Source organism: Triticum aestivum, chromosome 6D (assembly GCF_018294505.1).
Source record: "Triticum aestivum cultivar Chinese Spring chromosome 6D, IWGSC CS RefSeq v2.1, whole genome shotgun sequence".
Classification (NCBI taxonomy): domain Eukaryota; kingdom Viridiplantae; phylum Streptophyta; class Magnoliopsida; order Poales; family Poaceae; genus Triticum; species Triticum aestivum.
The window spans coordinates 423,364,147-423,436,235 of record NC_057811.1 but is presented as its reverse complement, the minus strand read 5'-3'; positions in this window follow the sequence as shown (position 1 = coordinate 423,436,235).

Below are 72,089 nucleotides of genomic sequence, written 5' to 3'. Positions count from 1 at the left end.
TCATAGGCTAGACTTCTAGGGTTTAGCCATTACGATCTCGTGGTAGATCAACTCTTGTAACACTCATATTCATCAAGATCAATCAAGCAGGAAGTAGGGTATTACCTCCATAGAGAGGGCCCGAACCTGGGTAAACATTGTGTCCCCCGTCTCCTGTTACCATCGATCCTAGATGCACAGTTCGGGACCCCCTACCCGAGATCCGCCGGTTTTGACACCAACATTGGTGCTTTCATTGAGAGATCCTTTGTGCCGTCGCTAAGAGGGTTGATGGCTCACCTTGTTGTCAAGGATAATATCATCTACGGAGAAGCCCTGGCCCCAGGTCAGACCCTCCGTCTCGGCGGTTTCGTCATGACCGCCGGCTCGGCCCTTAAGCCGACGATGACCTCTCAGGTCATCAAAAATCACCTCCGCGTTGATCCCGAATACTCCGCCCGCATGGATCCAGTGGAGTTGTCGTCGTTGAACGAACTCCTGGATCGCATGGCCGCCTTGGGGGTCGCTACAGACTACGATCGGGTCGAGCTTAAACCCGACCAGAGAGAAATTAAAACTCCAACGATCACCCATCAGATAGCGGTAGTCGAGGAGCGGAGCAACTCTTCCACTATACTGAAGATGAACTATGTTCGGATCGCCGATCTTGAAGAGCCGGATATTTTCCGGCAGAAAGTCATGTCTCTTCCTCCGAACATAAAGTCGGATGACGAGCCTAAAAAATCGGTCGATATCCCAGAGCCCAAACTATCCGGCCTGGTAGACCTCCAAACTCCAGATGCAAAACAAGGTCAGGATTTGGATTCAATTCCACCCACCCACCCGGACATAGATGCTTTCAGAAGCATCAAACAACAGCCTCAGGAAACAGTCCACCACTTCTGGGGCAGATTCCTCCTTGTCAAAAACAAGGTAAAAGACTGCCGCGACGAAGACGCGATAGCAGCATTCTGCAACAACTGCGCGGATGAAGGTATCCTTAATGCCATCAATCACCGCCGCATACTAAAGTTCGCTGACCTAGCAACCATCGTACAAAAGTACAACGCGATGGAAAGCGCCTAGAAAACTCAGGCAACTGGCTGGGAACCATCCCGGCTCCCCTTACAGGCGAAAAGGACGCGCCCCCGTGGCGCGCCCAGCCAAACAGTCAAAAAACATAAGCCTATTATGCTGCACGGCACCGTTCTGGAGGGATGGCTCAATGGCCCATGCAAAATACACACGACGCCGGATACCGTGGCAACCCACAGCCTTAGAGCATGTTGGATACTTCGGCAGGTAGCCAAGAGCGGCGAAGACATCCTTATCAAGGACACCCCAGAACAACACCCTCCAGCAAACGACGATAATAGAGTATTGGCAGTCTTCAAGACATTCGCTTCAAACAACAAGCGTAAAAGGGCCCTGCGCGATCTCGCCGAAGTTTGCCAGGTCGCTGCAATTGACCCCTGGAACAACACGGCCATAACCTTTAATGCCAGTGACGAACCTAAATACAGAACAGCCCGAGCGCCAGCTGCCCTAGTCCTCAGTCCCATCGTGGATAGCTTTCGACTTACAAAAGTCCTCATGGACGGCGGCAACGGACTAAACCTCATTTACGAGGACACGCTCCACAAGATGAAAATAGACAGGAGCCGCATCGAGAAAAGCAACACAACCTTTCGAGGTATCATTCCCAGCCGGGAAGCTCGGTGTGCAGGAAAAATTATGCTTGATGTGGTGTTCGGCACGCCGGAGAATTATCGGTCCGAAGAAATAACTTTCCAGGTGGCCCCTTTCAGCAGTGGGTACCACGCCCTGTTAGGACGAGAGGCCTTCATGCGCTTTCAAGCCATACCTCATTATGGGTATATGAAGCTAAAAATGCCTGGGCCTAATGGAATAATCACCCTCGTCAGCGATCCGGACATAACCCTCCGCGCCGAGAATAAAACCATATCCTTGGCCCTCGAGGCATTGTCTGAGGCCCTTGCGGCCGAAGAACTAAGCGCACTACGCTCCACCGTGGATAAGGACAATGTGATCCTGGACAAACGACCCAAATCCACTTCCTTCAAGCCAGCAGAAGAAATAGTCAAATTTCAGGTCCATCCAACAGACCCGAAGAAGACAGCGTCTATCGGAGTACAACTCAGCCCTGCAGTCGACGCCGCACTACGAGACTTCCTGCGCGAAAACTGGGATATATTCGCCTAGAATCCTTCCGATATGCCAGGAATCCCGCGCGAGCTGGCCGAACATAGCCTCAACATATTAAAGGGATATAAGCCGGTCAAGCAAACTCTGTGGCGCTTTTCCGAACCCAAATGACAAGCTATGGGGGAGGAGCTAGCCAAACTCATCGAGGCCGGATTCATCAAAGACATTAAACATCCGGAATGGCTGGCAAACTTGGTAATGGTACCAAAGAAGGATAAATCCTGGCGCCCATGCGTCGATTTCAAAGACCTTAACAAGGCCTGCCCTAAGGATCCCTTCCCTCTCCCCCGGATTGATCAAATCATTGACGCCACCGCAGGTCATGACTCGTATGCCTCCTTGATGCATATTCCGGATATCATCAAATCAAAATGAAGGAGTCCGATCAAGCCGCAACATCATTCATTACACCATACGGGCTGTTTTGCTTCAACACCATGCCTTTCGGGCTCAAGAACGCCTGCGCCACCTACCAGCGCATGATCCAAACATGCCTCGAGAAACAGATCGGCAAAACAGTGGAGGCCTATGTGGACGACGTCGTCATCAAAACCAGACACGTCGAAACACTAATAAACGACTTGCGTCTCACATTCGACAACCTCCGCACATACGACATCAAACTTAACCCGGAAAAGTGCGTCTTCGGCGTCCCCGCCGGTAAACTATTGGGCTTCATCGTTTCCAATAGAGGAACTGAAGCAAATCCAGCCAAAATCCGAGCTCTGTCACAACTGGCCACGCCGACCGAATTCAAGCAGGTCCAGAAACTCGCTGGGTGCATGGCAGCTTTAAGCCGCTTCATCTCCAGGTTGGGAGAAAAGGCGCTGCCGCTCTATCGCCTTCTACGGCGCACCGACAACTTTGAGTGGACAGAAGCGGCGACGACCGGACTGGAAGAAATAAAAGCCCTTCTGGCGAGCAACCCAATCCTGGCCGCGCCAAACGCCGGCGAGCCAATGCTCTTATACATATCAGCAACACACCAGGTGGTGAGCGCCGTACTCGTCGTCGAACGAGAACAGGACGGACACAAATTTCCGCTCCAGAAGCCGGTATACTACGTATCCACCGTCCTCACACCATGCAAATCCCGGTACCCTCATTATCAAAAAATAGCATATGCAGTCTTCATGGCATCCCGAAAATTGCGACACTACTTTCAGGAGTGCTCTATCACGGTGGCCTCCGAAGTGCCCCTCAATGATATAATTAACAACCGGGATGCAACGGGCTGGATTGCCAAATGGGCCATTGAGCTCCTGCCATTCGACATCACGTACGAACCACGAAGAGCCATCAAATCCCAGGTACTGGCCGACTTCGTCGCCGAATGGACAGAAGCCGAACTCCCTAAAGAGTACGGCGTATATTCCAACTGGGTGATGCATTTTGACGGCTCCAAGATGTTGGCAGGGCTAGGGGCGGGCGTCGTATTAACGTCCCCCATAGGAGACATCGTCCAATACGTACTCCAAATATTATACACGGACTCCAACAACGCAGCCGAATACGAGGCCTTGCTACATGGCCTCCGGATGGCCGTATCAATGGGCATACAACGCCTGGAGGTGCGCGGGGACTCAAACCTCGCAATATCCCAAATCAATGGAGACTTTGATGCCAAAGATCCAAAGATGGCAGCTTATCGCAATGCCGTTTTAAAGATGTCGGCTCGGTTCGAGGGACTCGAATTTCATCACATCGCCCGCAAAAGTAACCAGGCAGCAGATGTACTTGCTCGCATCGGCGCTAAACGCGACCCCGTACCACCTAACATCTTCCTCGAAAGGCTCTTTAAGCCATCCGTGGTCTGGCAAGGGGAGATAGCAACGACAGTCCCGTTCCGAGCACAAACAAAGATAACGAACACACCGATATCATTGGAGGCTCAACCATCGAGTAACACCATCGGCCCACCTCATCATGGCAGTAATTGCCCCGTGGACCGAACCATTCTTGGCCTACTTTAATTGGAAGGAGCTCCCAGAAGACCAGAACGAGGCTCGCCACATAATCCGGCGTTCGAAGGCCTATAAAGTTCACGAAGGAGAGCTCTACAAGAAAAGCACTACCGGAGTCCTTCAAAGGTGTATCTCCGAGGAGGAGGGGCGGCAACTTTTGGCAGAAATTCACGCCGGTCTCGGCGGACACCACGCCGCAGCCGGGGCACTTGTCAGCAAGGCCTTTCATACAGGATTTTACTGGCCCACGGCCCAGGCAGACGCACAGGACCTCGTCCAACGTTGTGTCGGATGCCAACTCTTCGCCAACCAAAGCCATATGCCCCCAACCGCTCTACAAACAATCCCCATTACATGGCCCTTTGCGGTCTAGGGCTTGGACATGGTCGGACCCCTTAAAGGGGGAAGCCATAAGAAAAAAATATCTGTTGGTCATGGTGGACAAATTCACCAAGTGGATAGAGGCTAGACCGGTTAAAACGGCCAAGTCCGGACCGGTGATTGCATTTATATCCGATGTGGTACACCGTTACGGTGTATCGCACAACATCATCACCGATAACGGTTTGAGTTTCACAGCCGATGAGGTGAAAACCTGGTGTGCTACTCTGGGCATTAAGCTCGATTACGCCTCTGTCTACCACCCGCAAACAAACGGTCAAGTCGAGCGAGCTAATGGTCTTATTATGAGCGGCATCAAACCCAGACTAGTGTGTTCTTTAAAGAATCAGACAAACACTGGGTCGAGGAGCTCGACTCCGTACTCTGGGGGCTGCGGACCACGCCCAACCATACTACCGGATACACACCTTTTTTCATGGTGTACGGCGCAGACGCCGTGTTGCCCTGCGATATTATACACGACTCACCTCGAGTGCGTATGTACGAGGAGAAAGAGGCCGAGTTGGATCGGCAGGACAGCCTAGATGCCTTGGAGGAAGAGCGCGACGTCGCCAAAGCCCGTTCAGCATTTTATCAACAACAGGCTCGAAGATATAAAAGCAGAGAGGTACGGGCCAAGACTTACAATGTTGGCGAACTCGTTATACGCTTACCGGAGAAGAAAAAGGACAAACTCAAGCCCAAATGGGAGGGTCCCTTCATAATCGACGAAGTTCTCACCGGAGGAGTGTACCGTCTTCGTGACGCATCAGACAATCGCCTAGAGCCTAACCCCTGGAACGCGGCCAGACTCCGAAGGTTCTATGCCTAGCGCCGAACTCTTTGTTGGTCTCCTTCTCCCCTATAGTTTCCATTACTCTTTTTCCCATTTACACAATTTTTTTGGAATCATTCGGCTTGACCGAACACTGCTGACGTACACATCTTTACATATGTACGCCCATTATACCTGGGGGCTTCTCTAACAGAAGCTTGTTAATATTATTTTCCGAGCATCAAGCTCATCACACATGCGCGTTTTCCCGCATGTCTTTTCTTCACCATTATATGCATCGATATGACTTAAGTTTTGGACAAGCTGGGTTGCCTGGCTCCTCTGCTTACCCCTACGTTCGCGATTGTTCGGCTAGGTGGTAAAGGGAGCACCTCTGCGATTGTTACTGCCGGGTCATCCGGATGTGTACCTCAGACTGGGTGAAGCCGAAAGCTAGCGTTCTTAAGGGAATATTCGGTCGGTGCATGAAAAGTCTCTTTTTGCACTCACTCTATTGTGAATCCTCAGAAGCTATACATACTGTGATTTTCACATCACAATTCGGACATGTCTACTAATGCATGCACACCCAAGGAAAGGAACCCTTAACGAAACTATTCTCTCTGGAAGATGTTTCTTACGAATCAAACGTAATATAACATAACTAGCAGAATACAACTTGTCTGTTCAAGCAATTATGACCCCTACGCCTAGTTTTCCAGGCATGCCCAGGCCTGTTCGGCCGTGAGGGTATCCAGAAACACTCCGTACCCTTGAGTCCAGAGGTTGAAGCGAAAAGGTCTGCCATGACAAATGATATACAATTCAGCTAGAATTCCACACGGTGGGGTTGGACTCAAACACTTCCTCCTCTATACCGTCCAACAGACGATCTAACTTACAATCTTGTTGGGAATATTTGGCGGCCACCTCTACTTGGTCATACACTAAACTAATGGGAATTTCTTCCCCATTCGGCCCTACCGGTCTGACACGCGCCATGTGATTAGGATCAAGCTTGGTATACCGAGTCTTCACCATGGCCCAAGCCTCTCGCGCACCCTCTCGATAGGCCGATATCTTCCATAGACGGATACGCTGCCGCGCTCCTTTGAACTGCTCTACAAGCTCCTCCATACTTCCTAGAGGGGAGGCGGAGGGCCATAGAGCCTTGGCAACACTCCACATCGCCAGCCTCGCCTGTTGATGCACTTCCGACAGCTTACGCAGCAGATCACTCGATGATCCGGACACCTCCTCTTCAGGACGGCCCGTCAATATACCTGCAAGCATGGCTATATCAGTTTCATCTCTCTCCGAACTACTAAAAACAAACAAAGTTCGGAAACATACTGAACATGCCGCCCCGCAGTTTCTTGTTCTCCTTTACGGAGTCGGATAGTTGGGCCCGCACATCCTTCAGTTCTTCACCCAACTTAGTGTTGGAGTCCTGCATCTTGTTTTTCTCGTCCCTGACGCGGGTCAGCACACGTTCGCCTGCGGTGTGTTGCCTCTTTGCCTCTCTTTCTCCCTCTTGGGCGGTCTTCAACTCCTTCTCAAATTGATCAGGCGACCCTATTATGCGATCAGTGGCAGTATTAGCACAGTTGGTATACATTCACTATTCCTCACTAGAGGGGAACGTTACTAGTGGACAACTTCTTTAAATTTTCCAGTTCGGCGGTAGCAGCATTTAGATGCGTCCGACATTGTTCCATCTCTTGGGATAGCAGGTTGTTCTTCTCTATAAGAACCTGGCCATACAACGGTCCTTAAGTCAGTTGTACCAACTGCTTTCAGTCCCGGGGGCTACTGGCATATGGTTATCCTATTCGGACAAGGAAAACTTACCCGCACATCTGTTAAATACTGCTTCGTGGCTCTACTAAGCCCGTTTCGAGCAGTTCCGATATACGCATTGGCCGAGCTGAAGGCATTGAATGCCTCTTCCGAAAATTCAGGGTCTCGTAAAACAGCCCTGTAGCGCCGATGATCAATGGTGCACTCCATTTCCGAGTTGGTAACGGACATATTGTCCGAACCATCGGCCGAAGGACAGTCCGACACTGTTCCTATATTGGTTCCCGCCTTTCCAACGGGGTCTAAATCCCGGGTGCAGGGAGTACTGTTGAGGATATAGACCTTAGAGTCACCCGCCAGGAGGGGCCGGGTTACTCATAATGGTCATCGCCAGAAGCCCGACGCCAAGCAAGAAGACGGTGGGCCAAACATGGGCTTAAGACCCGGATATGGCTTAAGGCCCGTAGTTACAATCATCATTATGGTAGAACTTGTAGTGTAAGGAAAGAATAGTTGAGAGTCCGAGCCGGACACTCTTATGAGCCGGCCGGGACTCTGAGAGCTGCTGAGCATCCGCCTCCCTATATAAAGGGACGACCCGGCAGCGGTTTGGGGACAAGAAAAGATCTCGTTGAGAGCCAGGCATAGCAGTTAAGCTCCATGGTCATCGAAACCCTAATCAATACCATCTCAACTGGACGTAGGCTTTTACCTTCACCGTAAGGGGCCGAACCAGTATAAACCCTCGTGTTCCTTGTCCCGTTTAACCCCTTCAAGCTTCCTAGCAGCGATGGCTCCACGACTAAGTCCTAGCTTGAGGACATCTGCCGTGACAATTCCACGACAGTTGGCGCCCACCGTGGGGCCAGCGCACGGTGGATTTGAGTTCTTGAAGGGCAGCTTCGAAGGGCTCAAGGGATACGCTGTGGGCCGGATGACCAAGAGTCGTCGCGGCAAGCTCTACATCGACGATGCAAACTGGGGCCCCGACGCTGGCTCAATCGAGTACGGGTACCGGGTCCCCTTCGGCGGAATTCATGTTTTCATTGGCAAGATTGGTGACCCGGGCCCTGAGCCGGATCTCTGCGCCGATCCCATCGAGACGGCTCAGCGTGCACGACCCGCCCGGGCCCTGCCTGCCTTAAAACATGCTTTTGTGGGATGTATCCATGGAGGGCTCTCTGATAGATCTGGGTCTGGTGATGAGACGGCCGCCGGCTCTGACAGCGAGTCGTCCACCGATGAGTCGAACTCGTTGTATCAACTTCAAGATGGCAGGCTCATGGGTTGTTCCGATGGTGACAGTATCCGGACCCGTTTGAGCTGCCAAGCCGGGTTGGAATCTTCATGGCCGGCGCGCAGCCTGTTCAGAACCCTGCTGCTGGAGCGGGAAACCCGGTGCCCTCACCGGCTCAGGTGCTGATGGATCTCACAGACAAGATGACGGCCCTGTTGACCGCCGCGGTTGACCCGGCGGAGCAAGCTCAGCATGATGCGGAGGTGGCGCAGTTAAAATTGGATCTAGTGAAAGCTAAGGAGGATCTGGCAGCGGAAGGGATCAGGATGGCTGCAGAGAGGGCGGCTCTCGACGCCCAGACTTAGTTGATTCAGGCGCAGTCCTTCCGGCTCACAATGGATCAGAACGTGTCCAATGAGGTCATGAGAAGGAGGCATCAAAAGGCCCAATCTCGACTCCCTCCGGTTTATGATCCACGAAACCTCTTCAACACGCCAGGTGCAGGGTCTAGTAACCCGCCTGGGATCATAGTGCCCGGGTCTGGGCCCCCTGTTCAGCCACAGGTGATGGGGCCTCCCCGGGTGAACCCTGCCCCGCCTCAATACGTGCCAATACCACCGGGTCATTATGCTAACCCCCTGGAGAACATGGTAGCTGCAGCAGCGCGGCTGGCGGCCCTCCCAATGGATGGCGACTCTCCGACGGCTATTGAAACCCGCCGGGTCAGGGAACTCCTTCAGACAGCACTGGCGCAGCAAGAGGCGTACTCTTACAGCCGGGACAGGATCCACTCAACCCCTCGTCCAGGCCGGAGCCCGAGTTACAGCACACACATGGTCTCAACGACCGGCTCAAGTAATGTCCGACGCCATGACCCGCCCCCTGGCCATGGCCCGGCTCATAATGGAGCCTTTCACACAGCAGACCAAGACAGAGCACGACAAGAGGCGGAGCAGGTGCCTCAGTTGACGGCTTACCAGACTCCCCCGGCTTATCCGACGGCTTCCGTCGACGTGGGTATCCCTACCAGGACTGGGGGTGTCCCGTGCTTGGTGCCGGCTCTCCGCAATGAGCGTCTACCCAAGGACTTCAAAGGCCCTAGGAAGGTGCCTAATTACACAGCTGACTTACAACCCGCAGCCTGGATCGAGAGTTACGAGATGGCCATGTGTCGTGGAATTGTCACGGCAGATGTCCTCAAGCTAGGACTTAGTTGTGGAGCCATCGCCGCTAGGAAGCTTGAAGGGGTTAAACGGGACAAGGAACACGAGGGTTTATACTGGTTCGGCCCCTTACGGTGAAGGTAAAAGCCTACGTCCAGTTGAGATGGTATTGATTAGGGTTTCGATGACCAGGAAGCTTAATTGCTATGCCTGGCTCTCGATGAGATCTTTCTTTTCCCTAAACCGCTGCCGGGTCGTCCCTTTATATAGAGATGTCGACGCCCAGCGGCTCTCAGAGTCCCGGCCGGCTCATAAGAGTGTCCGGCTCGGACTCTCAACTATTCCTGCCTTATACTACAAGTTCTACCATAATGATGATTGTAACTACGGGCCTTAAGCCATATCCGGGTCTTTAAGCCCATCTTTAGCCCACCGTCTTCAAGCTTGTCGCTGGGCTTCTGACGATGACCATTATGAGTAACCTGGCCCCTTCTGGCGGGTGACTCTAAGGTCTATATCCTCAACATTAGGCCCCAGATTGATTTGAGCCGGCTCATGTCAATCTTCAATTCTTTCGACAGAAAACCTCCGGCTTACCATTGTGTGAAGGCCATAACCCGGCGTGACATCATCCTCTGGACTCCGGGTGATCTGCCGTGACATCATCTTCCATTAAGTCCATTTTTTACTCCGCCAGATCCGCAACGGATCTTATCTTTACTGCCATCCCGAAAATCGAGGCGCCTCTCGAGCGAGATAACCGCGCCGTGACCTCCTCGTTTCTCGCGCCCACTTATGAGACCGGCCTTATAAATAGCCCGACCCTCGGGTCTTTCTCATTCTCCCTCTTCTGTCATCTCCTTCCTCTCACTGCCCCCGTGCTGTTCGAGCTCCGCCGCCGCCGCCGCCGCAACAGAGCTCCGCATCGTCGTCGTCCTTGGCCGCTGCATCACCCTGAACCGTCCAGAGAACTGCGGCGAAACTCGTGCATCAGTAAGTTCCTTCCTCCCCGTAGGACAGATTTGCGTCAAGCTCCTGTTGTTCTTCCGTGTTCTTCGCCGTCGCCCACGAGTTCTTCGGTAGTTTTCATTTTTACTGCCCTTCTTGATCTTAGACCTGTATAGATCTGCCGCGGTAGCTGTTTGGCACCCATTTCGAATGCAAGTAGACCTCTTTTGACTGCATAAAGGCCCCGTTCGGGCCCAAGAACTTCCCTCGCGTCTGTTTTTAGGTCTAGAAATTTTCTTTTTCAGCCGACCACTTGATCCAAATTATTTACCGCAATGTGTGAAACTTGTTTTCACCACACTTAGTAAAAAACTGCACTCGTTGAGTCATGGCGATTTACATTTCCGGTTTAAAGAAACCACGCGCCGTAGGATCTTCCGGCTCAAAAGAAGCCACACGCCGTAAAAATTTCCGGCTTACTTACAACAAGGTTGTAGATGAATTGAATTACTCTTGACATCTTTTCGGCGGCTTAGATAACCCGATGTACTTAGATATATATCATTAGGCCCCTCCATAAGCCGCCACCTTAAACCTTGACTTGTAAGTTCCTCCGGCTCATTATTAAACCGGACATTTTTCCCTGTATCATAGGCTTCCAACGTTACCATGCCTCCCAAAGCTCCCAAAGCACCCATCACTTGCAACTGGATGAGGTCCAACGTCACCGACGAGACCCTAACGGACTTTATGAAGTCGGGTTACCTGCCCAAGAAGGACGTCATGTCCTACCGTGCCCCTGACCTGTCTGAGGAGAGACCACAACCAAAGGACGGGGAGGTAGTGATTTTTGCGGATCACATGAGCCGGGGCTTCGCACCACCCGGCTCAAAGTTCTTCAGGGATGTATTGAATTTCTTTGACCTGCGGCCACAAGATATAGGACCCAACTCGGTGTCCAACATATGCAATTTCCAAGTGTTCTGCGAGGTCTACCTTGGAGAAGAACCTAGCCTGCTACTCTTCAGAGAGCTCTTCTACCTGAACCGTTAGAATGAGTGCGCCAATGGGCCAAGCCTGGAACTTGGTGGCATCTCCATCCAGCGACGGAGGGACTGCCTTTTCCCTTACGCCGAGCCGCCAAGCCACCCAAAAGACTGGAATCAGACATGGTTCTATTGCCAAGACACGTCGCCGGCTGACGAGAGCCCGCTGCTCGGCTTTCGCCCCTCGCGTCTGGAACCAACACACCCACTGTCAGACAAGCTGACTCAAGCGGAGCGCCAACCTCTCCTCCCCACTATTAACAAGATCAAGGCTCTCCTGGGCAATGGTCTCAATGGAATTGATCTGGTCCGGGTCTGGATCTCATGGCGGGTGATCCCCTTGAGCCGCCGCCCCGGCTTAATGTGTGAGTACACAGGCCGGAAAGATGACCCCCTGCGACACAGCCGCAGCGACCTCCCTGAAGACGTTGCCGAGGATATGACAAAGGCTCTCTTGAATGAAAGCTTGGCAGACTGCGGGAGGACCGGGTTAGCCCCCTTCTGCAAGACCAATCCAGCCCCAGCGGTAAGCCGCTGATCTGAACATCTTATCTTCTTCTGTAGATAACTTTCATCTGAATCTTTAAGAAATCATCATTGTATTTTTCAGGCTGATGATAAATTCTGGAAGGTCAAATATGACCATGAGGCGGCCAAGAAGGCCAGGAAGGCGAAGAAAGCCGCCAAGAGAGCCGCTCCCCGTAAGAAGGGAAGTAGGCTTACTGCTTCAGAGTTGATGCAGCTAAGCGACAGCTCCGAGTCAGAGGTAACCCCTGAACCTGTAAGCTCTTTGTTGTGTTCATTGTTTATTTCTGTCCGCCTTATCAATACTGTTCATCAACAGGATGACACCGGAGCAAGTAACCCGGTGGTTGAAGAGGTAATGTCACTTTCCTCCGACTCGGAGCCCTTGCCAAGGCTGAAAGTCCGAAGGGTAACCCGGAAAGTAAGCTTTTCACATCCTTTAGCTTATCAAGATCCTCAATTTATTTTGAAGCGACAGGTTCATGAGAGCCGGCATCACACCCGGACCAACAAAGACACTGACCTCTCCTCCGGGCTACCTGACGCATCGAGGAAACACCGAACTGAGGTTATCTCCAACTTGTACCCTTTTCATCCTTTAGCGGGTGTTATACGTCAACCGCTCAATTCTTCTGACTCAAATTATCAGGAAACTTCCCCCTCTTCTGGCGACTCTATGCAGTCAAGCCTGCCGGCTTTCAAGACCGTGCCCGGGTAATGATGATCATCTCATGTTGTACTTGTCTTTACTTATATTTTTGTGCTTAACCTTTCTGTCTTTTCAGTGCCCAGGCCAAGCTCACCAAGAGGGCGAAGAAGACCAAGCCGGTTGAAGAGCCGGAGGTAGCAGGTCAAGAACCGCCAGCTGCCTCCGCTCCCGAAGCCACCGCTCCAACCGACAAGGCAACTGCAGAAGCTTCTGCTAACCCGGAGGCCTCCAGCTCGGCTCAACCAGCAGATGATCCGGACGTGGTAATCACCCGAACGGAATTTGTTGAGCCGGGGAGACCTACTGCATTGGCCAAGTGCTCCGCCAAGGGGGAGTTGCTACCGCCCCGCCGGGTTAATCTGGACCTTACCGACTACGCCAACCTGAACATCGGAGAGATCGTCTCCGGCTTCGTCAGCCAAGTGCACAAGACCCGGGATGCAGAGATCAGCATGGTGACCCAGATTCAGCAGAAGTCTGAGGTACCACTCTTCTTTCTTCTTGCTTAGTGTATAGTTATCTTGTTATTCTTACCATGCTCTAGCCCCCAAGTCTACGACTTATGATAGAATATGTTGTAGACTTAAGTTCCGGCTTACTCACTTGAACCGGCAATTTGTAGATAGAAACATTCGATATGAATTAGCCCCCAAGTGCCAAGTGTCTTTGCTTGGAAAGCGCTTGGGACTTTGAAAATTGCATACTAACTGTTCATCCTATAACCCGGAAATTATGCAGGCTGCTTTAAAGAAGTTTGAAGCTGACATCTCCGATCTCAAGACCCGTCTGAAGACGCAAGAAACTGAGACCCGGAAAGCAAATGCCAAATTTGTGTCCAGTATTGCTGCGCAAGAAAAGCTGAAGACGGAGTTTGACGCCGAACGGAAGGCTTGGGCCGAGGAAAAGGCTACTCTGGTGACCCGGGCTGAACAGGCGGAGAAGGCTCTAACAGAGAAGACCGCCGAACTCTCCGGCTTAAGACGCCAAGTGTCCCAGATGGTTGCCACAATCTTCGGTAAGTCACTCCACCGGCTTTCGTCCAATTTATAATTTTTATGCCTCGTAACCCATCCTTGTCGGCGGCTTATCTCATTCTGTTACACAGGTCCTAGAAGCGCCAACCTCAACCAAAGCGTGGTCACCAAGTTGAAGGCCGTGTACACCCTGGTGGAGCAACTCTACACCGGGTCACAGCGCGCCTTGGCCGTGGTGGCCCTATCCAATGAGGTGCCGACTCACCTGGCGGAAGTTCTTCGCCGGCTTGCCGTCCTTCCTCAGCGGGTCCAAGAGCTGCGGCGAGCTTCTGCAAGAGCCGGAGCCATAGCTGCTCTGAGCCGGGCCAAGGCGTTCCTTCCAGAGCTAGACCCGGCGGACATTGCCCTCGGCTATCCCAGCTTGAAGGAAGACGGCACGCCCTTCGACCAAAAGGACTTTGCCGCCTGCGTGAAGATCGTGCGTCCAGTGGCCACCCTCATTGGAAATGACACGGATCTGACCAAGTACCAGTCGGGTTATGATGCAGAAAATCAGAGGATCCCCACTACGCGTTACGAAGCCATCAACTTAATCCCGCCGACTCGTAAGCACACATTTGCCCCGGAAGTTGACCCGGCCGGGTTAATTGACGAGGAAGCGCAATTTGAAGCTCTGAGCGGCATTGACTGGAAGTCGTCAACTTTCCAGGTCTTGGGAACAGTCGGAGGCGCGGAGAGGGATGAGCCGGAGACTTCAACCCAGCAAGCATCGTAACTCGGCAGGCGGCTGACTAAACAATGCTTCACCCTTTTGGACTCGATGAGTCTTTGTAATAGAGTAGGACCAACACTTTAACTTTGCTGTGCCATCGTGCACGCATTGAATGCTGAAGTCCATTGAAGTTTTCTCCTTTATATCTCCCCGGGTCATAATCAATCATTCATTTTCCTTAAGCTCAAATAGTTGCTTTTAACTATCCTGCATAGAAGGACAAATCACAAGTCTCTAGGCGGCTTACCGCACTGAGAATCATAGTTTTAGACAGATAACCCGGAAGATGAATCAAAAAGACTGGTCCTTAATCATGTCTTTGACATACCCGTAATAACACACTTACCGGTCTGCAAGCACACTTCCGGCTCATATAACCCGGGTAATAAGGTTGGTACCTCAACTCCGGTTTACCAGTCTTAAGAACACCGATTGTATTCAACCAGTACTGTAGATCCAAGTTTAAGCCGGCAAGGTGAGACCCGGCCGTGCATACTTGAAATAATCAGAAGAACTCGCTATAACTCAGAAAAACTTAGGGGCTTCCGGTTCGAATACGACCAGAGACCCGTCCCAAAGGGGTTATGCTAAGATTCAAATACGAGCATATAGCCCCAAGTGGGTGTGGCGATGCCAATCAAGAGGGTACCGACAGCCATGTTCTCTTTGGTTCGAATACGACCCAAGTTTGAACAGGAAGCCCCCAAATGACTTAAGTATTGTTTAACGACGCTGATTCGGATACGATCCACGTCGGTTCCCAAAGGGGTTAAACTATGATTCAAATATGATCAAAGAAAACTCCCCAATGAGCTCGGCACTTTGCCAATCAAATGGGTATCGACAGCTATGTTCTCTTTGGTTCGAATACGACCTATGTTTGAACAGGAAGCCCCCAAGTGACTATATTGTGCATGGCTAGATTCGAATACGATCATAAGCCGGACCCTCCTTCAAATTATCATATGATCTTGTAATGAAAACAACATGTTTATCTTTGGAGGAGAAAAAAGGACAGAAGTCCTGCTTTATTGCTTATCATAATATATACATGGCTTAGGGAAATATGTACATTATGAGAGCCGGTGGCTCAAGTGTAATAAGGCCGAAGCGGAGCTATGTTCCACGGCCGACGGGTCTCTTCCTCCGATGTACGTGAATCTTTGTGCTCCCGAATGTCGATGAGGTAATATGACCCGTTGTGCAAATTCTTGCTGACCACAAAGGGCCCTTCCCAAGGCGGGGATAGCTTGTGCGCATCTGTTTGATCTTGGATGAGCCGGAGCACCAGATCGCCTTCTTGGAAGACCCGGGATTTAACCCGGCGACTATGGTAACGGCGCAGGTCCTGTTGGTAAATCGCTGAGCGAGCTGCTGCCACATCACGCTGTTCGTCCAACAAGTCAAGAGCATCTTGGCGCGCCTGTTCATTATCCACCTCAACATAAGCCACCACTCGAGGCGAGTCATGACGGATGTCACTGGGGAGGACTGCTTCCGCTCCATAAACCATGAAGAAAGGCGTGAAACCTGTAGACCTGTTAGTAGTAGTGTTGATGCTCCACAGCACGGAGGGTAACTCCTCCACCCAACAACCCGGCGTCCGTTGCAAAGGGACCAAAAGCCGGGGTTTGATGCCTTTCAGAATCTCCTGATTAGCTCTCTCAGCTTGACCATTGGATTGAGGGTGAGCCACTGATGAAACATCAAGTCTAATATGCTCTCGTTGACAAAACTCCTCCATGGCGCCTTTGGATAGATTGGTACCATTATTAGTTATAATGCTGTGTGGAAAACCAAAGCGAAAGATCACCTTTTTCATAAACTGAACTGTCGTGGCTGCATCACACTTGCTAACTGGCTCCGCCTCAACCCACTTGGTGAATTTGTCAACTGCCACCAAGAGGTGGGTCTTCTTATCCTTGGACCTTTTAAAAGGCCCAACCATATCAAGCCCCCAGACCGCAAAGGGCCAAGTAATTGGGATCATCCTCATCTCTTGAGCCGGCACATGAGCCCGTCGCGAGAACCTTTGGCAACCATCACACTTACTGACCAAGTCCTCCGCATCAGCATGAGCCGTCAGCCAATAAAAACCATGACGAAAAGCCTTGGCCACAAGGGACTTTGAGCCGGCATGATGACCACAATCCCCTTTGTGGATCTCACGCAAGATCTCTTGACCTTCCCTAGGGGAGACACAACGCTGGAACGCTCCCGTAACACTGCGGCGATGCAGCTCACCATTGATAACCACCATTGACTTAGACCGCTGGGTTATCTGCCTGGCCAAAGTTTCATCCTCAGGCAACTCTCCCCGGGTCATGTAAGCCAGATAAGGCACTGTCCAGTCAGGGATGATGTGGAGAGCCGCCACCAATTGTGCCTCCGGGTCAGGGACAGCCAAGTCTTCCTCTGTAGGCAACCTAACAGAAGGGTTATGCAAGACATCCAAGAAAGTATTAGGCGGCACCGGCTTTCGCTGAGAGCCCAGCCGGCTTAAAGCATCAGCCGCCTCGTTTTTCCTGCGATCGATGTGCTCTACTTGGTAACCCTGAAAGTGCCCAGCAATGGCATCAACTTCGCGGCGATAAGCAGCCATGAGAGGATCCTTGGAGTCCCATTTTCCTGATACTTGTTGAGCCACCAAGTCTGAGTCGCCGAAGCACCTTACCCGGCTCAAGCTCATCTCTTTAGCCATCCGAAGACCGTGAAGCAAGGCCTCGTACTCCGCTGCATTGTTGGTACAAGGAAACATCCATTGTAGCACATAATGGAACTTGTCACCCTTAGGGGAAGCCAATACGACTCCAGCCCCCGAGCCCTCCAACTGCCTGGACCCATCGAAGTGAATAGTCCAATATGTGTTATCCGGCTTTTGTTCAGGCACTTGTAACTCTGTCCAATCATTGATGAAATCCACCAAATCCTGAGACTTAACAGCAGTGCGTGGCACATACTTCAGACCATGAGGTCCGAGCTCTATAGCCCACTTAGCCACTCTCCCCGTGGCCTCTCTGTTTTGAATGATATCTCCAAGGGGGGCAGAACTGACCACAGTGATGGGATGACCCTGAAAATAATGCTTAAGCTTCCGGCTTGCCATGAACACACCATAAACAAGCTTCTGCCAATGCGGATACTGCTGCTTGGGCTCAATGAGTACTTCGCTCACATAATAAACCTGCCGCTGAACCAGATGCTCCTTACCCTCTTCCTTGCGCTCCACCACCACGGCCACACTGACGGCTCGTGTGTTAGCAGCCACATACAGTAATAAGGGCTCCTTGTCAACCGGAGCAGCAAGGACTGGGGGCTCGGCCAGCTGCCTCTTCAAATCCTCAAAAGCAGTATTGGCTGCATCATTCCAGACAAAGTTATCAGTTTTCTTCATCAACTGATATAATGGCATGGCCTTCTCCCCCAAACGGCTTATAAAACGGCTTAAAGCAGCGATACGACCCGCCAGGCGCTGGACGTCGTTTATACACGCCGGCTTAGCCAGGGAGGTGATGGCCTTGATCTTCTCCGGGTTAGCTTCAATGCCCCTGTTAGAAACCAAGAAACCCAAGAGCTTGCGTGCAGGAACACCAAAAACGCACTTGGCCGGGTTAAGCATCATCTTGTAGACCCGGAGATTATCAAAAGTTTCCCTTAGATCATCTATCAAGGTTTCCTCCTTCCTGGATTTAACCACAATATCGTCCACATAAGCATGAACGTTGCGCCCAATCTGGTTATGAAGATAGTTCTGCACGCAGCGCTGATAAGTCGCCTGCGCAGCCTTGAGTCCAAAGGGCATAGACACATAGCAGAAGGCTCCAAAGGGAGTGATGAACGCCGTCTTCTCCTGGTCCTTAACTGCCATCTTAATCTGATGATATCCAAAATAAACATCCAAGAAACTTAAACGCTCACAACCCGCCGTAGCATCAATGATTTGATCAATACGGGGAAGGGCAAAAGGATCAGTCGGACACGCTTTGTTCAAGTCCGTGTAGTCCACACACATCCGCCAGGTGCCGTTCTTCTTGAGCACGAGCACCGGGTTAGCTAACCACTCCGGGTGAAAGACTTCAACAATAAACCCAGCCGCCAAGAGCCGGGCCACCTCTTCTCCAATGGCTTTCCGCCTCTCTTCATTAAACCGCCGAAGGAATTGCCTGACTGGCTTAAATTTCGGATCAACATTAAGAGTGTGCTCAGCGAGTTCTCTAGGTACACCTGGCATGTCGGACGGCTTCCATGCAAAAATGTCCCTATTCTCACGGATGAACTCGATGAGCGCGCTTTCCTATTTTGGATCCAGATTGGCACTGATGCTAAACTGCTGAGATGAATCTCCTGGAACGAAATCAACAAGTTTAGTCTCATCAGCCGACTTAAATTTCATCGCCGGCTCATGCTCCGTAGTCGGCTTTTTCAGAGAGGTCATATCTGTTGGGTCAACGTTGTCTTTGTAAAACATCAACTCCTCTGTTGCGCAAACAGACTCTGCATAAGCTGCATCGCCTTCCTCACACTCCAAAGCCACCTTCTGGCTGCCGTGAACCGTAATGGTCCCATTATGACCCGGCATCTTGAGCTGTAAGTATACGTAACACGGCCGTGCCATGAACTTGGCGTAAGCCGGCCGCCCAAATATGGCATGGTACGGACTTCTTATCTTGACCACCTCAAAGGTCAATTTTTCCACCCTGTAGTTGTGCTCGTCTCCAAAGGCCACTTCCAACTCAATCTTGCCGACTGGGTAAGCCGACTTACCAGGTACCACACCATGGAAAATAGTGTTTGACTGGCTGAGGTTCTTATCAATCAACCCCATACGACAGAACGTCTCATAATAGAGGATGTTGATGCTGCTGCCTCCATCCATGAGCACCTTAGTGAACTTATATCCTCCCACCTGAGGAGCCACCACCAAAGCCAAGTGACCCGGATTATCCACCCGGGGAGGGTGATACTCCCTACTCCACACTATAGGCTGCTCAGACCACCGCAAGTAGCGTGGAACCGCCGGCTCAACAGCGTTCACAACCCTCTTATGAAGCTTCTGATCTCGCTTACACAGACTGGTGGTAAACACATGATACTGTCCACCGCTAAGCTGCTTTGGATTGGTCTGATAACCCCCCTGCTGCTGTTGATGACCCTGGCCAGACTGCTGATTGAAGCCCCCTTGATTGTTCTGAGGATTAGAATTTGAGCCGCCGCCCGGGCCATGAAAACCGCCGGCGCCTGAGCCACCGCCCGAGCCATTATTGCCGTTAAAGGCGTTGGAATTCTTAAAGGCCTTCATGATTGCACAATCCTTCCATAGATGAGTTGCTGGCTTCTCTCTAGAGCCATGCCTTGGACAAGGCTCATTCAACAGTTGCTCCAGCGTCGGTCCTGCCCGCCGCCTCGGGGAGGGGGCCTCCCCTTGCGTCTCTGGCTATTACCCTGTGAACTGGCATTGGCCACGAACTCTAGGCTGCCATCGGCCTTGCGCTTGCCACCTCCTTGGTTCCCCGGGTTATGCTGATGACCCTTGCCATTGCCGTTCTTCTTTCCCTTCCCTGTCCTTTCATCATCTGAAGCGGGGTCCTTGGTACCATCAGAATCGGCGTACTTGACGAGAGCCGCCATCAGTGTACCCATATCATTGCAGTCGCGCTTAAGCCGCCCGGGTTTCATCTTCAGGGGCACGAAACGACAATTCTGTTCCAACATTAAGACTGCAGAGCCGGCATCCATCTTATCAGATGAATGTATTATTTCCTTAACCCGGCAAACCCAATGTGTCGTAGACTCACCCTCCTGCTGCTTACAGTTAGTCAAATCCACAATTGACATAGACTGCCTACAGGTATCCTTAAAGTTTTGGATGAACCGGGCTTTCAGCTCAACCCAAGACCCGATGGAATTCGGTGGTAGCCCTTTCAACCAAGTGCGGGCAGTCCCATCTAACATCATAGTGAAGTACTTGGCCATTGCCGCTTCACTGGCCTCCAGCAGTTCCATGGCCATCTCGTAACTCTCGATCCAGGCTGCAGGTTGTAAGTCAGCTGTGTAATTAGGCACCTTCCTAGGGCCTTTGAAGTCCTTGGGTAGACGCTCATTGCGGAGAGCCGGCACCAAGCACCGGACACCTCCAGTCCTGGTAGGGATACCCGCGTCGGCGGGAGCCGTCGGATAAGCCGGGGGAGTCTGGTAAGCCGTCAACTGAGGCACCTGCTCTGCCTCTTGCCGTGCTCTGTCTTGGTCTGCTGCGTAAAAGGCTCCATTATGAGCCGGGCCATGGCCAGGGGGCGGGTGATGGCGTCGGACATTACTTGAGCCGGTCGCTGAAACCATGTGTCTACTGTAACTCGGGCTCTGGCCTGGACGAGGGGTCGAGTGGATCCTGTCCCGGCTATAAGAGTACGCCTCTTGCTGCGCCAGTGCTGTCTGAAGGAGCTCCCTGACCCGGCGGGTTTCAATAGCCGTCGGAGAGTTGCCATCAATTGGGAGGGCTGCCAGCCGCGCTGCTGCGGCGACCATGTTCTCCAGCGGGTTAGCATAATGACCCGGTGGTATTGGCACATACTGAGGCGGGGCAGGGTTCACCCGGGGAGGCCCCATCACTTGTGGCTGAACAGGGGTCCCAGACCCGAGCACTATGACCCCTGGCGGGTCACTAGACCCTGCACCTGGCGTGTTGAAGAGGTTCCGAGGATCGTAAACCGGAGGGAGTCGAGATTGGGCTTTTTGATGCCTCCTTCTCATGACCTCATTGGAGACGTTCTGATCCATCGTGAACCGGAAGGACTGCGCCTGAATCAACTGAGTCTGGGCGTCGAGAGCCGCCCTCTCTGCAGCCATCCTGATCCCTTCCGCTGCGAGATCCTCCTTAGCTTTCACTAGATCCAACTTTAACTGCGCCACCTCCGCATCATGCTGAGCTTGATCCGCCGGGTCGACCGCGGCAGTCAACAGGGCCGTCATCTTGTCCGTGAGATCCATCAGCACCTGAGCCGGCGAGGGCACCGGGTTTCCCGCTCCAGCAGCAGGGTTCTGAACAGGCCGCGCGCCGGCCATGAAGATTCCAACCCGGCTTGGCAGCTCAAACGGGTCCGGAATACTGTCACCATCGGAACAACCCATGAGCCTGCCATCTTGAAGTTGATACAACGAGTTTGACTCATCGGTAGACGACTCGCCGTCACAGCCGGCGGCCATCTCATCACCAGATCCAGATCTATCAGAGAGCCCTCCATGGATACATCCCACAAAAGCATGCTTTAAGGCAGGCAGGGCCCGGGCGGGTCGTGCACGCTGAGCCGTCTCGATGAGATCGGCGCAGAGATCCGGCTCAGGGCCCGGCTCACCAATCTTGCCAATGAAAACATGAATTCCGCCGAAGGGGACCCGGTACCCATACTCAATTGAGCCGGTGTCGGGGCCCCAGTTTGCATCGTCGATGTAGAGCTTGCCGCGACGACTCTTGGTCATCCGGCCCACAGCGTATCCCTTGAGCCCTTCGAAGCTGCCCTTCAAGAACTCAAATCCACCGTGCGCTGGCCCCACGGTGGGCGCCAACTGTCGTGGAATTGTCACGGCAGATGTCCTCAAGCTAGGACTTAGTCGTGGAGCCATCGCCGCTAGGAAGCTTGAAGGGGTTAAACGGGACAAGGAACACGAGGGTTTATACTGGTTCGGCCCCTTACGGTGAAGGTAAAAGCCTACGTCCAGTTGAGATGGTATTGATTAGGGTTTCGATGACCAGGAAGCTTAATTGCTATGCCTGGCTATCGATGAGATCTTTCTTTTCCCTAAACCGCTGTCGAGTCGTCCCTTTATATAGAGATGTCGATGCCCAGCGGCTCTCAGAGTCCCGGCCGGCTCATAAGAGTGTCCGGCTCGGACTCTCAACTATTCCTGCCTTATACTACAAGTTCTACCATAATGATGATTGTAACTACGGGCCTTAATCCATATCCGGGTCTTTAAGCCCATCTTTAGCCCACCGTCTTCAAGCTTGTCGCTGGGCTTCTGACGATGACCATTATGAGTAACCCGGCCCCTTCTGGCGGGTGACTCTAAGGTCTATATCCTCAACACCATGGAACTGCTGGAAGTCAGTGAAGCAGCAATGGCCAAGTACTTCACCATGATGTTAGATGGGACTGCCCGCACTTGGTTGAAGGGGCTACCACCGAATTCCATCGGGTCTTGGGCTGAGCTGAAAGCCCGGTTCATCCAAAACTTTAAGCATACCTGTAGGCAGTCTATGTCAATTGTGGATTTGACTAACTATAAGCAACAGGAGGGTGAGTCTACGGCACATTGGGTTCGCCGGGTTAAGGAAATAATACATTCGTCTGATAAGATGGATGCCGGCTCTGCAGTCTTAATGTTGGAACAGAATTGTCGTTTCGTGCCCCTGAAGATGAAACTCGGGCGGGTTAAGCGCGACTGCAATGATATGGGTACACTGATGGCGGCTCTCGTCAAGTACGCCGATTCTGATGGTACCAAGGACCCCGCTTCAGATGATGAAAGGACAGGGAAGGGAAAGAAGAACGGCAATGGCAAGGGTCATCAGCATAACCCGGGGAACCAAGGAGGTGGCAAGCGCAAGGCCGATGGCAGCCTAGAGTTCGTAGCCAATGCCAGCTCACAGGGCAATAGCCAGAGACGCAAGGGGAGGCCCCACCCCGAGGCGGCGGGTCAGGCCCGACGCTGGAGCAACTATTGAATGAGCCTTGTCCAAGGCATGGCTCTAGAGAGAAGCCAGCTACTCATCTATGGAAGGATTGTGCAATCATGAAAGCCTTTAAGAATTCCAATGCCTTTAACGGCAACAATGGCGCGGGCGGTGGATCAGGCGCCGGCGGTTTTCATGGCCCGGGCGGCGGCTCAAATTCTAATCCTCAGAACGGTCAAGGGCGCTTTAATCAGCAGTCTGGCCAAGGTCATCAACAGCAGCAGGGGGGTTATCAGACCAATCCAAAGCAGCTTAGCAGTGGACAGTATCATGTGTTTACCACCAGTCTGTGTAAGCGGGATCAGAAGCTTCATAAGAGGGCTGTGAATGCTGTTGAGCCGGCGGTTCCACGCTACTTACGGTGGTCTGAGCAGCCTATAGTGTGGAGTAGGGAGGATCACCCTTCCCGGGTGGATAATCCGGGTCACTTGGCCTTGGTGGTGGCTCCTCAGGTGGGAGGATACAAGTTCACTAAGGTGCTCATGGATGGAGGTAGCAACATCAACATCCTCTATTATGAGACTTTTCGTCGTATGGGGTTGATTGATAAGAACCTCAGCCAGTCAAACACTATTTTCCATGGTGTGGTACCTGGTAAGTCGGCTTACCCAGTCGGCAAGATCGAGTTGGAAGTGGCCTTTGGAGATGAGCACAACTACAGGGTGGAAAAATTGACCTTTGAGGTGGTCAAGATAAGAAGTCCGTACCATGCCTTATTTGGGCGGCCGGCTTACGCCAAGTTCATGGCACGGCCGTGTTACGTATATTTATAGCTCAAGATGCCGGGCCATAATGGGACCATTACGGTTCACGGCAGCCGGAAGGTGGCCTTGGAGTGTGAGGAAGGCGATGCGGCTTATGCAGAGTCTGTTTGCGCAACAGAGGAGTTGAAGTTTTACAAAGACAACGTTGACCCAACAGATATGACCTCTCTGAAAAAGCCGACTATGGAACATGAGCCGGCAATGAAATTTAAGTCGGCTGATGAGACTAAACTCGTTGATTTCGTTCCAGGAGATTCATCTCAGCAGTTTAGCATCAGTGCCAATCTGGATCCAAAATAAGAAAGCGCGCTCATCGAGTTCATCCGTGAGAATAGGGACATTTTTGCATGGAAGCCGTCCGACATGCCAGGTGTAACTAGAGAACTCGCTGAGCACACTCTCAATGTTGATCCGAAATTTAAGCCGGTCAGGCAATTCCTTCGGCGGTTTAATGAAGAGAGGCGGAAAGCTTTTGGTGAAGAGGTGGCCCGGCTCTTGGCGGCCGGGTTTATTGTTGAAGTCTTTCACCCAGAGTGGTTAGCTAACCCGGTGCTCGTGCTCAAGAAGAACGGCACCTGGCGGATGTGTGTGGATTACACGGACTTAAACAAGGCGTGTCCGGCTGATCCTTTTGCTCTTCCCCGTATTGATCAAATCATTGATGCTACGGCGGGTTGCGAGCGCTTGAGTTTCTTGGATGCTTATTCTGGATACCATCAGATTAAAATGGCAGTTAAGGACTAGGAGAAGACGACGTTCATCACTCCCTTTTGAGCCATCTGCTATGTGTCTATGCCTTTTGGGCTCAAGAGCGCGCAGGCGACTTATCAGCGTTGCGTGCAGAACTGTCTTCATAACCAGATCGGGCGCAATGTTCATGCTTATGTGGATGATATTGTGGTTAAGTCCAAGGAGGAGAACACCTTGATAGATGATCAGAGAAACCTTTGATAATCTCCGGGTCTACAAGATGATGCTTAACCCGGCCAAGTGTGTTTTTGGTGTTCCTGCAGGCAAGCTCTTGGGTTTCTTGGTTTCTAACAGAGGCATTGAAGCTAACCCGGAGAAGATCAAGGCCATCACCTCCCTGGCTAAGCCGGCGTGTATAAACGACGTCCAGCGCCTGGCGGGTCGTATTGCTGCTTTAAGCCGTTTTATAAGCCGTTTGGGGGAGAAGGCTATGCCATTATATCAGTTGATGAAGAAAACTGATGACTTTGTCTGGAATGATGCAGCTAATACTGCTTTTGAGGATTTGAAGAGGCAACTGGCCGAGCCCCCGGTCCTTGCTGCTCCAGTTGACAAGGAGCCTTTATTGCTGTATGTGGCTGCTAACACACGAGCTGTCAGTGTGGCTGTTGTGGTGCAGTGCAAGGAAGAGGGTAAGGAGCATCCGGTTCAGCGGCCGGTTTATTATGTCAGCGAAGTACTCATTGAGTCCAAGCAGCGGTATCCGCATTGGCAGAAGCTTGTTTATGGTGTGTTCATGGCAAGCCGGAAGCTTAAGCATTATTTCCAGGGTCACCCCATCACTGTGGTCAGTTCTGCCCCCCTTGGAGATATCATTCAAAACAGAGAGGCCACAGGGAGAGTGGCTAAGTGGGCTATAGATCTCGGACCTCATGGTCTGAAGTACGTGCCACGCACTGCTATTAAGTCTCAGGCTTTGGTGGATTTCATCAATGATTGGACAGAGCTACAAGTGCCCGAACAAAAGCCGGATAACACATATTGGACTATTCACTTCGATGGGTCCAGACAGTTGGAGGGCTCGGGGGCTGGAGTCGTATTGGCTTCCCCTAAGGGTGACAAGTTCCATTATGTGCTACAATTGATGTTTCCTTGTACCAACAATGCAGCTGAGTACGAGGCCTTGCTTCACGGTCTTCGGATGGCTAAGGAGATGAGCTTGAGCCGGGTAAGGTGTTTCGGCGACTCAGACTTGGTGGCTCAACAAGTATCAGGAAAGTGGGACTCCAAGGATCCTCTCATGGCGGCTTATCGCCGCGAAGTTGATGCCATTGCTGGGCACTTTCAGGGTTACCAAGTAGAGCACATCGATCGCAGGAAGAATGAGGCGGCTGATGCTTTAAGCCGGCTGGGCTCTCAGCGAAAGCCGGTGCCGCCTAATACTTTCTTGGATGTCTTGCATAACCCTTCTGTTAAGTTGCCTACAGAGGAAGACTTGGCTGTCCCTGACCCGGAGGCACAATTGGTGGCGGCTCTCCACATCATCCCGGACTGGACAGTGCCTTATCTGGCTTACATGACCCGGGGAGAGTTGCCTGAGGATGAAACTTTGGCCAGACAAATAACCCGGCGGCCTAAGTCAATGGTGGTTATCAATGGTGAGCTGCATCGCCGCAGTGGTACGGGAGCATTCCAGCGTTGTGTCTCCCCTGGGGAAGGTCAAGAGATCTTGCGTGAGATCCACGAAGGGGATTGTGGTCATCATGCCGGCTCAAAGTCTCTTGTGGCCAAGGCTTTTCGTCATGGTTTCTATTGGCTGACGGCTCATGCTGATGCGGAGGACTTGGTCAGTAAATGTGATGGTTGCCAAAGGTTCTCGCGACGGGCTCATGTGCCGGCTCAAGAGCAGAGGATGATCCCAATTACTTGGCCCTTTGTGGTCTGGGGGCTTGATATGGTTGGGCCTTTTAAAAGGTCCAAGGATAAGAAGAGTCACCTCTTGGTGGCAGTTGACAAGTTTACCAAGTGGGTTGAAGCAGAGCCAGTTAGCAAGTGTGATGCAGCCACGACAGTTCAGTTTATGAAAAGGGTGATCTTTCGCTTTGGCTTTCCACACAGCATTATAACTGACAATGGTACCAATTTATCTAAAGGCGCCATGGAGGAGTTTTGTCAACGAGAGCATATTAGACTTGATGTTTCATCAGTGGCTCACCCTCAATCCAATGGTCAAGCTGAGAGGGCTAATTAGGAGATTCTGAAAGGCATCAAACCCCGGCTTCTGGTCCCTTTACAACGGACGCCGGGTTGTTGGGTGGAGGAGTTACCCTCCGTGTTGTGGAGCATCAACACTACTCCTAACAGGTCTACAGGTTTCACGCCTTTCTTCATGGTTTATGGAGCGGAAGCAGTCCTCCCCAGTGACATCCGTCATGGCTCGCCTCGAGTGGCGGCTTATGTTGAGGTGGATAATGCACAGGCGCGCCAAGATGCTCTTGACTTGTTGGACGAGCAGCGTGATGTGGCAGCAGCCCGCTCAGCGATTTACCAACAGGACCTGCGCCGTTATCATAGTCGCCGGGTCAAATCCCGGGTCTTCCAGGAAGGCGATCTGGTGCTCCGGCTCATCCAAGATCAAACAGATGCGCACAAACTATCCCCGCCTTGGGAAGGGCCCTTTGTGGTCAGCAAGAATTTGCACAACGGGTCATATTACCTCATTGACATTCGGGAGCACAAAGATTCACGTAAGTCTGAGGAAGAGACCCGTCGGCCGTGGAACATAGCTCAACTTCGGCCTGATTACACTTGAGCCACCGGCTCTCATAATGTACATATTTCCCTAAGCCATGTATATATTATGATAAGCAATAAAGCAGGACCTCTGTCCTTTTTTCTCCTCCAAAGATAAACGTGTTGTTTTCATTACAAGATCATATGATAATTTGAAGGAGGGTCCGGCTTATGATCATATTCGAATCTAGCCATACACAATATAGTCACTTGGGGGCTTCCTGTTCAAACATAGGTCGTATTCGAACCAAAGAGAACATAGCTGTCGATACCCATTTGATTGGCAAAGTGCCGAGCTCATTGGGGAGTTTTCTTTGATCATATTTGAATCATAGTTTAACCCCTTTGGAAACCGACGTGGATCGTATCCGAATCAGCACCGTTAAACAATTCTTAAGTCATTTGGGGGCTTCCTGTTCAAACATGGGTCGTATTCGAACCAAAGAGAACATAGCTGTCGGTACCCTCTTGATTGGCATCGCCACACCCACTGGGGGCTATATGATCGTATTCGAATCTTAGCATAACCCCTTTGGGACGGGTCTCTGGTCGTATTCGAACCGGAAGCCTCTAAGTTTTTCTGATTTATAGTAAGTTCTTCTGATTATTTCAAGTATGCACGGCGGGTCTCACCTTGCCGGCTTAAACTTTGATCTACCGTACTAGTTGCATACAATCGGCGTTCTTAAGACTGGTAAACCGGAGTTGAGGTACCAACCTTATTACCCGGGTTATATAAGCCGGTAGTGTGCTTGCAGGCCGGTAAGTGTGTTATTACGGGTATGTCAAAGACATGATTGAGGACCAGTCTTTTTTGATTCATCTTCTGGGTTATATGTCTAAAACTACGATTCTCAGTGCGGTAAGCCGCCTAGAGACTTGTGATTTGTCTTTCTATGCAGGATAGTTAAAGGCAACTATTTGAGACTAAGGAAAATGCATGACCCGAGGAAATATAAAGGAGACAACTTCAATGGACTTCAGCATTCAACGCGTGCACGATGGCACGGCAAAGTTAAAGTATTGGTCCTACTCTATTACAAGAAATCATTGAGTCCAAAAGGGTGGAGCATTGTTTAGTAAGCCGCTTGCAGAGTTACGATGCTTGCTGAGCTGACGTCTCCGGCTCATCCCTCTCCTCTCCTCCGGCTGTTCCCAAGACCTGGAAGGTTGACGACTTCCAGTCAATGCTGCTCAGAGCTTCAAATTGAGCTTTCTCGTCAATTAACCTGGCCGGGTCAACTTCTAGGGCAAATGTGTGCTTACGAGTCGGCGGGATTAAGTTGATGGCTTCGTAGCGCGGAGTGAGGATCCTCTGATTCTCTGAATCGTAACCCGGCTGGTACTTAGTCAGATCCGTGTCATTGCCGATCAGAGTGGCCACCGGGCGTACGGTCTTCACGCAGGCTGCAAAGTCCCTTTGGTCGAAGGGGGTGCCGTCTTCCTTCAAACTGGGGTAGCCCAGAGCGATGTCCGCCGGGTCTAGTTCTGGAAGGAACGCCTTGGCCCGGCTCAGAGCAGCTATGGCTCCGGCTCTTGCCGAGGCCCATCGCAGCTCCTGGACACGTTGAGGAAGAACGGCGAACCGCCGAAGAACTTCCGCCAGGTGAGTCGGCACCTCATTGGATAGGGCCACCACAGCCAAAGCACGCTGTGACCCGGTGTAGAGTTGCTCCACCAGGGTGTACACGGCTTTCAACTTGGTGACCACACTTTGGTTGAGGTTGGCGCTTCTGGGACCTGTTTAACAGAATAAGATAAGCCGCTAACATGGATGGGTTATGAGATATAAAGATTATACACTTGATGAAAGCCGGTGAAATGACTTACCGAAGATTGCGGCAACCATCTGGGACACTTGGCGCTTTAAGCCGGAGAGTTCGGCGGTCTTCTATGTCAGAGCCTTCTCCGCCTGTTCGGCCCGGTTCACCAGGGTAGCGTTTTCTTCGGCCCAAGCTTTCCGTTCAGCGTCAAACTCCGTCTTCAGCTTCTCTTGCGCAGCAATACTGGACACAAACTTGGCATTGGCCTTCCGGGTTTCCATTTCTTGCGTCCTCATCCGGGTCTTCAGATCGGAGATGTCAGCTTCAAACTTCTTGCAAGCAGCTTGCATAATTTCCGGGTTATAGGATGAACAGTTATTATGCAATTTTTTTTTTAAAAAAGTCCCAAGCACTTTCCAAGCAAAGACACTTGGCACTTGGGGGCTAATGCATATCGAACGTTTCTATCTACAAATTGCCGGTTCAAGTGAGTAAGCCGGAACTTAAGTCTACAACATATTCTATCATAAGTCGTCGACTTGGGGGCTAGAGCATGGTAAGAATAACAAGATAACTATACAGTAAGCAAGAAGAAAGAAGAGTGGTACCTCAGACTTCTGCTGAATCTGGTTCACATGCCGATCTCTGCATCCCGGCTCTTGTGCACTTGGCTGACGAAGCCGGAGACGATCTCTCCGATGTTCAGGTTGGCGTAGTCGGTGAGGTCCAGATTAACCCGGCGGGGCTGTAGCAACTCCCCCTTGGCGGAGCACTTGGCCAGCGCAGTAGGTCTCCCCGGCTCAACAAATTCCGTCCGGGTGATTACCACGTCCGGGTCATCTGCTGGTTGAGCCGAGCTGGAGGCCTCCGGGTTAGCAGAAGCTTCTGCTATTGGCTTGTCGGTTGGAGCAGTGACTTCAGGAGCAGAGGCAGCTGGCGGTTCTTGAGCGGCTACCTCCGGTTCAGGCAAGTCCGGCTCTTCGACCGGCTTGTTCTTCTTCGCCCTTTTGCTGAGTTTTGCCTGGGCACTGAAAAGACAAAAAGGTTAAGCACAAAAGTGTAAGTAAAGACAAGTACAACATGAGATGATCATCATTACCCGGGAACGGTCTTGAAAGCCGGCAGGTTCGACTGCATAGAGTCGCCAGAAGAGGGGGAAGTTTCCTGATAATTTGAGTCAGAAGAGTTGAGCGGTTGATGTATAACACCCGCCAAAGGATGAAAAGGGTACAAGTTTGAAATCACCTCGGTCCGGCGTTTCCTCGATGCGTTAGGTAAGCCGGAAGAGAGGTCAGCGTCCTTGTTGGTCCGGGTGTGCCGCCGGCTCTCATAAGTCTGTCGCTTCAAAAGAAATTGAGGATCTTGATAAGCTAAAGGATGTGAAAATCTTACTTTCCGGGTTACCCTTCGGACTTTCAGCCTTGGCAAGGGCTCGGAGGAAAGTGACATTACCTCTTCAACCACCGGGTTACTTGCTCCGGTGTCATCCTGTTGATGAACAATATTGATAAGGCGGACAGAAATAAGCAATAAACATAACAAGAGCTTACAGGTTCAGGGGTTACCTCTGACTCGGAGCTGTCGCTTAGTTGCATCAGCTCTGAAGCAGTAGGCCTACTTCCCTTCTTACGGGGAGCGGCTCTCTTGGCGGCTTTCTTCACCTTCCTGGCCTTCTTGGCCGCCTCATGGTCATATTTGACCTTCCAGAATTTGTCATCAGCCTGAAAAATACAATGATGATTTCTTAAAGATTCAGATGAAAGTTATCTACAGAAGAAGATAAGATGTTCAGATCAGCGACTTACTGCTGGGGCTGGATTGGTCTTGCAGAAGGGGGCTAACCCGGTCCTCCCGCAGTCTGCCAAGCTCTCGTTCAAGAGAGCCTTGGTCATGTCCTCGGCAAAGTCTTCAGGGAGGTCGCTGCGGCTGTGTCGCAGGGGGTCATCGTTCCGGCCTGTGTACTCACACATTAAGCCGGGGCGGCGGCTCAAGGGGATCACCCGCCACGAGATCCAGACCCGGACTAGGTCAATTCCATTGAGACCATTGCCCAGGAGAGCCTTGATCTTGTTAATAGTGGGGAGGAGAGGTTGGCGCTCCGCTTGAGTCAGCTTGTCAGACAGTGGGTGTGTTGGTTCCAGACGCGAGGGGCGAAAGCCGGGCAGCGGACTCTCATCAGCCGGCGATGTGTCTTGGCAATAGAACCACGTCTGGTTCCAGTCTTTGGGGTGGCTTGGCGGCTCTGCGTAAGGGAAAAGGCAGTCCCTCCGCCGCTGAATGGAGATGCCACCAAGTTCCAAGCTTGGCCCATTGGCGCACTCGTTTTGACGGTTCAGGTAGAAGAGCTCTCTGAAGAGCAGCAGGCTGGGTTCCTCTCTAAGGTAGACCTCATAGAACACTTGGAAATTGCATATGTTGGACACCGAGTTGGGTCCTATATCTTGAGGCCGCAGGTCAAAGAAATTCAGTACATCCCTGAAGAACTTTGAGCCGGGCGGTGCGAAGCCCCGGCTCATGTGATCCGCAAAAATCACTACCTCCCCGTCCTTTGGTTGTGGTCTCTCCTCTGACGGGTTAGGGGCACGGTAGGACATGACGTCCTTTTTGGGCAGGTAGCCTGACTTCATGAAATCCGTTAAGGTCTCGTCAGTGACGTTGGACTTCATCTAGTTGCAAGTGATGGGTGCTTTAGGAGCTTTGGGAGGCATGGTGAAAGTCGGGGGCCTATGATAAAAGGAAACATGCCCAGTTTAATTATAAGCCGGAGGAAATTTACAGTTCAGTGTTAAAGTGGCGGCTTATGGAGGGGCCTAATGACATATATCTAATTGCATTGGGTTATCTAAGCCGCTGGAGGTATTAAGAGGTGATTCGATTGTCTACGACCTTGTTACAGATAAGCCGGAAAATTTTATGGCGCATGGCCTCCTTTGAGCCGGAAGATCCTATGGCGCGTGGTTTCTTTAAACCGGAAATGTAAACCACCATGACTCCACGGGTGCAGTGTTTTACTAAGTGTGGTGAAAACAATTTTCACACATTGCAGTAAATAATTTGGATCAAAATGGTCGGCTAAAAGGAAAATTTCTAGACCTAAAAACAGACGCGAGGGAAGTTCTTGGGTTCGTACGGGGCCCTTATGTAGTCAAAAGAGGTCTACTTGCATTTGAAATGAGTACTAAACAGCCGCCACATTGGTTCTATACTATCCTAAGATCAAGAAGAGGCAGTAAAAATAAAAACTACCGAAGAACTCGTGGGCGACGGCGAAGAACACGGAAGAACAACAGGAGCTTAACGCAGATCTGTCCTACGGGGAGGAAGGAACTTACGGATGCAGGAGTCTCGCCGCGGTTCTCTGGACGGTTCAGGGTGATGCAGCGGCCAAGGACGACGACGACGCGGAGCTCTGTTGCGGCGGCGGCGGAGCTCGAGCAGCACGGGGGCAGTGAGAGGAAGGAGACGACAGAAGAGGGAGAATGAGAAAGACCCGAGGGTCGGGCTATTTATAAGGCCAGTCTCATAAGTGGGCGCGAGAAACGAGGAGGTCACGGCGCGGTTATCTCGCTCGAGAGGCGCCTCGATTTTCGGGATGGCAGTAAAGATAAGATCCGTTGCGGATCTGGTGGAGTAAAAAATGGACTTAATGGAAGATGACGTCACGGCGGATCACCCGGAGTCCAGAGGATGACGTCATGCCGGGTTATGGCCTTCACACAATGGTAAGCCAGAGGTTTTCTGTCGAAAGAATTGAAGATTGACATGAGCCGGCTCAAATCAATCTGGGGCCTAATGTTGAGGATATAGACCTTAGAGTCACCCGCTAGGAGGGGCCGGGTTACTCATAATGGTCATCGCCAGAAGCCCGGCGCCAAGCAAGAAGACGGTGGGCCAAAGATGGGCTTAAGACCCGGATATGGCTTAAGGCCCGTAGTTACAATCATCATTATGGTAGAACTTGTAGTGTAAGGATAGAATAGTTGAGAGTCCGAGCCGGACACTCTTATGAGCCGGCCGGGACTCTGAGAGCTGCTGGGCGTCCGCCTCCCTATATAAAGGGACGAGCCGACAGCGGTTTGGGGACAAGAAAAGATCTCGTCGAGAGCCAGGCATAGCAGTTAAGCTCCCTGGTCATCGAAACCCTAATCAATACCATCTCAACTAGACGTAGGCTTTTACCTTCACTGTAAGGGGCCGAACCAGTATAAACCCTCGTGTTCCTTGTCCCGTTTAACCCCTTCAAGCTTCCTAGCGGCGATGGCTCCACGACTAAGTCCTAGCTTGAGGACATCTGCCGTGACAATTCCACGACAAGTACGGCTGGCCGAACCCTCGGATTTAGTCCGATGAACCTTTTTCCTGGTGTCAAACAAGTGTACAAGTTACAGTTGGATGTGACTGTTAAAGTATACCTTTAAATCCTTACCTCTTTGATGAGGGACAGGTCGTAACTTCACCGACCTTCCTTTTAGAAGCCTTGCTCAGCGCCGGAGCCGCCCCTTGAGTAGTGTGACGCACTGAAAGTCTCCCTGTGAAGCACGAGACAGTGCGATGGGTGAGGCAGTGCGAGGAAGCTCTTTCGAGAGAGGTTTTTTCTCAACGACTTACGTGGGAAGCTGGAAGAAGACCAGGGTAATCGGCGATAATGGCCACTTCCGTGCCATCGTAGCTCGCCTGGTAAAACACCCCTTCCGCGAGTACCACAGATATATCCGGATCTTCTTCATATCCGGGATCCAGCTCCCGGTTGTGGTCCTCAGGCTGTGGGGCGGGGCTGTAAAACCCCTCGGTGATTCTTCGCCAATGTTGTCATAAGCGGATTAGAAATTTGTCAAAGATAATCTGGGAAGCGAAATGAGTAAAGCAAAAGGATTGGGGGCTTACCCAACTGGGAGGATTATACATAGAATATCCATCTCTGCGATTGATTCGAAGAAATTTCTCTTCATCCCCTTTAAACAGCTTGGCCAGTATTTTGGCCAGAGCGGCGGGGATGCCCGGACCTTTTCGGCCACAGCGGGAGGCGTCGTCCTCCCCGTTGTAGTGCCACATTGGGAGCCCTCTGTATTGAAGCAGCTGAACCCCTCGCGTTATGGAGGTCGCCATTACCTCAACCATTGTTAATCCGGACTAGGCGAGCGTCTTTATCTCGCCCAAGAGCTGACGAACCTCCGCACTGTCATCCTCCTCAAGGCTCCGGGGGCGCCAACTGTGGCGTTTCTTTAGCGGAACGTTTGCGAATTCAGGGAGACCCTTTCGAGCTGGGTCGGGAAGCGCAACGTCCTCGAGGTAGAACCACTCGGAAAGCCATTCTTTAGATGCCTTCCTTGGTGTGCCAGACGGGTATCCGGTGTTGGTGATGTGCCACACTTCGTCTCCGCCCACTTCAAATATTGACCCCTCATGGTTACGCGGGACAAGACAGAACAATTTTCTCCACAGTTCGAAATGGGCTTCAACACCCGCGAATAGCTCGCATAAAGCAACATAACCGGCGATGTGCAGGACAGAAGCGGGAGTGAAGTTGTGCAGCTGGAGGCCGTAATATTCCAAAAGCCCTCGGAGGAATGGATGGACTGGAAATCCGACGCCCCTCAGCAGATAGGGGACGAAGCACACTCGCTCCCTTCCGGATGGATTGGGGAAGTCCTCCGCCTGAGTCACGCCATTGAAGGAGACCGACCCTGCTCAGACAGGGACCAGATCCGCGGGAGGGAGAAATCCCTGCGTTTGCAGCTTTGCTAGCTGACTATTAGTCACAGAACACTTCTCCCACTCGCTTCTCTTTGGGCTGGAGTGGGAGGAAGAACTGGGAATGCTAGCCATGTTGGAATGGCTTCTCCTGGTAGTTCCTTGGGATTTTCTCGGCACGGTATCGCCTGGATCTAAGATCCAATTTCATTAAATAGGCGTTCTGCCTTGTGTGGACGGGGTGTTATTTGCAAAAATGCCCTGACTTTCCGCATTCGCTCGACACGTGGAAGACGAAGTTATTAGCGCACAGAAGCCGAGGGGAACAATATTGAGTCAACAACCGAATACATTACTTGGAGAAGGGAACCCGCCTTGCAATGCCGAAGACCATCCGAACGCCGAACACCTGGTCATTGAAGCCTGGTTCGGGGGCTACTGAGGGAGTCCTGGACTAAGGGGTCCTCGGGCGTCCGGCCTGTTATCTACGGGCCGGACTAATGGGCTATGAAGATACAGAAACCGAAGACTATACCCGTGTCCAGATTGGACTCTACTTGGTGTGGAAGGCAAGCTAGGCGACCTATCATGAAGATTCTCTCCTATGTAACCGACCTCATGTAACCCTAGATCTCTTCGGTGTCTATATAAACCGGAGAGCATAGTCCGGATAGGACAGATTCATTACCATATACTCATAGGCTAGACTTCTAGGGTTTCGCCGTTACGATCTCGTGGTAGATCAATTCTTGTAAGACTCATATTCATCAAGATCAATCAAGCAGGAAGTAGGGTATTACCTCCAGAGAGAGGGCCCGGACCTGGGTAAACATTGTGTCTCCCGTCTCCTGTTACCATCGATCCTAGACGCACAGTTCGGGACCCCCTACCCGAGATCCGCCGGTTTTGACACCGACAGAGACCTTCAAGACTTCTTTCTTTCCCCATGAACTTGCTGTAGTTGCGGGAGCTGATAGATTTGGCTGGAATTTTCTCCCTTCCTCGGGTCATTCGGGTGGCATTCTTATCGGTTCTAAACGTGAAGTTTTTGACTTTGTAGCTTTCGATCATGGGATTTTTTGGGCCAGCACTGTTCTGTATCATCGTCAATTAAATGTCCTTTGGGAGGCCATGGTGGTCTATGGCCCGGCCGATCATTCCCTCTCCCCCTGTTTCTGGATGAGATTTCTATTAAGGTTGAATCTTGTACTCTTCCCCTTCTCGTGGGTGGCGACTTTAATTTACTTTGCTACCCGATCGATAAGAACACCAACAACTTCTCCTGGCCATTAGCAGACGCTTTCAATGACTTCATTAGTAGCTGTACACTTCATGAGATACCCAGGGTGGGGTCTAGATTCACCTGGACTAATCATCAAGTCTCCCCTATTTGCTCTGTCCTAGACCATGTTTTTGTTTGCCCTAATTGGGATTCCCTTTTTCCGTTATCTATTCTCGAGGCTAAGGCCATTGTGGGCTCGGACCACGCCCCGCTCATACTAGATGCTGGTCTTCAGTGCTCTCCCACCCCTCCTCGGTTCCAGTTTGACGCCTCCTGGCTGCTGATTGATGGTTTTTGCGACCTCCTATCGTCTAAAATCTCGGATATTCTCTCGACGGTTCATCGCTCCTTCGGTCCTATGGATGAGTGGCTTCATTGCTCCTATTCCTTACGTAAATTCCTTCGTGGCTGGTCTCGTAATCATGCGGCGCAGGAGCGCAGGGATAAGGCCCTGCTTACGAGTCAGATCAATGCTTTAGACCTTCATGCTGATACTTCCGGCCTCTCTGATTCTGAATGGGTGCTGCGTTTCTCTCTTGAGGAGACCTTGGTGCAGTTGCATCGACATGCTGAAATCTACTGGCGCCAGCGGGGCACTATCAACTGGTTGCTTAAAGGAGATTCTCCCACTGCCTACTTCTTTGCCATTGCCAACGGAGGTGTAGAACATGCACGACAGACAGCCTGATGATCAATGGGTTAAAAGTCTCAGACCAAGGCATTATCATGGGGGAAAATTTTGTTTTTGCCACTCTACATTTTGCCAATTTTCCTTATGCCACTCTAGATTTTGACATTTCACTTTTACCACTTTTAGTTTTTGACAATTATTACAATTGCCATTCCCGTGGAAAAAGCGAAATTTTCAGAGTGGCAATTGTGATACATTTCAAAAGTTAAGAGTGGCAAAAATGAAATAAAATTATTTTTCTTTTGCCACGGAATGTGTTGAGGATATAACCATTGGAGTCACCCGCCCAGGAGGGGCCGGGTTACGTTATAATGGTCGTCACGCGAAGACCAATACCAGACTTGAAGACGGCGGGTCAAATATGGGCTTAAGATCCGGAGATAGCTTAAGGCCCGTAGTGATAACCGCCGTTATGGTGAAACTTGTAGTGTAAGGCAAGAATAGTTGAGAGTCCGAGCCGGACACTGTTATGAGCCGGCCGGGACTCTGAGAGCTACTGGGCGTCAACCTCTCTATATAAAGGGACGACCCGGTGGCGGTTCAGGGAGAAGTAAGGCAAACTCGATAACCAGGCAGGACGGTTTAGCTCCTGGTCATCGAAGCCCTAATCAATACCACCTCAACTGGACGTAGGCTTTTACCTTCACCGCAAGGGGCCGAACCAGTATAACCCTCGCGTTCCTTTGTCCCGCTTAACCCCTTTAAGATTCCTAGTTGCGATGGCTCCACGACTAAGTCCTTGCACTAGGACATCTGACGTGACAATTCCACGACAGTTGGCGCCCACCGTGGGGCCAGCGCACGGTGGATTTGAGTTCTTGAAGGGCAGCTTCGAAGGGCTCAAGGGATACGCTGTGGGCCGGATGACCAAGAGTCGTCGCGGCAAGCTCTACATCGACGATGCAAACTAGGGCCCCGACGCCGGCTCAATTGAGTACGGGTACCGGGTCCCCTTCGGCGGAATTCATGTCTTCATTGGCAAGATTGGTGAGCCGGGCCCTAAGCCGGATCTCTGCGCCGGTCTCATCGAGACGACTCAGCGCGCACGACCCGCCCGGGCTCTACCTGCCTTGAAGCACGTTTTCGTGGGATGTGTCCATGGAGGACTCTCTGAAGGATCTGGATCTGGTGATGAGACGGCCGCTGGGTCTGACGGCGAGTCGGCTACGGATGAGTCAAACTCGTTGTATCAACTTCAAGATGGCAGGCTCAGGGGTTGTTCCGATGGTGACAGCATTCCGGACCCCTTTGAGCCGCCGAGCCGGGTTGGAATCTTCATGGCCGGCGCACAGCCTGTTCAAAACCCCGCCGCCGGGTCAGGAAGCCCGGTGCCCTCGCCGGCTCAAGTGCTGATGGATCTCACGGACAAGATGATGGCCCTGTTGACCGCTGCGGTTACCCCGGCGGATCAAGCTCAGCATGACGCGGAGGTGGCACAGTTAAAGTTGGATCTAGTAAAAGCCAAGGAGGATCTGGCGGCGGAAGGGATCAGGATGGCTGCAGAGAGAGCGGCTCTCGACGCCCAGACTCAGCTGATCCAGGAACAGTCGTTCCGGCTCACGATGGATCAAAACGCGTCCAATGAGGTCATGAGAAGAAGGCATCAAAAGGCCCAATCTCGACTCCCTCCGGTTTACGATCCTCGAAACTTCTTCAACACGCCTGGTGCAGGGCCTAGTAACCCGCCAGAGATCATAGCGCCCGGGGTTGGTACGCCAATTCAGCCCCAAGTGATGGGACCTCCCCGGGTGAACCCTGCCCCGCCTCAGTACGTGCCAATACCACCGGGTCATTATGGCAACCCGTTGGAAAACATGGTCGCCGCGGCGGCACGGCTGGCGGCTCTCCCAATTGATGGTGACTCTCCAACGGCGGTTGAAACCCGCCGGGTCAGAGAACTCCTTCAGACGGCTCTGGCGCAGCAAGAGACATATTCTTATAGCCAGGACAGGATCCATTCAACCCCTCCTCCAGGCCGGAGCCCGAGTTATAGCAGACACATGGTCTCAGCGACCGGCTCAAGTAATGTCCGACGCCATGACTTGCCTCTTGGCCACGGCCCGGCTCATAATGGGGCCTTTCATGCGGTAGACCAAGACAGAGCACGGCAAGAGGCAGAGCAGGTGCCTCAGTTGACGGCTTACAAGCCACCCCCGGCTTATCCGACGGCTTCCATCGACGCGGGTATACCTACGAGGACTGGGGGTGTCCCTTGTCTGGTGCCGGCTCTCCGCAATGAACGTCTGCCCAAGGATTTCAAAGGGCCCAAGAAGGTGCCTCATTACACGGCTGATTTACAACCCGGAGCCTGGATCGAGAGTTACGAGATGGCCATGGAGTTGCTGGAGGTCAGCGAAGCGGCAATGGCCAAGTACTTCACCATGATGTTAGATGGGACTGCCCGCACTTGGTTGAAAGGGCTGCCACCGAATTCTATCGGGTCTTGGGCTGAGCTGAAAGCCCGGTTCATCCAAAACTCAAACATACCTGTAGGCAGTCTATGTCAATTGTGGATTTGACCAACTATAAACAGCAGGAGGGTGAATCTACGACCCATTGGGTTCGCCGGGTCAAAGAGATAATACATTCATCTGATAAGATGGATGCCGGCTCTGCAGTCTTAATGTTGGAGCAGAATTGTCGTTTCCTGCCCCTGAAGATGAAACTCGGGCGGCTCAAGCGCGATTGCAATGATATGGGTACGCTGATGGCGGCTCTCGTCAAGTATGCCGACTCTGATAGTACCAAGGACCCCCCGTCAGATGATGAAAGGACATGGAAGGGAAAGAAGAACGGCAATGGCAAGGGTCCTCAGCATAACCCGGCGAACCAAGGAGGTAGCAAGCGTAAGGCTGATGGCAGCATAGAGTTTGTGGCCAATGCCAGCTCACAGGGTAACAACCAGCGACGTAAGGGGAGGCCACCTCCCCGAGCCGGCGGTTCAGGCCCAACGCTTGAGCAGTTGTTGAATGAGCCTTGTCCAAGGCATGGCTCTAGGGAGAAACCAGCTACTCATCTGTGGAAAGATTGCACAATCATGAAAGCCTTTAAGAATTCCAATGCCTTTAATGGCAACAATGGCTCGGGCGGCGGCTCAAGGGGGCTTTAATCAGCAGTCCGGCCAGGGTCATCAACAGCAGTAGGGGGGATACCAGACCAATCCAAAGCAGCTCAATGGTGGACAATATCATGTGTTTACCACCAGTCTGTGTAAGCGAGATCAGAAGCTTCATAAGAGGGCTGTGAACGCTGTTGAGCCGGCGGTTCCACGCTATTTAAGATGGTCTGAGCAGCCTATTGTGTGGAGTAGGGAGGATCACCGTCCCCGGGTTGATAATCCGGGTCACCTGGCCCTGGTGGTGGCTCCCCAGGTGGGAGGTTATAAGTTCACTAAGGTGCTCATGGATGGAGGCAACAACATCAACATCCTCTATTATGAGACCTTCCGTCGTATCAGGTTGATTGATAAGAACCTCAGCCAGTCCAATACTGTTTTCCATGGTGTGGTGCCTGGTAAGTCGGCTTATCCAGTTGGTAAGATCGAGCTGGAAGTGGCCTTTGGAGATGAGTACAACTACAGGGCGGAAAAATTGACCTTTGAGGTGGTCAAGATAAGAAGTCCGTATCATGCCATATTTGGGCGACCGGCTTATGCCAAGTTCATGGCACGGCCGTGTTACGTATATTTACAGCTCAAGATGCCGGGTCACAATGGGACCATTACGGTTCATGGCAGCCGAAAGATAGCCTTGGAATGTGAGGAAGGTGACGCGGCTTACGCTGAATCTGTTTGTGCAACAGAGGAGTTGAAGTTTTATAAGGACAATGTTGACCCAATAGATATGACATCTCTGAAAAAGCTGACCACGGAGCATGAGCCGGCAATGAAATTTAAGTCAGCTGATGAGACTAAACTTGTTGATTTCGTTCCAAGTGATTCATCTCAGCAGTTTAGCATCAGTGCCAATCTGGATCCAAAATAGGAAAGCGCGCTCATCGAGTTCATCCGTGAGAATAGGGACATTTTTGCATGGAAACCTTCTGACATGCCAGGTGTACCTAGAGAACTCGCTGAGCACACTCTCAACATTGATCCGAAATTTAAGCCGGTCAGGCAATTCCTTCGGCGGTTTAATGAGGAGAGGCGGAAAGCCATTGATGAGGAGGTGGCCCGGCTCTTGGCGGCCGGTTTTATCATTGAAGTTTTTCATCCAGAGTGGTTAGCTAACCCGGTGCTCGTGTGCTTAAGAAGAACGGCACCTGGCGGATGTGTGTGGATTACATAGACTTAAACAAGGCTTGTCCGGCTGATCCTTTTGCTCTCCCCCGTGTTGATCAGATTATTGATGCTACGGTGGGATGTGAGCGCTGAAGTTTTTTGGATGCCTATTCTGGATACCATCAGATTAAAATGGCAGTTAAGGACCAGGAGAAGACGGCGTTCATCACTCCCTTTGGAGCCTTCTGTTATGTGTCTATGCCTTTTGGACTCAAGAGTGCACAGGCGACTTATCAACGTTGTGTGCAGAATTGTCTTCATAACCAGATTGGGCGCAATGTTCATGCCTATGTGGATGATATCGTGGTGAAGTCCAGGGAAAAGGAGACCCTGGTCGATGACCTTAGAGAAACCTTTGATAATCTCTGGGTTTACAAGATGATGCTTAACCCGGCCAAGTGTGTTTTTGGTGTTCCCGCAGGCAAGCTCTTGGGTTTCCTGGTTTCTAACAGAGGCATTGAAGCTAACCCGGAAAAGATAAAGGCAATCACCTCTCTGGCTAAGCCGGCGTGCATCAACGACGTCCAGCGTCTGGCAGGCCGCATCACTGCTTTGAGCCGGTTTATCAGCCGTTTGGGTGAAAAGGCCATGCCACTGTACCAACTGATGAAGAAAACAGACAACTTTGTCTGGAATGATGCTGCTAATGCTGCTTTTGAGGATTTGAAGAGGCAGCTGGCTGAGCCCCCAGTTCTTGCTGCTCCGGTTGACAAGGAGCCCTTATTACTGTATGTAGCTGCTAGCACACGAGCCGTCAGTGTGGCTGTGGTGGTGGAGCGCAAGGAAGAGGGTAAGGAGTATCCGGTTCATCGGCCAGTTTACTACGTCAGTGAAGTACTCATCGAGTCCAAACAGCGGTATCCACATTGGCAGAAGCTTGTTTATGGTGTGTTCATGGCAAGCCGGAAGCTTAAGCATTATTTCCAAGGTCACCCCATCACTGTGGTTAGTTCTGCTCCCCTTGGAGATATCATCCAAAACAGAGAAGCCACAGGAAGGGTGGCTAAGTGGGCTATAGAGCTTGGGCCTCATGGTTTGAAATACGTACCACGCACTGCTGTTAAATCTCAAGCTTTGGTGGATTTCATCAACGATTGGACAGAGCTGCAGGTGCCTGAAGAACAGCCGGATAATACATATTGGACTATTCACTTCGATGGGTCTAGGCAATTGGAGGGCTCGGGGGCTGGAGTTGTATTGACTTCCCCTAAAGGCGACAAGTTTCATTATGTGCTACGGTTGATGTTTCCTTGTACTAACAATGCGGCTGAGTACGAGGCCTTGCTCCATGGTCTTCGGATGGCTAAGGAGATGAGCTTGAGCCGGGTAAGGTGCTTTGGCGACTCAGATTTAGTGGCTCTACAAGTGTCGGGCAAGTGGGACTCCAAGGACCCTCTCATGGCGGCTTATCGTCGTGAAGTTGATGCCATTGCTGGACATTTTCAGGGTTACCAAGTAGAGCATATCGATCGCAGGAAGAACGAGGCGGCTGATGCTTTAAGCCGGCTGGGCTCTCAGCGAAAGCCGGTGCCGCCTAATACTTTCTTGGATATCTTGCATAACCCTTCTGTTAAGTTACCTACAGAGGAAGACTTGGTTGTCCCTGACCTGGAGGCACAGTTGGTGGCGGCTCTCCACATCACCCCAGACTGGACAGTACCATACTTGGCTTACATGACCCGGGGAGATTTACCTGAGGATGAAACTCTGGCCAGACAAATAACCCGGCGGTCTAAGTCAATGGTCATTATCAATGGCGAGCTGCATCGTCGCAGTGTTACTGGAACTTTCCAGCGTTGTGTTTCCCCTGAGAAGGGTCAAGAAATCTTACGTGAAATTCATGAAGGGGATTGTGGCCATCACGCCGGCTCAAAATCCCTTGTGGCCAAGGCTTTCCGTCATGGTTTTATTGGCTGACGGCTCATGCTGATGCGGAGGACTTAGTCAGTAAATGTGACGGTTGCCAGAGGTTCTCACGACGGGCTCATGTGCCGGCTCAGGAGCTGAGGATGATTCCAATTACTTGGCCATTTGCGGTCTGGGGGCTTGATATGGTTGGGCCTTTTAAAAGGTCCAAGGATAAGAAGACCCACCTCTTGGTGGCAGTTGACAAGTTCACAAAGTGGGTTGAGGCAGAGCCAGTTAGCAAGTGTGACGCGGCCACAACGGTCCAGTTCATGAAAAAGGTGATATTTCGCTTTGGTTTTTCACACAGCATTATAACTGACAATGGTACCAATCTGTCTAAAGGCGCCATGGAAGAGTTTTGTCAACGAGAGCATATTCGACTTGATGTTTCATCAGTGGCTCACCCTCAATCCAATGGTCAAGCTGAGAGTGCTAATCAGGAGATTTTGAAAGGCATCAAGCCCCGGCTTTTGGTCCATTTGCAACGGACGCCAGGTTGTTGGGTGGAGGAGTTACCCTCTGTGTTATGGAGCATCAATACTACTCCTAACAGATCTACGGGTTACACGCCTTTCTTCATGGTTTATGGAGCGGAAGCAGTCCTCCCCAGCGACATCCGTCATGACTCGCCTCGAGTGGTGGCTTATGTTGAGGCGGATAATGAGCGGGCGCGCCAGGATGCTCTTGACTTGTTGGACGAGCAGCGTGATGTGGCAGCAGCTCGCTCGGCAATTTACCAACAAGACTTGCGCCGTTATCACAGCCGCCGGGTTAAATCCCGGGTCTTCCAGGAAGGTGATTTGGTGCTCCGGCTCATCCAAGATCAAACAGATGCACACAAGTTATCCCCGCTTTGGGAAGGGCCCTTTGTGGTCAGCAAAAACTTGCACAACGGGTCATACTACCTTATTGATGTTCGGGAGCACAAAGATTCACGCAAGTCGGAGGAAGAGACCCGTCGGCCGTGGAACATAGCTCAGCTTCGGCCTTATTATACTTGAGCCGCCGGCTCTCATAATGTACATATTTCTATAGCTATGTATATATTATGATAAATAATAAAGCAGGACCTCTGTCCTTTGTTCTCCTCCAAAGGTAAATGTGTTATTTCCGTTACATCATCACATGGTCACTTGGAGGTGGATCCGGCTTACGATCGTATTCGAATCTAGCCGTTAACAATGTAATCATTTGGGGGCTTCCTGTTCAAACATGGGTCGTATTCGAACCAAAGAGAACATAGCTGTCGATACCCACTTGATTGGCAAATTGCCGAGCTCATTGGGGAGTTTTTCTTGATCATATTTGAATCATAGTTTAACCCCCTTTGGGAACCGACGTGGATCGTATTCGAATCAGCGTCGTTAAACAACTCTTAAGGTCATTTGGGGGCTTCCTGTTCAAACATGGGTCGTATTCGAACCAAAGAGAACATAGCTGTCGGTACCCTCTTGATCGGCAACGCCAAACCCACTGGGGGCTATATGATCGCATTCGAATCTTAGCTTAACCCCTTTGGGACGGGTCTCTGGTCGTATTCGAACTGGAAGCCCCTAAGTTCTGATCTTCTGATTTGCAACAAGTTCTTCTGGTCATATCAACAGTGTGCAAGGGCGGTTCTTACGCCGCCGACTTAACTTTGATTCACAATGTTAGTAACACACAATAAGCATTATCAATGCTGGTAAACCGGAGTTGAGGTACCAACCTTATTATTCGGGTTACATAAACCGGAAGTATACTTGAAGGCTTGTAAGTATGCTGTCATGGTTACTTCGAGGATATAATTGAGGGCCGGTCTTTTATGATTTTGATTCATATTCCGGGTCATATATAAGATAAATGATTCTCCATGCGGTAAGCCGCCTAGAGACTTGTGATTTATTTTTCTATGCAGAACCATTAAAGACAGTTCTTCAGGCTTAAGGAAAATAAATGATTAATTGTAACCCGGAGGAATATAAAGAAGCAGCTTCAATGGAGTTAAGCATTCAACACGTGCACGATGGCATGACAAAATTAAGTGTTTGTCTTACTCTATTACAAGACTCTCCGAGTCCAAAGGTGAGACATTGTTTTAAAGCGTAACTAAGAGCCGCCTAAAAAATCAAGGGGCTTGTTGGGTCGAAGCTTCCGGCTCATCCCTCTCCGCTCCTCCGGCTGTTCCCATGACCTGGAAGGTTGATGATTTCCAGTCAATGCCGCTCAATGCTTCAAATTGAGCATCATCATCAATTAACCCGGCCGGGTCAATTTCTGGGGCAAAGTTATGCTTACGAGTCGGAGGGATCAAGCTGACGGCTTCATAGCGTGGAGTTGGGATCCTCTGATTCTCTGCGTCATAACCCGACTGATACTTGGTAAGATCTGTATCATTCCCAATCGAGGTGGCCACCGGGCGCACGATCTTCACACAGGCGGCGAAGTCTTTCTGGTCAAAGGGAGTACCGTCTTCCTTCAGACTAGGGTATCCAAGAGCAATGTCGGCCGGGTCTAGCTCTAGGAGAAAAGCCTTGGCCCGGCTCAGCGCAGCTATAGCTCCGGCTCTGGCAGAGGCCCGTCTTAGCTCCTGGAAGCGTTGAGGAAGAACGGCAAGCCGCCTGAGTACATCCGCCAGGTGAGTCGGAACCTCGTTGGGCAGAACCACAACGGCTAACGCACGCTGTGACCCGGTGTAGAGTTGCTCCACCAAGGTGTACACGGCCTTCAGCTTGGTTAGAACATTCTGATTCAGGTTGGATCTTCTGGGACCTGTTTAACAAGGTCAGGTAAGCCAATGGCAATAGTGGAACTTATAAGACGTCAAGAATGTAAGCTTGTTAAAGGCTTGCAGAATGACTTACCGAAGATTGCGGCGACCATCTGTGACACATGGCGCTTTAAGCCGGAGAGTTCGGCGGTTCTCTCCGTCAGAGCAGCCTCCGCTTGTTCGGCCCGGCTGACCAAAGCGGCTTTCTCCTCGGCCCAAGTCTTTCTTTCGGTTTCAAATTTCTTCTTCAGCTTTTCTTGAGCAGCAACACTGAACTCAAATTTGGCATTAGCCTTCCGGGTCTCAGTTTCCTGAGTCTTCAGGCGGTTCTTCAGCTCGGAGATTTCAGCTTCCAATTTCTTGCAGGCAGCCTGTACAAATTCCGGGTTACAGTGTGAGTGATTATTATACAACATTAAAGTCCCAAGCACTTTGCCAGCAAAGATACTTGGCACTTGGGGGCTAATGTATGCTGAAGGATTTTATTTATAATTGCCGGTTCATGACGGTAAGCCGGAAGCTAAGTCTACAACATATTCTATCATACGTAATAGACTTGGGGGCTAGCATAGTAAGGATGACTATGGAGTAAGCAAGAGAGTTGTACCTCAGATTTCTGCTGTATCTGCTTTACCATGTCAATCTCCAGGTCCCGGCTGTTGTGCACTTGACCAATGTAACCAGAGACAATGTCTCCAATGCTCAAGTTAGCATAGTCAGTGATCTCCAGTCTGGCCTTGCGGCGCTCTAGCAGTTCTTCTTTGGCAGAGCATTTGGCCAGCACAGTGGGTCTCCCCGGCTCGACATACTCTGTCCGGGTGATTACCACATCCGGGTCATCGGCCGGCTGAGCTGGGCTGGGGATCTCCGGGTTAGTAGAAGGCTCTATGACTGGTTCGTCAGTTGGAGCGGGTGGTTTCAGGAGCTGAGGCGGATGGCGGCTCATGAGCAGAAGCCTCCGGTTCAGTCAGGACCGGCTCTTCGACCGGTTTATTCTTCTTCGCCCTCTTGCTGAGCTTTGCTTGAGCACTGAAAGGATAAAAGGTTAGTACCAAAGCATGATTAAGATAAGCACAATATAAGATGATCATCATTACCCTGGTGCGGTCTTGAAAGCCGGCAGGTTAGATTGCATAGAGTCACCGGAGGAAGGTGAAGTTTCCTGATAGTTTGAATCAGACGAGTTGAGCAGTTGACAAGTGACGACCGCTAAAGGATGAAAAGGGTATAAGTTGGAGATAACCTCGGTCCGGCGCTTCCTTGATGCTTCTGGTAAGCCGGAGGAAAGGTCTGCATCCTTGCTGGCCCAGGTTTGCCTCCGGTTCTCATGAATCTGTTGCTCAAAAGAAATTGAGGATCTTGATAAGCTAAAGGATGCGAAAATCTTACTTTCCGGGTTACTCTTCGGACTTTCAGCCTTGGCAAGGGGTCCGAGTCAGAGGAAAGTATAGTTACCTCTTCAGTTACCGGGTTACTCGCTCCGGTATCATCCTGCGGATAATCATGTCAATAAGGTGGTTAAAAAGTAAACAAAAAGCAGAATAGGAGCCTAACGAATCAAGGGTTACCTCTGACTCGGAGCTATCATCCAACTTAAGCAGCTCTGAGGCGCTAGGCCTACTTCCCTTCTTACGGGGAGCGGCTCTCCTGGCGGCTTTCTTAGCTTTTCTGGCTTTTTTAGCAGCCTCATGGTCATACTTGACCTTCCAGAACTTGTCATTAGCCTGGAAAAATGCAATAAAGATTTCCTTAAAGTTAAAATGAAGACTGTTAAAATGGAAGGCAAAGTGCTCAGATTGGTAGCTTACCGCCGGAGCCGGGTTAGCTTCGCAGAAGGGTCTTAAGCCGGTCCTCCCGCAGTCGGTTAAGTTCTCATTCAAGAGAGACTTGGTCATGTCGTCCACGACATCCTCAGGCAGATCGTGGGAGCTGTGCCGCAGAGGGTCATCTTTTCGGCCTGTGTAATCACACATTAAGCCGGGGCGGCGGCTCAGGGGAATCACCCGCCAAGAAATCCAGACCCGGACCAGATCAATGCCGTTGAGGCCATTCCCCAGGAGAGCCTTAATCTTGTTGATGGTGGGTATCAGTGGTTGACGCTCAGCTTGAGATAGCTTATCTGGCAGGGGGTGACTTGGCTCCAGACGCAGAGCACGAAAGCCGGGCAGAGGGTTCTCATCAGCCGGAGAAGTGTCCTGGCAGTAGAACCATGTCTGGTTCCAGTCCTTTGGGTGGCTTCGCGGCTCAGCATAAGGAAAAAGGCAATCTCTCCATCGTTGAATAGAGATTCCGCCAAGTTCCAAGCTAGGCCCGTTGGCACACTCGTTCTGGCGGTTCAGATAAAACAGCTCCCTAAAGAGCAGTAGGCTGGGCTCTTCTCCAAGATATACTTCGCAGAATACTTGAAAGTTGCAAATATTTGACACGGAATTGGGTCCTATGTCTTGCGGCCGAAGATCGAAGAAGTTCAGAACATCTCTAAAGAATTTTGAGCCGGGCGGTGCGAAGCCCCGGCTCATGTGATCAGCAAATATCACCACCTCGCCGTCTCTTGGTTGAGGTCTTTCCTCCGACGGGTCTGGGGCACGATAAGACATGACCTCCTTTTTGGGCAGGTAACCCGTCTTCATGAAGTCAGCTAAAGTGTCATTAGTAACATTGGATCTAATAACAGTTGCACGTGATGGATGCCTTGGGAGCCTTGGGTGGCATTGTGAAAGACGAAAGCCTATGACAAAAGGAAATGTCCGGTTCAACTATAAGCCGGAGGAAGTTTACAGTTCAATATTCAAGATGGCGGCTTATGAAGGGGCCTAATGACATACGGCTAATTGCGTCGGGTTATCTAAGCCGCTGAGGGCATTGTGAGTAATTCAAGTTGTCTAAAGCTTTATCATAAATGAGCCGGAAATTTTACAGCGCGTGGTCTCTTTTAAGCCGGAGATACGAGCCGCCCTAGCTACCAGATGCAATTTTTGACTAAGTGAGGCACAAACAAGTTTCACAGATCGCAGTAATTATTTTGGATCAGACGATCGTTTAGAAAGGAAAAATTTCTAGACCTAGAAAGCTGATACTGAGAAGTTCATGGGTTTAGAACGAGATCTTGATGCAGACAAAGGGGATCTACTAGCATAAAAATGGATGCGCAGCAACTACCGCAGGAGCTCCGTACTACTTTTTGGATCAAACATGACTGTAGTGGAAGAACTACAAGGAACTCGAGAAGAACAGCAAAGGACAGAGGAAGAACGACAGAACCCTAAATGCGGATCTACGGTGGAGAGGTGCAGGGACTTACCGGCGCTGATGAGATGCGGGGGTCGGCGCCGTTTCTCTGGACCAGCACATGGTGATGCAGCGGCCTGAGTTGGTGAAGACGAGGAGATCCGCGGCGGCGGCGGTGGAGCTCGGGCAGCAGCACAGTAGCGAGAGGAGGAAGATGACGAAGACGTAAGGGTCGGGTCTATTTATGAGGGCCGGACTGATAAGTGGGCGCGAGAAACGAGGAGGCCACGACGTGATTATCGTGCCACGAAAACGCCTCGATTTTCAGGATGGCCATTAAAGATAAGATTCGTTGGGATATGACAGAATAAAGAAATGAACTTAATGGAAGATGATGTCATGGCGGGTTACCGGGAATCCAGAAGATGACGTCACGGTGGGTTATAATCTTCGCACAAATATAAGCCGGAAGATTTTCTCTCAAAGGGATTGAAGATTGACATGAACCGGTTCAAATCAATCTGGGCCTAATGTTGAGGATATAACCATTGGAGTCACCCGCCCAGGAGGGGCCGGGTTACGTTATAATGGTCGTCACGCGAAGCCCAATACCAGACTTGAAGACGGCGGGTCAAATATGGGCTTAAGACCCGGAGATAGCTTAAGGCCCGTAGTGATAACCGCCGTTATGGTGAAACTTGTAGTGTAAGGCAAGAATAGTTGAGAGTCCGAGCCGGACACTGTTATGAGCCGGCCGGGACTCTGAGAGCTGCTGGGCGTCAACCTCTCTATATAAAGGGACGACCCGGCGGCGGTTCAGGGAGAAGTAAGGCAAACTCGATAACCAGGCAGGACGGTTTAGCTCCTGGTCATCGAAGCCCTAATCAATACCACCTCAACTGGACGTAGGCTTTTACCTTCACCGCAAGGGGCCGAACCAGTATAACCCTCTCGTTCCTTTGTCCCACTTAACCCCTTTAAGCTTCCTAGTTGCGATGGCTCCACGACTAAGTCCTTGCACTAGGACATCTGACGTGACAATTCCACAACAGAATGGCAATTGCGATAATTGTTAAAAGCTAAGAGCGACAAAAGTGAAATGTCAAAATCTAGAATGGCATAAGGAAAATTAGCAGAATCTAGAGTGGCAAAAACAAAATTTTCCCTTATCATGGACCATGTGGTCGATTTCTTCTCTTCCCTTCTCTCTGCCAAATCTGGCCTCGGCTTTAGAATTTCCTCTTCTTTCTGGAACAATTGCGACCGGGTCTCTTCGGATGAAAATGCTGCTCTCATGCTACCACTCTTTGAAGTGGAAATCTTCATTTCCATCAGTAAAGCTAATGCTAACTCTGCTTCTGGCCCGGATGGCTTCTCAATCCTTTCTTCAGGAAATTCTGGCCTCAACTTAAAGCGCTTATTTGTGCGATTATCCAAGGGTTCTGTTTGGGGACGGTTGACATTTCTAGAATCAATTATGCTGTTATTTCTCTCATTCCTAAAGTCAAGGGCGCGGAGCTCATTTCCCAGTTTAGGCTTATTGCCTTGATTAATAATTTTGCTAAATTTCCAGCCAAATGTTTGGCCACTCGCCTCACACCAGTTGCTCATAGCACTCTTTCTCCTACCCGATCTGCCTTTGTCAAAGGCCGTTTTATCCTTGATGGGGTCCTGTGTCTGCATGAGATCATCCATGATATCCATAAATCTGGCAGCAAGGCAGTTATTCTTAAGTTGGATTTTGAGAAGGCTTATGATTCTGTGAGCTGGGGTTTCTTAAGACAAGTTCTTTTGTCCAAGGGCTTTGATGGTGGCTTTGTCCGTAGAATTATGCAGATGGTCTCGGGGGGCCACACTGCTATCTCTGTCAATGGGAGGGTTAGTAAAATCTTCAAGAATTCCAGAGGCCTCGGGCAAGGAGACTCGACCTCTCCCATCCTTTTTAACTTCGTAGCGGATGCTCTCTGTAACATTCTGTCTAGAGCTGCGATGGCTGGGCACATTTCCCCGGTGAGCCCTCATCTCATCCCTGAAGGCATCACTCATCTCTAGTATGCCGATGATACGATTATTACGGTGGAACTTAATGATGCTTGCCTCTCCCATCTCAAGTTTTTTCTTCTTTGCTTCGAGGCACTTTCAGGCCTAAAAAATAATTTTTCCAAAAGTGAAGTTATCGTTACCGGGGTTTCGGAGACCGAGGCCTTGCGTGTTGCCCATCTGCTTAACTGCTCTTTAGGCTCCTTCCCCCCTCAAGTATCTCGGCCTACCTATTTCTACCGAAAAACTTCTGGCCAAAGACTTCGCACCTACGGTGGCCAAAGTTGGCAATCGTGTCATGCCTTGGAGGCGCAGATACAATACTCAAGCAGGAAACGTTGCTCTGATTAACGCTTGTCTCTCATCCCTCTCTATGTTTGTGATGGGTTTTTATCTTCTCAATAATGGTACACATGCTGGGTTTGATAAACATAGAGGTTCCTTCTATTGGAACGCGGCTGACAACAAGCGAAAATATCGCATGGTCAAATGGGAGCACATTTGCAGACTCAAGAGCCTTGGGGGGCTGGGCATTATAAATAGTCTAGTCATGAACAAGTGCCTGGTCATCAAATGGTGGTGGAAGATCATGTCCACCACCACGGACAAGCCCCTTTGGTACAACATTCTCACGGCCAAATACTTCCCTTCCTCTAGCCCCATGTTTGCCTGTGCCTCGGGCGCCTCTCAGTTCTAGAAAGACCTTGTAAAACTTAGGCCCGTTTTCCAAGGCCTAGTCAAAATTGTTGTGAATAATGGCAGATCCACTAGATTTTGGCTCGACTGGTGGTGCGGCTCGACTACGCTTGCGGTTTCTTTCCCAGTCCTTTTCTCTTACTACCTTGACCCTAAGATCTCGATCTCTGAGCTCTCTGCTAATAAGTGGGACCTTCAGCTATGGCGTTCTCTATCTCCCGAAGAGGTGGTCGATTGGCAGCGTCTCGTTGCCCACTTCCCTACGCTCTCGGAGGAGGAGGACTTGTTGGCTTGGCCCCACTCCTCGTCTAGTCGGTTCTCTGTTAAATCCCTATATGGCATGCTGATTTCTGGATCGAACACTTCCAAATTCAAGTGGATATGGAGGGCCCGAATTCCCCCAAAGGTCAAGATTTTCTTATGGCAAGCTTCCTGTGGGCGGTTGCCGGGTGGTGACCAGATCCGTAAACGTAATGGGCCCGACTCTGACTATTGCGCCCTATGCGGGCAGCGAGAGGACACGGCCCATATCTTCTTCAAATGTGTTTTGGCTAAACTCTTTTGGTGTTGTATTAGATCGTGGCTGCATGTTTCTTGGAGACCCACTTCCTTCTCAGAACTTCGTCTTCTGGCCTCTAACCTGGTTGGGGCCTAGAGGAGATTGTTCTGGGTGGGACTGGCAGCGATGTGCTGGACTCTTTGGACAACTAGGAACAAGTTTACCATTGAACATGTCTTTCCTGTTAAACTTGTTGATTGCTTATTTAAAACTTGCATATTCTTGCAGCAGTGGAGATTGTTGACTAAGGAGGAGGATCGGGATGCTTTCGATGTCATGATGTCCAAGATTCGGGCTACTGCTACCTCCCTTCCTCGAGCTCAAGCCGGCAGTTAGGAGTTGTTGGCCCTGATTTCGCTGTTTTTGAGTCTATGGCCTGCGCACCGTGTACAGGCCTGGGAGCCATGTACCTTATACTTTAGCTTGGTTTGGTTGCCGTTAATACTCTGGTCATGATGTGATGTTGGCCGTATGGTTTTTTATGACTTTGCCTGGTGGCTTTATTTATAAAGTCGGGTTCTGGCCTTTTCTATAAAAAAGAAGTTCATCATGGCCGGCCTTGCCCTTCCCGTCGTCCTTGCGAAAGTAGCGGTCGGAGACACATAACAGATCGAGGCAGAGCTGTCTAATCCTTCACCGTCCTCGTCTTTCTCCTCCTTGGGAGGTGGGGGGGGGAGCAGTCCGGCCATGGCGTGGAGTGCCCGGCTTTGGTCTTTTGCCATCGCCTTGACCGCTCTCCCCCGCTGCTTCTCGGCTATGCAGGCACGGAGGGATTCCTCCAATGCCGCCTCGCGGGCTGCCCAAGCCTCCTCTACATCGCGATCCACCGTGTCTTGTGCCGCGAGGGCTACGGCAACCGCCTCCGCTTGAAGCCACACCTGAAGCCTCACGCGGCAGGCACGCCGCCCCTCCTGTTCGGATTCACGTCTCGTCACGGAGGCGCAAATGGCCTCCGTTTCGGCGACCGACGTCGTGAGGACGAGTGACGGGGCCATGACTTAGGGGTACCTGACTTGGCCGGACTAGACAAGGACATGGGTCGGCGGCCAGGGCCCAGACGGCAGAAGGAACCGACCTTGCCACTGTTTGCTCTCCAAGGCAAGGGTGGCGGCGGCGAAGATCGCATCGGGCGACCCTGTAAACCCTAGACCTCCCTGTCTATATAAAGGGAGATCTAGGTATCCTCTAGATCATCCAATCTTAGATCCAGAAACTCTCGGTAGCAATCTCATACACCATGTTAATCCTTTGCACGAGGTATCCCCTCACCATGAATAACAAGAATAAGCAGGATGCAGGGTATTAATTTTCGGAGGCCCAAACCTGGGTAAACTGTGTGTGCAGACTCCGTCCTGATACTTCCGACCTTGTCATGAACCCTACCAAGGGATTCGACGGCATTTCACTCCGTCAACTGGGGCGCCAGGCACGGGCGACGTTGGTCGTGGACCTAACCCGGTGCGGAGAGTCAAAAGCAGCCGAGAAGTTCTCGCGGGGCCATACCTTCACGTTCGGCTCCTTTGAGCTGGCCGTCGACAGTTCGGGACGACTCTTCGACATCTTGCCCCTGCCCTTGATCGACTACATGTGTTTCGGAACGATCGAGTTCGTTTACAATGAGCAAGGAAAGGCTGTGGGAACCTACCTCGGCCCAAACCACATCGCGTGGGAATATGAGCGGAGCATCGCTCAATAGGAGAAGGCTAGGGCTTCACCAGACCGCTAGCCCGCACACGAGACCTTTGTGAAAATGATATTCACAACAGCGTACACACACCAAAACTAGAAGCTCGCGCGATGCACGATCTATATGGCGGAAAAGGCGACCAACAAGCGGCTCGCATGGTCCAAGGAAACGGTGACCTTCGACGTTAGAGACCACCCAGAGAACATCATACATCCAGGCAAGCACGCCCTGATACTAGATCCAATCGTGGGGGGTGCCGTTGTCGATGCAACGAAACTGACAATGAGTACTAGGGGTATGAACGAGTGTCGGTGTCAAAACCGACGGATCTCGGGTAGGGGGTCCCGAACTATGCGTCTAAGGTCGATGGTAACAGGAGACAGGGGACACGATGTTTATCCAGGTTCGGGCCCTCTCTATGGAGGTAATACCCTACTTCCTGCTTGATTGATCTTGATGAATATGAGTATTACAAGAGTTGATCTACCACGAGATCGTAATGGCTAAAACCCTAGAAGTCTAGCCTATATGGTTATGATTGTCCCTATGGACTAAACCCTCCGGTTTATATAGACACCAGAGGGGGCTAGGGTTGTACAAAGTCGGTTACAGAGAAAGGAATCTTCATATCGGACGCCAAGCTTGCCTTCCACGCTAAGGAGAGTCCTATCTGGACACGGGTGAGAGTCTTCGGTCTTGTATCTTCACAGCCCATCAGTCCGGCCCAAGTCCAATAGGCCGGACGCCCGAGGACCCCTTAGTCCAGGAGTCCCTCAGTAGCCCCTGAACCAGGCTTCAATGACGAGGTGTCCGACGCGCAGATTGTCTTCGACATTGTAAGGCGGGTTCCTCCTCTGAATACTCCAAGACAGCCTTCGAACACAAAGAACGTGTCCGACTCTGCAAAACAAGTACCACACACAACCGCTGGGAGTATAATATTTCACGAGTCCAATCTACTGACAACTTTTTGTAGCGCGATGCCACGTCACCACCCGGTCATTATTTCGAACCGTTTTTTGGCCTATCGCTCCACGTTTAGAGATGCAGTTCCATTGGCACGTCTTGTCAAAGCAGAGATCGTGTCCCCTTATTGCGGGATTCTCATCAATACGGGCGTGGGTAATCCAACCGTCACGTCGGCATGATCCCTTGGGAATAGGCAAGTTTTAAGTCCCATGAGGAGGCGTTTGATATTCATAGCCTTTATAAAGGGGCACAGACCCGTCTTTCTTCTCTGCGCCTGCCTCTTCCTGAGCCTTCCCAACTTTGAGTTCCAGTACCCAGGGTTTAATTGCTACGAGCCTCTCAGCCATGTCCGGATCCAGCCTTCAAGGCCAGTGGGTGGCCTCTTCTGTTACAGAGGAGGATATTGCGAAGCTCCGAGCGGCAAGATACCTGACCGCGGAAATCCCCCACAGGCTTCCTGCTAAAGGGCAGGTTATCCCTACCCCCAGATCCGGCGAGAGGGTCGTATTCATCTCCCACTTCCTCCAGGGGCTGGGGTTCGCTCTCCATCCCTTTGTTCGTAGGCTCATGTTCTATTATGGGCTAGATTTTCACGATCTAGCCCCAGACTCTTTTCTTCTCATCTGCATTCATCGTCATGTGCGAGGCCTTTCTCCATATCCCCCCACACTTCGGCTTATGGCTCAAGACCTTTAATGTGAAGCCGAAGGTGATCGAGGGGAGGCAAGCGTAGTGTGGTGGTGCCACGGTGAGCAAGCTCACCAACGCTCTTTGGCTAAAAGGATCCTTCACAGAATCTTCCAACTTATGGCAGCGGGAGTGGTTTTACATCACTAAACCCCGTGGTATCAAGTGGGCAGCTACACCTGCGGTCCGATCTGGCCCTCCAATTCAGCTTGCATCATGGATCAATAAGGGGTTGGACTGGGGATCAATCGACGAAGTGCAGACTCTACAGAGCCACATCCGGAGTCTCCTTGAGAAGGACACCGATCTCATCGACGTGTTTCAAGTAATACTAGTCCGCCGGGTCCTCCCGTGCCAGCGACGGCCCCTCCGCATGTGGGAGTTTAATCCGGAAGGACCACGAACCCTTCAGCACTTTGGCACAACGCATAGAGGAATGTGGAAGTTATTCTTCAGGACATGAAAACAGTGGCCGGACACCACCGAGTACATCGGCCTCGACTGCAACCATCCGGATACCTCGGTAAGCACTTGACTCCTGAACACAACTTAGTTAAATATCCCGTAATAAGATACTGAGAAAACCATCTTCTTCCAGGGCTGGATAAAGAAGGCGGAGCGAATTAGGTGTTCGGCCCCTCTTTCCGAAGACTCAGCTAGTCCCGTGCTAACAAGGATGCTGGTCCCGGCACTATACCAGGTGCCGGTGAAAGAGGACAATGAGGAGAGCAGGAAGGCCAAAGGTGGCCTCCATTCTGAAGGTACACCAAACACTATGTCCGGGGAGATTAAGGCTCCCTCTTCCGAAGACAAAAGAGAAGGAGAAGCTGACGTCCTTTCTCCACATGGTAAGAAAAGGGCCGCCTCCGAAGGTTGGGAGGTAAAGGCTCCTAAGCGAGGTAAGACGCCCCTGTCAGGCGGTTCGGGCTTGGAAGACGATGTTGTCGCACAGCTCCTCCGTAAGGACAAGCGTTTAGCCGAATCGTAAGTGAACAACGGTGTTTTAAACATATCCCGTTCCTTTTCCTGTTGCAAGGGTAACATCTAGAATATATGTTTTGCAGCCCGGCACACAGTCTTCCTCAACAATCCTCTTCCTCGGGGGATCTTCTTACGGAGATGATGGAAAGCGAGACGCCTCCACAGGCCTCCTCGCCCAATAGGGCGGACGACTTCGAGGTGTCGTCCCGGAGGATCTCTTCCGATCAACAAGTGGTGTAGAGGATAATGAAGACAACACCCCAAGGTTAAACTTTGGCCGCCCAGGGTCCGGGGTGTGCGGTCCCTACGGGGACCAACAATAAAGGCCCGGACTATCCGGTTTACAGCCGGAGACTACTCTAGGGTCGAGCAAACATATCCCTTCAAAGGGAGTCCGTACTCCCACAACTGCTTCCAGGAATCCGGAGGTGCCAGATACATTGATGAACATGTTGCGATATGCGTCCATCTCAGAGGAACATCGTACCTTAATGGGTACGGTGGTTGAGAGGATTCTGTCCGCGAAAAGTGGATTGAATGAAGCCTTCACGGGCCTGCTAAGAGGCTTCGAGGTACGTAATGTAATATTTTCAATTGTGCTCTATACGCAAAATGCACCTATGTATAGATAGTAGCCTCTTAGACTCTGGTTGGCGTCCAAAGGGAGGCAACCAGAGGATCGAAAAAGATATGCCCAGGAAATAATCTAATTAATTGGAACACAGGCTGTTACATCCATGACGACTGCCCACACTACAGAGGTTGCAGGTCTGAAGCAGAAACTTGATGTGGCGGATGACAACATCACGCTTATTAACAGGTGGCTCGACAAGGCGCAAGGTATGTTTTGGGGCGGTCAGTATATGTATGTATAATAACATGAGCATGAAGCTAAGAATTATATACTGAGACATGCGTAACTGCAGATAGTGCTGCCGCAGTTGAGACCCTTCGGGCTGAACTTGCCCGAGCCAAGGAGCAAGCCCGGATGAGTAATGTGGCTGCCAAGAAGGCAGCTGATGAGTTAAAGGCTGAACAGGCTGCTCGGCGCCAGTGCGAGGAGAGAATGTCTACTATGGCGTGTGAGCTAAAGGAAGCCACTGTCCGGTGCGAATTCCCCGAGAGGGATAACAAAGCCAAAACGGCCTATCTCGACAAGGCCTTACAAGAGGCGAGAGAAGCACGATCCGAGTCTAGAGCGGCTCGGTAGGAGATCCGGCAAGCTGGGGAGATAGCGGCCGGTAAGCCTTTCTTATTACAGACTAAATTCGGCGATCCAAAGTATGCCCCGCTTAATCAAATGTGGAGTTCTCCAGATGCATTCTTGGACTTGCTGAAGAGTGTCTCCGATGCGACGCAGTTTTTCCAAGCGAAAGAAGGGCATGCAACGGAGAAGCTTTTCTGGTCGCAATTCAGCACGCCAAAGCGTCCGTTGTTGCTGAACGAACCGATGGCCCAGTGGGCCGAGCTCCACAAGATATCCGGATCTGCCATGAAGGACGTCGCGGTCCGGCTGTGGAAGACTGAGCCAGTTTCGAATAGCTATTTCGGTTTGGTGCAGCTACTTGTGGATGCGGTGCCGCGTATCGACGCCGTTAAGCGGTCAACGTGCATTGAGGGTGCACGGATGGCCTTTGCCCATGTCAAGACGTACTGGGCGAAGATGAAGGCCATCGACATTGCAGCAAAGAGTCCACCCGGGGGCAAGGACCATCACACGCCGGAGCATTACTTTGAGGATGTCCTAGAGGGCGCCCGCTTGATAGAGGGTCAGTGCTCGAAGGATATGATATTCGAGTGAATGTACCAAAATTATGAAAACAATATTATGATATATTAAGGCTATGTTTTTTATACTTTTGCCTGAAAGTTTTGGCTCCTCCTGTGCGGCCGTTTTCTGTATAATCTGAAAGTTTACCAGTCGTCGGCTTCAGCCCCCTCGCATATAATACGGGGGTGTTCGGAAAAGCACTTGATCACTCTTGCCCCAATGTCTTGGTCTGTGAAGGAGGTGTCAATGCGGCGAACTAGGCAATCGGACTATAGGGCTTTAACACTTTCACTTAGCCATAGGAGTTTGACGGTGGGTCTATGACATAGCCCTTGGTATGTACGCGGTTATCCGAATACGGTGCATTACATAGGTGACCAGAAGAACGGTCCTTCGTGTAATACAGGAAGAATCACGAAAGATTCTGATAAGTCATCGAGTGGTTGACCAGCTCTCGCCGCGTCATGACAGTCAGTTTTCGGCTTTCTCTACTGAGGTGCTCATCCGGATAAACCATGACACAATCGCAGTAGTTCTCCCTTTACTACCCTAGCCGATAGGACGGAACGTAAGGTAGTAAGCACAGGAGCCGGGCAACCCAACTATTGACCAAAGGCATGATTCGGAGATGATGCATATAAGGCCAAACTCGTGACGCCGAAGTGTGCTGTAAAGTTGTTCGGACTTGTCGGCAACTCATTTGTTCCCATATCGAGCCCCTGGCAATTTGTGCCGAGGTGTGTGTGTGAAACAACCGAAGAAGCAAAATCCAGTTCTTTAGGAAAAGCGAATACTTAATACGGATTATGTTCACTGGAACCTGATTGATGTTTCAATAGCCATCTTACAGATAATAAGGCCACAACCCAGGCTATTTGACATGCCGGTGGTTGAAGGCTGAGGGAGAAGGCACTTTACAGGCTCGAAATAGAGAGTGCGGTCTACAAAAAACTATTTGGACCTCCTGTCGCACGTCTGCGCCGCCTTGCCTCGGTGAAAGGACTCCTTAACAGGAATGGCCTGAAGCCGAACTCCGAAGAGTCCATGAGATGACCAGCCTTTGAGCCAACTGTGGTAAAAGATAAAAATAGTTATAAAAGAAAAAGAGGCTATGGGAGTGCTTGTTGGCCTGTCTGTATTGTGCCTCCGCCGATGACCAGGGTATTTTAAGTGCATAATTATGTATGCGCGGTACAAACTTCGCGGGTATATGAGGCGAACGACGGAGGCCGAACTGCTAATCCAGCTCTGAGATTGATCGGTCCTGTTTAATAGAGACCGGCGGCTTAATGGCCAATGAGATGCATGGCTGGATGAGGCCGCTTTGTACTTCGGCTGTAGTAGCCGTAGTATGATCCTCTGTACGGAGGGAGTGTTCCGTATTTCCATTTATTGTTATGACGCCGCGTGGGCCGGGCATCTTAAGTTTTGCATGGGCGTAGTGTGGGACCACATTAAAACGAGCAAAAGCGGTACGCCCCAGAAGTGCATGGTAGCTACTGCGGAACGGGACAATACCGAAGGTCAAGCCTTCACTTCAGAAGTTGTTCGGTGAACCGAAAACGACTTCCAATGTGATGGAGCCTGTGTAGTTGTTGGGGAACGTAGTAATTTCAAAAAAATTCCTACGCACACGCAAGATCATGGTGATGGATAGCAACGAGAGGGGAGAGTGTTGTCCATGTACCCTCGTAGACCGAAAAGCGAAAGCGTTAGCACAACGCGGTTGATGTAGTCGTACGTCTTCATGATCCGACCGATCAAGTACCGAACGCACGGCATCTCCGAGTTCAGCACACGTTCAGCCCGATGACGTCCCTCGAACTCTGATCCAGCCGAGTGTTGAGGGAGAGTTTCGTTAGCACGACAACGTGGTGACAATGATGATGTTCTACCGACGCAGGGCTTCGCCTAAGCACCGCTACAGTATTATCGAGGTGGACTATGGTGGAGGGGGGCACCGCACACGGCTAAAAGATCAAACGATCAATTGTTGTGTCTATGGGGTGCCCCCTGCACCCGTATATCAAGGAGCAAGGGAGGAGAAGGCCGGCCCTAGGAGGGGCGCGCCAAGGGAGTAGGATTCCTACTCCTAGTTGGAGTAGGTTTCCTCCTTTCCTAGTCCAACTAGGAGAAGGGGGGAAAGGGGGGAAGAGGAGAAGGAAGGGAGAGGGGGGCCGCGCCCCAAACCCCTTATCCGATTCGGACTGGGCTTGGGAGGGGCGCGCGCCACCTCCTGGCTGCTGCCTCTCCTTCCCACTAAGGCCCGTTAAGGCCCAATACTTCTTTTCCGTATTCCCGTAACTCCCCGGTACTCCGAAAAATACCCGAATCACTCGGAACCTTTCCGATGTCCGAATATAGTCATCCAATATATCGATCTTTACGTCTCGACCATTTCGAGACTCCTCGTCATGTCCCCGATCTCATCCGGGACTCTGAACTACCTTCGGTACATCAAAACACATAAACTCATAATATAACCGTCATCGAACTTTAAGCGTGCGGACCCTACGGGTTCGAGAACTATGTAGACATGACCGAGACACGTCTCCGGTCAATAACCAATAGCGGAACCTGTATGCTCATATTGGCTCCCACATATTGTACGGAGATCTTTATCGGTCAAACCGCATAAGAACATACGTTGTTCCCTTTGTCATCGGTATGTTACTTGCCCGAGATTCGATCGTCGGTATCTCAATACCTAGTTCAATCTCGTTACCGGCAAGTCTCTTTACTCGTTCCGTAATACATCATCTCGCAACTAACTCATTAGTTGCAATGCTTGCAAGGCTTATAGTGATGTGCATTACCGAGTGGGCCCAGAGATACCTCTTCGACAATCGGAGTGACAAATCCTAATCTCGAAATACGCCAACCCAACAAGTACGTTCGGAGACACCTGTAGAGCACCTTTATAATCACCCAGTTACGTTGTGACGTTTGGTAGCACACAAAGTGTTCTCCGGTAAACGGGAGTTGCATAATCTCATAGTCATAGGAACATGTATAAGTCATGAAGAAAGCAATAGCAACATACTAAACGATCGAGTGCTAAGCTAACGGACGGGGTCAAGTCAATCACCGCATTCTCCTAATGATGTGATCCCGTTAATCAAATGACAACTCATGTCTATGGCTAGGAAACATAACCATCTTTGATCAACAAGCTAGTCAAGTAGAGGCATACTAGTGACACTCTGTTTGTCTATGTATTCACACAAGTATTATGTTTCCGGTTAATACAATTCTAGCATGAATAATAAACATTTATCATGAAATAAGGAAATAAATAATAACTTTATTATTGCCTCTAGGGCATATTTCCTTCAGTCTCCCAGTTGCACTAGAGTCAATAATCTAGATCACATCGCCATGTGATTTAACATCAATAGTTCACATCACCATGTGATTAACACCCATAGTTCACATCAGCATGTGACCAACACCCAAAGGGTTTACTAGAGTCAATAATCTAGTTCACATCACTATGTGATTAACACCCAAAGAGTACTAAGGTGTGATCATGTTTTGCTTGCGAGAGAAGTTTAGTCAACGGGTCTGCCATATTCAGATCCGTATGTATTTTGCAAATTTCTATGTCTACAATGCTCTGCACGGAGCTACTTTAGCTAATTGCTCCCACTTTCAATATGTATCCAGATGAAGACTTAGAGTCATCTGGATCAGTGCCAAAACTTGTATCGACGTAACCCTTTTACGACGAACCTTTTGTCACCTCCATAATCGAGAAACATATCCTTATTCCACTAAGGATAATTTTGACCGCTGTCCAGTGATCTACTCCTAGATGACTATTGTACTCCCTTGCCAAAATCAGTGTAGGGTATACAATAGATCTGGTACATAGCATGACATACTTTATAGAACCTATGGCTGAGGTATATGGAATGACTTTCATTCTCTTTCTATCTTCAGCCGTGGTCGGGCTTTGAGTCTTACTCAATTTCACACCTTGTAACACAGGCAAGAACTCTTTCTTTGACTGTTCCATTTTGAACTACTTCAAAATCTTGTCAAGGTATGTACTCATTGAAAAAACTTATCAAGCGTTTTGATCTATTTCTATAGATCTTGATGCTCAATATGTAAGCAGCTTCACCTAGGTCTTTCTTTGAAAAACTCCTTTCAAACACTCCTTTATGCTTTGCAGAATAATTCTACATTATTTCCGATCAACAATATGTCATTCACATATACTTATCAGAAATGTTGTAGTGCTCCCACTCTCTTTCTTGTAAATACAGGCTTCACCGCAAGTCCGTATAAAACTATATGCTTTGATCAACTTATCAAAGCGTATATTCCAACTCCGAGATGCTTGCACCAGTCCATAGATGGATCGCTGGAGCTTGCATATTTTGTTTAGCACCTTTAGGATTGACAAAACCTTCTGGTTGCATCATATACAACTCTTCTTTGATAAATCCATTAAGGAATGCAGTTTTGTTTATCCATTTGCCAGATTTCATAAAATGCGGCAATTGCTAACATGATTCGGACAGACTTAAGCATAGATACGAGTGAGAAACTCTCATCATAGTCAACACCTTGAACTTGTCGAAAATCTTTTGCGATCTAGCTTTGTAGATAGTAACACTACTATCAGCGTCCGTCTTCCTCTTAAAGATCCATTTAATTTCAATGGCTCGCCGATCATTGGGCAAGTCAATCGAAGTCCATACTTTGTTCTCATACATGGATCCTATCTCAGATTTCATGGCCTCAAGCCTTTTTGCGGAATCTGGGCTCATCATCGCTTCCTCATAGTTCGTAGGTTCGTCATGGTTAAGTAACATGACCTCCAGAACAGGATTACCGTACCACCCTGGTGCGGATTTCATTCTGGTTGACCTACGAGGTTCGGTAGTAACTTGATCTGAAGTTACATGATCATCATCATTAGCTTCCTCACTAATTGGTGTAGGAGTCATAGGAACAGATTTATGTGATGAACTACTTTCCAATAAGGGAGAAGGTACAGTTACCTCATCAAGTTCTACTTTCCTCCCACTCACTTCTTTCGAGAGAAACTCCTTCTCTAGAAAGGATCCATTCTTAGCAACGAATGTCTTGCCTTTCGGATCTGTGATAGAAGGTGTACCCAACTGTCTCCTTTTGGTATCCTATGAACACACATTTCTCCAATTTGGGTTTGAGCTTATCAGGATGAAACTTTTTCATATAAGCATCGTAGCCCCAAACTTTAAGAAACGACAACTTTGGTTTCTTGCCAAACCACAGTTCATAAGGCGTCGTCTCAACGGATTTTGATGGTGCCGTATTTAACGTGAATGCAGGTGTATCTAATGCATAACCCCAAACCAATAGTGGTAGATCGGCAAGAGACATCATAGATCGCACCATATCTAATAAAGTACGGTTACGACGTTCGGACACACCATTACACTGTGGTGTTCCAGGTGGCATGAGTAGTGAAACTATTTCACGTTGTTTTAACTGAAGACCAAACTCGTAACTCAAATATTTTACCTATGCGATCATATCGTAGAAACTTTTATTTTCTTGTTACGATGATTTTCTACTTCACTCTGAAATTCTTTTGAACTTTTCAAACGTTTCAGACTCATGTTTTATCAAGTTGATATATCCATATCTGCTCAAATCATCTGTGAAGGTCAGAAAATAACGATACTTGCCGCGAGCCTTAACACTCATCGGACTGCATACATCAGTATGTATTATTTCCAATAAGTCAGTTGCTCGCTCCATTGTTCCGGAGAACGGCATTTTAGTCATCTTGCCCATGAGACATGGTTCGCAAGCATCAAGTGAATCATAATCAAGTGATTCCAAAAGCCCATCAGCATGGAGTTTCTTCGTGCGCTTTACACCAATATGACCTAAACGGCAGTGCCACAAATAAGTTGCACTATCATTATTAATTTTGCATCTTTTGGCTTCAATATTATGAATATGTGTATCACTACGATCGAGATCCAACGAACCATTTTCATTGGGTGTATAACCATAGAAGGTTTTTATTCATGTAAACAGAACAACAATTATTCTCTAACTTAAATGAATAACCGTATTGCAATAAACATGATCAAATCATATTCATGCTCAACGCAAACACCAAATAACACTTATTTAGGTTCAACACTAATCCTGAAAATATAGGGAGTGTGCGATGATGATCATATCAATCTTGGAACTACTTCCAACACACATCGTCACCTCGCCCTTAACTAGTTTTTGTTCATTCTGCAACTCCCGTTTCGAGTTACTACTCTTAGCAACTGAACCAGTATCAAATACCGAGGGGTTGCTACGAACACTAGTAAAATACACATCAATAATCTGTATATCAAATATACCTTTGTTCACTTTGCCATCCTTCTTATCCGCCAAATACTTGGGGCAGTTCCGCTTCCAGTGACTAGTCCCTTTGCAGTAGAAGCACTTAGTCTCAGGCTTAGGTCCAGATTTGGGCTTCTTCACTCGAGCAGCAACTTGCTTGCCGTTCTTCTTGAAGTTCCCCTTCTTCCCTTTGCCCTTTTCTTGAAACTAGTGGTCTTGTCAACCATCAACACTTGATGCTTTACTTGATTTCTACCTTCGTCGATTTCAGCATCACGAAGAGCTTGGGAATTGTTTCCGTTATCCCTTGCATATTATAGTTCATCACGAAGTTCTAGTAACTTGGTGATGGTGACTAGAGAATTCTGTCAATCACTATTTTATCTGGAAGATTAACTCCCACTTGATTCAAGCGATTGTAGTACCCAGACAATCTGAGCACATGCTCACTGCTTGAGCTATTCTCCTCCATCTTTTAGCTATAGAACTTGTTGGAGACTTCATATGTCTCAACTCGGGTATTTGCTTGAAATATTAACTTCAACTCCTGGAACATCTCATATGGTCCATGACATTCAGAAGGTCTTTGAAATCCCGATTCTAAGCCGTTAAGCATGGTGCACTAAACTATCAAGTAGTCATCATATTGAGCTAGTCAAACGTTCATAACGTCTGCATCTGCTCCTGCAATAGGTCTGTCACCTAGCGGTGTATCAAGGACAGAATTCTTCTGTGCAGCAATGAGGATAATCCTCAGATCACGGATCCAATCCGGATCATTGCTACTAACATCTTTCAATTAGTTTTCTCTAGGAACATATAAAAAATAAAACAGGGGAGCTAAACGCGAGCTATTGATCTACAACATAGATATGCTAATACTACCAGGACTAAGTTCATGATAAATTAAAGTTCAATTAATCAAATTACTTAAGAACTCCCACTTAGATAGACATCCCTCTAATCCATAAGTGATCACGTGATCCATATCAACTAAACCATAACCGATCATCACGTGAAATGGAGTAGCTTTCAATGGTGAACATCATTATGTTGATCATATCTACTATATGATTCACGCTCGACCTTTCGGTCTCAGTGTTCCGAGGCCATATCTGCATATGCTAGGCTCGTCAAGTTTAACCTGAGTATTCTGCGTGTGCAAAACTGGCTTGCACCCGTTGTAGATGGACGTTGAGCTTATCACACCCGATCATGACGTGGTGTCTGGGCACGACGAACTTTGGCAACAGTGCATACTTAGGGAGAACACTTTTATCTTGAAATTTAGTGAGAGATCATCTTATAATGCTACCGTCAATCAAAGCAAGATAAGATGCATAAAAGATAAACATCACATGCAATCAATATAAGTGATATGATATGGCCATCATCATCTTGTGCTTGTGATCTCCATCTCCGAAGCACCGTCATGATCACCATCGTCACCGGCGCGACACCTTGATCTCCATCGTAGCATCGTTGTCGTCTCAGCAATCTTATGCTTCTACGACTATCGCTACCGCTTAGTGATAAAGTAAAGCATTACAGGGCGATTGCATTGCATACAATAAAGCGACAACCATATGGCCCCTGCCAGTTGCCGATAACTCGGTTACAAAACATGATCATCTCATACAATAAAATTTAGCATCATGTCTTGACCATATCACATCACAACATGCCCTGCAAAAACAAGTTAGACGTCCTCTACTTTGTTGTTGCAAATTTTACGTGGCTGCTACGGGCTTAGCAAGAGCCGTTCTTACCTACGCATCAAAACCACAACGATAGTTTGTCAAGTTGATGCTGTTTTAACCTTCACAAGGACCGGGCGTAGCCACACTTGGTTCAACTAAAGTTGAAGAAACTGACACCCGCCAGCCACCTGTGTGCAAAGCACGTCGGTAGAACCAGTCTCGCGTAAGCGTACGCGTAATGTCGGTTTGGGCCGCTTCATCCAACACTACCGCCGAACCAAAGTATGACATGCTGGTAAGCAGTATGACTTGTATCACCCACAACTCACTTGTGTTCTACTCGTGCATATGACATCTACGCATAAAACCTGGCTCTGATACCACTGTTGGGGAACGTAGTAATTTCAAAAAAATTCCTACGCACACGCAAGATCATGGTGATGCATAGCAACGAGAGGGGAGAGTGTTGTCCACGTACCCTCGTAGACCGAAAGCGGAGGTGTTAGCACAACGCGGTTGATGTAGTCGTACGTTTTCACGATCCGACCGATCAAGTACCGAACGCACGACACCTCCGAGTTCAGCACACGTTCAGCCCGATGACGTCCCTCGAACTCCGATCCAGCAGAGTGTTGAGGGAGAGTTTCGTCAGCACGATGGCGTGGTGACGATGATGATGTTCTACCGACGCAGGGCTTCGCCTAAGCACCGCTACAGTATTATCGAGGTGGACTATGGTGGAGGGGGGCACTGCACACGGCTAAAAGATCAAACGATCAATTGTTGTGTCTATGGGGTGCCCCCCTGCCCCGTATATAAAGGAGCAAGGGAGGAGGAGGCCGGCCCTAGGAGGGGCGCGCCAAGGGAGTAGGATTCCTACTCCTGGTTGGAGTAGGTTTCCTCCTTTCCTAGTCCAGCTAGGAGAAGGGGGGAAAGGGGGGAAGAGGAGAAGGAAGGGAGAGGGGGGCCGCGCCCCAAACCCCTTGTTCGATTCAGACTGGGCTTGGGAGGGGCGCGCGCCACTTCCTGGCTGCTGCCTCTCCTTCCCACTAAGGCCCGTTAAGGCCCAATACTTCTTTTCCGTATTCCCGTAACTCCCCGGTACTCCGAAAAATACCCGAATCACTCGGAACCTTTCCGATGTCCGAATATAGTCATCCAATATATTGATCTTTACGTCTCGACCATTTCGAGACTCCTCGTCATGTCCCCGATCTCATCCGGGACTCTGAACTACCTTCGGTACATCAAAACACATAAACTCATAATATAACCGTCATCGAACTTTAAGCGTGCGGACCCTACGGGTTCGAGAACTATGTAGACATGACCGAGACACGTCTCCGGTCAATAACCAATAGCGGAACCTGTATGCTCATATTGGCTCCCACATATTGTACGGAGATCTTTATCGGTCAAACCGCATAAGAACATACGTTGTTCCCTTTGTCATCGGTATGTTACTTGCCCGAGATTCGATCGTCGGTATCTCAATACCTAGTTCAATCTCGTTACCGGCAAGTCTCTTCACTTGTTCCGTAATACATCATCCCGCAACTAACTCATTAGTTGCTATGCTTGCAAGGCTTATAGTGATGTGCATTACCGAGTGGGCCTAGAGATAACTCTTCGACAATCGGAGTGACAAATCCTAATCTCGAAATACGCCAACCCAACAAGTACCTTCGGAGACACCTGTAGAGCACCTTTATAATCACCCAGTTACGTTGTGACGTTTGGTAGCACACAAAGTGTTCCTCCGGTAAACGGGAGTTGCATAATCTCATAGTCATAGGAACATGTATAAGTCATGAAGAAAGCAATAGCAACATACTAAATGATCGAGTGCTAAGCTAACGGAATGGGTCAAGTCAATCACATCATTCTCCTAATGATGTGATCCCGTTAATCAAATGACAACTCATGTCTATGGCTAGGAAACATAACCATCTTTGATCAACGAGCTAGTCAAGTAGAGGCATACTAGTGACACTCTGTTTATCTATGTATTCACACAAGTATTATGTTTCCGGTTAATACAATTCTAGCATGAATAATAAACATTTATCATGAAATAAGGAAATAAATAATAACTTTATTATTGCCTCTAGGGCATATTTCCTTCACAAGTGAGCTTCTACGCCGGGTGCTGCTCCCCTGAGGGTAGTTGTGGTGGGCTTGATTCTTGAAGGATCGATGCCCGTTTTGCGGACAGTGTCTTGGTAGAGTAGATTAAGGCTACTACCGCCGTCCATAAGGACTTTCGTGAGATGGAACCCATTGATAATTGGATCGATGATCAGAGCTACCGAACCTTCGGGACGGATATGGCTAAATTTTGGGTGACCGGCTCTATGGCGTAGGCGTCCCATAGTGCGCGCTTGTGCTCCTCTATGGGGGGTGTGCATCACGTATACCATGTTTACTGTTTTTACTTTGGAGGGAAAAATTTTCTGACCCCCGATGTTTGGTTGGCGAGTCTTTGTCGTCGCTGTCACTAGGCGGCCCCTTCCCCTTGTGCTCGGCATTAAGCTTGCTGGCTTGCTTGAAGACCCAACAGCTTTTGTTGGTATGATTGGCTGGTTTATCAGGGGTGCCATGAATCTTGCAGGGCCGATCCAGTATCTTGTCTAGATTGGATGGCCCGTCTCTGTTTGCCTTGAATGACTTTTTCCGTTGACCGGGTTTGGAGCCGCTGAATCCGGCGTTGACCGCCGTGTTTTGCGTTCCTTCATTATTATTGCGATGCTTGTGTTTATTGCGTAGTGGCTTGCCGTTGTTGTCTCGGACTTTGGAAGTGCCCGGATAGCTGGTGCTGTTGCTTCTACGAGCGAGCCAGGTGTCTTCTCCCGTGCAAAAGCGGGTCATCAGAGCGGTAAGGGCTGCCATGGATTTTGGTTTTTCTTGGCCAAGGTGGCGGGCGAGCCACTCATCCCGGACGTTGTGTTTGAAGGCCGCGAGGGCTTCGGCGTCCGAACAATCGACAATTTGGTTCTTTTTAATTAAGAACCTAGTCCAGAGCTTCCTGACCGACTCTACGGGCTGCTGGATGATGTGACTTAAGTCATCGGCATCTGGTAGCCGGACATATGTACCTTGGAAGTTATCGCGGAAGGCGTCTTCCAGGTCCTCCTAGCTGCCAACGAAGTTCTCTGGAAGGCTGTTTAGCCAGTGCCGCGCTGGTCCCTTTAGTTTTAGTGGGAGGTATTTGATGGCGTGGAGATCATCACCGCGGGCCATGTGGATATGGAGAAGAAAATCCTCAATCCATACCGCGGGATCTATTGTTCCATTGTATGATTCGATATTCATGGGTTTAAACCCTTTTGGGAATTCGTGCTCCATTACCTCGTTAGTTCAGCAAAGGGGGTGTGCGGCGCCTCTATATCGGGCCATGTCGCGACGTAGCTCGGATGGAGTCCGTCCGCGGTTCTCGGCCCGGGCGTGATTATGATTGTTGCGTCCGGCTAGGTAGCCGTTGTCGCGTGTCGGCGCACGCCCCCGTGACCCATAGATCGATCTGCTCTGACCTGCCCTACTATCCAAGGCTGCAGGTCATATGTATGTCCCCGAGCTGTTTTATCTCTGCCTTTACGGTGAGGTAGTACGGGCTGGTGTTCGGCTTGAGTTGCCGCTTTGTCCCGGCCACGTGGTGGTCGATCAGCCGCATTACACGCTGATGGTACGGGCTCAAGTGCCTCGTCATCGAGTTGAGGTAGCCACTTGCACTTCAGGTAACTTTTGGTTGGGCGCTTGAGGTCGTATTCCTCGGCTGCCAGGACATTAGTCCATCTATCATTGAGCAGATCTTGATCAGCTTGAAGCTGTTGCTGCCTCTTTTTCAGGCTCCTTGCAGTGGCAATTAGCCGGCGCTTGAAGCGCTCCTGCTCGAGAGGTTCCTCAGGCACGATAAAGTCTTCATCACCGATGCTCACCTCATCCTCGGAGGGTGGGAGGTAATTACTGTCCTCTGAGTCGTCGTTTATGGCCTGTTCATCAGGGCTAACTTGCCCATCTTCCCGATCGTCCTGTTCGGCAGTTTGCTCGTCGGGGTCTTCTCTGTCTTCAGCACCGTCCGGAGTGTTATCGTCTCCTATGCTGGTATTGCTGTCTTTTCTGCGGTGTGATTTAGAGCGGCGCCGCTGACGTCGGTGCTTTGGTTGTATCTCAGGAGGTTCATCCTCGACTGGATCTTCCTTGTCATCGCCGCTATTCTCTTTGGGTGTATCCACCATGTATACATTGTATGAAGAGGTGGCCATCCAGCGCCCGGTAAATGGTGGGTTTTTGGCCTGCTCCTCTTCGGCATGGTCGTCCATACCGTCGATGTCTTCAGAGCTGTAATCGAGCATGTCGGTTAAGTCTTCGACAGTGGCTATTAAGTGGGAGGTGGGTGGGAAGCGAAATTCCCCGTCATCAGCCCCCAGCTCAAACCGGATATAATTCGGCTATAAGTCCCTTGCTAAGGAGAGGTTTTTTTAATGAGTTTAGCACATCGCCTAAAGGTGAGTGCCAGAAGATGTCCCCGGCGCTGAATTCGACGATCGATGCCTGATCAGGCTTGATGGCCGCGGATGCACTTGGTTCGGAACCTATGGCCGGAGACGAATCCGAGGTTCCGGTGACGCAGATCCCACTCGAGGTTGGGTCTGTGTGCGGCTCCAACGCCGCTGAGTCTGCGGCTTCCGGGGCGGGGTTGAGCTTCCCGTCCTCGGATGGCGCAATCTGCTCCGGATCTAGGACCGGAGCACTTACAGGTGCTATCTCCTGGATATTGTCTGATGACAGATTTAGGTCATGCTCATCGTGGTGGTAGGGAGCGGCTGTCGTGGCCTCGAATCCGTCGAAGATCAAGTCTCCGCGGGTATCAGCAACGTAGTTCAAGCTTCCAGATCTGACTTGATGGCCAGGGGTGTAGCTGTCGATCTGCTCTAGATGGCCAAGCGAGTTGGCCCGCAGTGCGAAGTCGCCAAATACGAAGATCTGTCTGGGGAGAAAAACCTCCCCCTGGACAGCATTGTTGTAGATGATTGATGGGGCCATCGAACCTCTTGAAGACGACGCAGCGGAACTCTCAATGAAAGCACCAATGTCGGTGTCAAAACCGGTGGATCTAGGGTAGGGGGTCCCGAACTATGCGTCTAAGGTCGATGGTAATAGGAGACAGGGGACACGATGTTTACCCAGGTTCGGGCCCTCTCTATGGAGGTAATACCCTACTTCCTGCTTGATTGATCTTGATGAATATGATTATTACAAGAGTTGATCTACCACGAGATCGTAATGGCTAAAACCCTAGAAGTCTAGCCTATATGGTTATGATTGTCCCTATGGACTAAACCCTCCAGTTTATATAGACACCGGAGGGGACTAGGGTTGTACAAAGTCGGTTACAGAGAAAGGAATCTTCATATCGGACACCAAGCTTGCCTTCCACGCCAAGGAGAGTCCTATCCGGACACGGGTGAGAGTCTTCGGTCTTGTATCTTCACAACCCATCAGTCCGGCCCAAGTCCAATAGGCTGGACGCCCAGGACCCCTTAGTATAGGACTCCCTCAACGAGGGCTGATCCTAGCTACGACATG